Here is a 68,768-nt window from a genome sequence, read left to right as displayed (position 1 = left end):
ACCATATTCCCTGCTTTATGGCCCAAGAAAAGCGCAAACTTCGAAAAAAGTTTTAAGGAGTATATACTTACTTGTCTTTCTTTTTTTTTCTTATCGACTAAGTTTGAAGAATGCATTTTTTCAGTCCCTTCTACTTTCTTTGGTTCCCTCCACTTTGTTTGCTTTGCAAATTAGTCAGCCATGAATGCCCGAGGCAAGTTTGAAATTTTTCTATTAATTAGTTGGTAAAAATTATTAATTATCTTCGTTATGCTTGTACTCATCTAGCTAATTAAACGCATACGTCATAGTTGGCAGCCTATTAGTCTTAGGGGTCTTTAGGAAATTGACAAAGTTTAAGGTATTTTTAAGGTTTTTTCTATACCATTTCTCCCCTCCTAGCAATTTCGAACCTTAAATTCCACTCGCTTTGATGTAGCTTTTTCAAAACCCTCGCCACTTTCCATTCGCTTTCAACTTGTGCTCTAGATTTCCACAAAGTCCTCTTGGGCCTTATCGCAAGGCGATGATCTGATATGATAAATCCTACCTCAAATATGAAACGAATGCCGGGAGAAGGACTTTCACTCGAATACACATGACTTGTGTGCGTGAGCTGGTGTTTGCCCATGTGTCTGTGCAACTTGTTGCAAATGCTTATCAATTAATAAAAATCATTGCCTACTTTTCTGCGTTTCGCTTTGCTTGGCCTTCCTCGGGGGAACTTTTCGCCTTGGGTCTTCGTCATACTCTTCTCTGGTAGGGGTACGTATATTTATCTGAAAAAGTGCTTAAGCTTCTAATAATATGAAGTGAGAAGTTTCTTTTCGAATACAGCATAGTAAATACACTAAAAATTTTAAGAAATAACTGAACTTAAATCACTCCTCTTGTCTACCAAATCAAAATAAATGATATAAAAAATAGTCTTCGCTATCTAAAATTGAAATTAAAAGAGGGTACAATATACTGTCCTAACAAATGCTTGCTAGTGTATAACTAATACTAAAATCAATATGTATCTCCTAATAATTTTATGAAACCTTAATAACAAGCGTAACTTTTTAATAACAATAGGAACTACTTTTGAAATCTAAAAAGAGTACTATAAACTTCGGATGATTGCTTTCTCCCATTCCTAAATCTTCTCACATCCGGAATTTTTATTTATGGAGAGCATTTGGCTTAATCCACCATCATTTATTCCAATTTGCGGGAAACAGTTGCCATATGTGGACAGGCTGTTGGGAAGTTAGTCAGTTGAGAGGAAAGTTGGACCCCGGGGGCCAAAACCAGAGCTTAGGCAACAGTCGGCGGTCTTTGATGCGATGTCGCCTCTAAAGTACAGTTGTCAGTGATTTATGCGGATATATTTATGGTATTTCCTATTGAATTGGCAGGCAAACCCTTTCAGCAACTAAGTTTTACCATGCAAAATGTTAAATAAATATTTATACTTGCCTCATAATTTATTAATAAACCAAACAATCGCTCCATTTACTTTAACGTAATTGGTGGACAGAAAACATTTGTTTTGAAATTGGTAAATCAAAATATTAAAAGCCCTTTGAGTAAACAGTAAATATTAGCATTCACAAAGTTGTTAACCCACTTTTTGCAGGGCTTTAATCATTTATTTTGTTTTTTCATTATCCTTGCACGTTCGGCTATGTTTATTTATATTGAACTTTGAAATATTTTTCATTGGCCTCTTACGCGGGGGCAAAACCACTCAATAAAATCTTTGATTATTGGAAAATCAGTTTAGATGTTGGGAAATGGAGGTCGTGTAAAGCTCAAAGTTCACTTTAAACTCCACCAAAGCACCAACTTCTGAAAGGGAAATGAAGTGGCATCGAGAGTCCGAGTCTGAAAGCACTTTCAGCTGCTAATTCACTTGGAGAGGCCGTAAAAAGGGGAAATTGAATAAATTAATAAGGCGCACACGAAAAACCGTAGTCGGCCAGCTGTTGCCCAGGGAAGAAGCGGAAGAAAAGGGACTCGAGGCCCCTGCAAGTGTCCTGCCAAGTCCGAGGACGTAATTAATAAAGTTATTACCAACAAGGCGCAGTTCTGGCAATGGGAGTACGAGAACGGCAACGAGAACAGCTTACACGCGGACACCATTAACTTGTAATTATGGCCGTTTCTCGGTGCCGCACAGGAAGTCCGGCTTTATTGCCAAACTTATTGGCAACCGTTGTGGGGCTTTTTGGCCAATTCGCAACTGCATCGTATCCACAAACCCACGGACGTTATGATTGCAATTTGTCCCTACACTTCCACTTAACGGAAAACTATGGGCTGACTTGTTCTTGAAAGCGATTTCCCAGGGGAAACTTATTTACTAACGATAAAAAGTGGTTTACCTGGTGACTTTTCCGAAGGTTAGAGTCTGGGATATAAATAGAACATTCAATAACATGGTCCTTGCCACCTTTAATCCTTTAAGTTTTATTCAGTAACCGTTGCGATTATAATTTTTAAAATGAGTAGTGTAAAGTTATAAGTAATTTTTTAATCTTATGAAAAATAAGTGGTGATTTCAAATATTATTATAAAAATAGAAAATCAGATAAAGATAAAGATTCTAAATGTTATTTCTTCAATTCTCAAAACTGAGAGAGAGAAAAGAAATTGCCCCTAATAACAAAGTTTTATGCTAATACTAGTACTAATTGTTCATATATTTGACAAAAAAAAAATAAATTTTGATTGCATGTATGTATGTAGGTTGATAAACTTTTGATGGAAAAATTAACCTTTTTTCAAATACACTATTTGTTCATTAGCATTTGTAATTTCTTAAAGAATTAATAATGAATAAAAAGCTGCCTTCACATTAAGTAAAACTGAGAGAACCCTAAGTTTAACCATAAAAGTCAATAGAATTCTTCCGATTAGGATGGTAGTCCATACAAATTATCTATTTACTGGATCGTACAATTTTTTAAGTAGCACTATATCCTTTAATAACCATTGTTTTTATTGGTCATCACTAATCTACTTTGTAGCTTGCTTTTATTGAGGCATAACAACGCCATACATGCTGATTACCTGGTACCAGCAATACAGTTTTATTGTACATCGTAATCGAGAACACCCCCGAAAATAGACCCTGACAAACGATCGAATTACAACTGGCCGACACAGAAAGCCCGCTGGCGTTTTGCGAACGGAGACAATATTTGAATGTTTTCCCCATTTTGGAGCTCCGATATGGCTGATGCATGTATCCCTATCCATATCTCTATGTGTTTACAACCTAGAGCGCCTACGCAGCGCCATCTGTTGGCTGACAAGCTAATAGAGCTTATTGAAAAATGATTGCGTTCTTTGGGCCAAAATGGGAATGAACCAGGGACAGACAGAGCCACAGAGCTATCTGCCGTAATGATTTATGCTGTGGCATTCCATTTATTGCACATAATTCCTGGTAAGCCACTCACCCATTTTCACCCAGCCCAACACCCGAAGGCCATTCATTTATCTTAGCACTTGCTGAATAATCGAATACAATTTTTTAGTGTCGCTTAAATAATATTTATTTACAGTCAGCGCCAAAAGTATAACTTGGCACGTAGTTCACCTAGCGAAGGCCCAGGAAAGTGCTAATGTCGCAGGGGGGCGGTGCGGGGAAAGGGGCGTGGCAGGCGACTGGAGGCCAAGGCAGACTTGTCGTTAACATATTGTGGCATATTTATTTTCTTTCCTGCCGTCGACGTTCACGTCGCACGTCAAATTCGCCAAGCTAGTCGGCCAAAAATAAAAAAATAGAGAAATAGTAAAATGGATTCCATAAGCCGAAGTTTTAATACCTTTTCTTGCAAGATTTCTATGAGTCAACTAAATATAATGAAGGTAGGCCTAAAATTTAACATGCCGATAGCCTAGCGGGCAAAATTAGGGTTGAGACCTTATCTTATTCTTCATCCTTTAATAAAATTAAAATATGTGTGCTTCAATACAAGTATTATTTAGGTATATTTTCTTATTATAAAAATTTGGAATATATCAAAAATTTGTAAGTCTTTGGGAACAAACATGATAATTATAATACTACTTTTATCATCTTTCGCAGTAAGAAAGTGTTATAATTTTGATATATTCACAGAGTACCATTCACAAAAAGAAAAACAAATATTAGGATCAAATTATATTACCCTTTTATAGGGTAGACGTATACCCAAAATGGTCTAAAGGAGTGGAGGTATAAAGAGTGGAAGAAACAGACGGGAGAAAAGGAAAACAGTCGAAGTAAACGAATTTCTTTCGTACGTGCCTGACATTTCATTGTTTTCGTTGCGGAAGAAAGAACGCAGTTAGAAGGCAGGTGAAAGGGGCGGAGAAAGTGGGTCGCAAAAGGGGAGTGGGATGAGTCTTACGCACCATCATTGCCGGAGCAACCTTCAAATGTCGCCCCTAAACTGTTCGATGTCGAAAGCTTTAGTTTACATATACCCTAACTCAAGGTACTGCTAATAATAATTATAGGAGATTAAAAAGATAGCTCGCATTTATCTGTGTAAAATAAAAAATTCTGCAGTTTAGAAAAAAGTATTTTTTAAAAGATCCCTAAAAATAAATACGTACGTATACGTGTTTGATAAACATATACATTTTGATTGCATACATGATAAACTTCGATAAACTTTTATGGAAAAATCAACCAATTTTAAAACTTACTTTTTGTTCTTGAGCTCTTCCAATTTCTCAAAGAATTAATAATGAATAAAAACTGCCTTCACATTAAGTAAATAGCATTTTAATCTAAATGAATTACCAAAGCCATGAAATCACAGAAACATAATAGGGGTTATATTCTTGCGAACTACCTCTTACGATTAACCCATTGTTTATTTATTCTTACCTAAACAGTTTCGAAGCGCATAAACGTGAGAATATTTACCCCATAGTCCAAAATTCCCGGCTTTCCTTGGGAATGCGTGAGCGTGGGCGTTAATGTGGGGTGTGAGTTTATGTGGGAATTTTATTCCTCGCTATCGCAATGTGGCATGTCAATTTATTTGTCAAAGAGAAAAATAAGGCAGGTAAAAGTGTAAGCGGGGCAAAAGAGAAATAGCAATAGCTGGAGCATAAAAGCGTCAAAGATACGGGGCGGAGAAAGTAGCAAGGAAAGGAGGAGGAAAACAATGACAGCCTCAAGTTGCCACCCCCTAAAGTGCGCCCCATGTGTGGGTGGTCTTGCCTATCTGAGCCCACAGTATTATATCCCTAATGTGAACGAGCAGCTGACATAAGGAAATACCTACATTCTTACCAGTATTTCAACCCAGAAATACCTTTACCACTACTTATCAAGAAATTGATTATGCTGGTAAAAAAAGGCAAACTAAAAATAACCTTTTGGTAAATATGGTATTTATATATGCTTTATAAGAAAGGAGTTGTTATCAATGGAAACCTAGAATAAGATCTTGGTAAATATGCCTCAATATAATGGATAATATTAAGACTTTATCAATATCAGTGTGTGTGCTAACCATTTATATACCTTACTTTCTATATGTTATTTTTGGGGACTTAAACAAGTTTTTCTCCCCACTCTCTATTTATTACCTCTACAATTTATTATCATACTTTAAGAAACTCTTCTCAAATGATAAGTCTTTCTCATTTGCATTTTAAACATGCAAGTATCTATAGAATATATACTGTAGTTGCTCCTGTGTGGGCGAGTCTGATGGCAACTTTAAGCACTCGGGGCAACGTCTGACGCTAAAGGTAATCGATATTTATAGTTATGGAAATCGCAACAAGGCCAACCAGGAAGCAAAAAAGGAGAAAGGAAAAGAAACGAAGATAGGAAGAAAAAGGGAACTCGACCATTGGTTGAACATCACGTTTGTCCCGAGATAAGAAAAAATATCGTACGTTGCCATGAAAACAAGCACACACTCTCTCACCTCGCCCATAAACTCTTGCCTATAACCAAAGATTTTCCTTCTGATTTCCTTCTGTAGGTTATTTTTGCAGACCAACTTAAAGACTCTATTTGCAACTGTATAAATTAAGGGAACAAGGTTAAAACTCCGTGAACCAAACCAATTTTTGGTGACAAATAGCGTGGCATGTCATAAACACGTTAGGCAGTTCTATAAATACACTTTGACTAAATGTATTCATGCATATATGACTGCAAGTAATGTAAATGCCTTCAAAGGTAATGTAATTAACGCCTACCTTTAATGAAACAAGATAGGCGAGTTATAATCGCAGTTGGATATTTAATGCAGTGTAACCATGGATATGTAAAATTCTTGAGTTTTACTGGGAAATATTTATAGAGGAATTGATACGATTGTATAAGGGAATTTTTAATAAATCAAACGAGATATTCCTGGAAAGTATATGTATATATGCTCGTTTATTGGGATATTCAGTGTGGTATTTGTCAAATATTTTGTTGTGGAATTTATGTATTTAAAAAAATTTTCAATGGAAAAAATAAAAATTCAATAATAAACTGACAGTCCTTTTTAAAAAAAAGTATGGAATGTAATGTAACCTCATCCCGTCAGTTCTATTGTGTTCGCTTACTTAACTCACTTTACTCTACTTTCCTTTACTTTTGTCCCTCGCTGCTCTGCATTATTGACAGCTTATTAAATTGATTTAATTTAGGACTTGGCAAACATGTCATGCTGCATCGTCATCACCGCCAGTAGCATCACGCACAACTTTTCTCCTGACTAAGACGTCCTCAAGCAGATCTTAGATCCCAGTTTCCAGTTCCCCAGTTGGATGTGGGCTACCGATACCATCCCCCCCCAGATCCACACACCCACCCACTGTCAAGCAGTTGTTGACTTTTTATTGCGTGTCTCAGCCCCCGATAGCCCCCATACCATCCCATCCACACTTTCTATAGCCGTGAGCGTGAGTGTCCCAAGTTAAGTGCTCATAAAATATTTGTAAATGTTTGAGCTGCCGAGAGGAGAAGAAAAACTAACCGAGAACATTTTAAAGCATACTTATGAGCCCCGACTCGACTCGGGGGCCTGTCAATTTTCCAGAATCCTAATGCTGTCAATTAGGGCCTTCTAAGTTGTTAAGCATCCTTCCTCCCTGCACTCCCCAATAATCCCTTGAGCAGGCAGAAGCCTCACCATGGGAAACCAACTTGGCCACAAAAACCATAAAATTGTTTCCCTTTTTTCTGGGTTATGACTACATTGTGCCGTTGTTGTGTGTAAGAGTGTTCATATAACTAATATTTATATCATATAAAGTGAAGTGAATCAGTGCGGAACTTTGACTTTTTTCGGTGCATTGTTTTTGCTCGCTCAAAGTTTGCCACAAATTCATTAGCCTGAAAGGGGCGAATCATCTTGAACTTTTTTGTTTTGGCTTTAAACTGGCATGAGAAGAAAAAAGTTTTGTAAAGTGCTTACAATTAAAAAGGATAACGATGCAATATTTGAACTATGGATAGCAAACATAATCTACTTAAAAGGTGTCTGAAGGAATTGAATAATTTATACTAGTAATCAACGGAAATATAATGTAATGGGACGGTTTCTCAATGTTATGTTCACATTCCTCATTGATTAGAATGTCCTTTGGGAAAATGTTAATTTTTCAATATGATGTTAGATGCTAGAAAGAAAACATAGCTTAAAAAGTTCGCATACTTTTGGTTTTAAGGCTTGACAGACCGAACTATCCACTGAATCGCAAGATTAACATCACATTGAGAAAATGATAGTGTCTTTCCAAACAATTTAAATTGATGTTATTTTTCCTTTGTAGATAGCAAATTAGGTTCTTAATACGATGTTCGGAAACAGGTATTATTTTGATAGCACAAAAATCACGAGGGTTTTGAAATCACTTGTAAAGGTGCCTAAAAGTATGCAGCAAAAAGGGTATGCCGCATTAAATAGTAATTAAAATACCCTTGGGATTCCAGCCTCGCTTCCTTCCATTTTTAAGAATTAATCTGCCTATTTCCGGTCACATCTGCCCCAACCGAAGAGCTCAGCTCCAACGGAGCTGGCCAAGACAATGACCTGCCAACTGCACCTGATTGCCCCTAATAAGCTGCCCATTACGGTAACCCCGGTGACACAAAAACCCATCAGAGCGAGCCATGGACCACTGCATCGCAACCCCTGGCATCAGATGGCCACGTTGGGGCCTTCTTTCTGCCTTTTTTGGGCTGTAGTCCAGAGCCATTCAATCGCCCCGCCAGACAAGCAAATTTCGTTAAAATCCCATCATAAAAACACGAAACGCTGCACAAATCCAAATACTGTAAAAATACAACATTTGGGTCACTTTTCTTTTCTTCTCAATTTTTCCGCATCTCGTTGGTTTTTCTTTTCATTTTTTTTTTTTTTTTTTGTGCGAGTTTTGTTCGGTTCCAGTTTATTTTATGGCAGCTTTCAAAGTTTTTACTCATCGCCGGACAGCTGAAGTTGCTGCTGCTCTTGAGGTGGCAATAAAATAAATGGCAGCACTTTCGGTTTTACACACACACACACGCAGACACCCCGAGTTACCTGTGTAAAAAGGCAATTTGGAAAGGTGGAAACGTGGAATGCGAAGCCTGCAATGGCCATATATCAAAAGGCGAAAGAGTAAAGCACATAAAACCAGCCAAACTAAACGAACGTGAGATGTGGAGAGATCGGACCAACAGGACAGAGAGATTTGCTGGCGGCAAGTTGGTTAGCGGCAAATATTTGTGGTACTTCCAGTTGGCCACTGAGTGGTTTATGACTTCTTGGGACCCTCCCAAATCAGAGGCCCAGGCTGAACTGGGGGACCCCAGCACTAAAAGCTGGTCCCTGCACAGGGAAAAATATAATAGGGAAAATATAATTATATTTTGGATTGTGGATATAAATGAGAGATAATTTGCTATAGTATTTATGGTACTGGTTATAGTATTTCTATAACGCAACGTTTTTAGAAGGGAGCCGTGAATTCTTGGGATTCTCAAAGTTCGTCAGGATAAAACAGCGCACTCTTATTAGCTAAGTAAAAGAATGTGAACTGATGGTAAAAACTTATATTTTTAGAACACCTACACAGAGAGAAGTATCCAAGAACATAGTTCTTAAACTGCGAACATTGTTCTTGAATTGAGAACATTGTTCTTGAATTGAGAATATTCGTTCTAAAAAACCGTGTAAGTACATTTTGGTATCAATTTAAGAACGAAATGGTGAGAAGAGAAAAATTAAATTGAGTTTATTTAACAACTTTTTGATAAGTATACACTAAGGACGGAACTAATAGTTTATTTGTACATACAATGTACTTAAATACCGCCAATTCAACTTGATTCGAGCAAAATAAAAACATTTTCAACTTAAAAATGTCGTTCTATTTTTAAGAACATTTTCAACTCAGATGAGAACGTCAGAATTTTCTCTGTGTAGGTATTTAAAGAGTTTATTTTGTTGTTTTATTGTTTAAATAATTACATATCATGAAAATGTACGTACATAGATATTTTGTAGACCTAGTTAATGCCAGAAGTATATTTTATTAATGTTAATGTTTAATATACTTCTAAAATTTTTTTAAATATTTGTAAAACACTTTTAAAACACTTATAGACATTGCATATCAAGCAGATGGGTTACCTATACAATTTACATTATTTCTCTCTCTGTTGAATTTCGGTTGAGGGTCTCAGGTGAAACGCTTAAAATAAATGCCTCATCTCATTGTTCAAAGTATTGACAACATTGTAGTTGGCAAAAGAGGGCGAGAAAGGCATAAACCAACGCATGAGTGGGGCAAAAATGTAATTTCTAAAAGGATTACCGAAAGCTTTAAAGCAAATCCTGGCGACAAGGGCGCCGAAGGAGCTGGTGACATGAAAAATGAATTGCAAGCCACGACAAAAAAGGCGAGTTTTCATTTTCCCAAACTCACACACACAGAGACACACATGCACACACGTGGAGTCATCGTCTCGCCGGCGTAAAAATATGTGAAAAATGAACGGAAATGCCGCAGCGACAAAGCGGAAATGAAAAATGCACACAAACACACACTCACATGACGGTGAATACCCCGGAAAATGGCGGCTACCTCAGCGCTTGAAGAGCCAAAATCAGAAAGCAATGGAAAATGGAAAAACAGGGGTGCGGGAAAGTCCGGGAAAAGCCGCACAAAAACCGAAGGAAAGTCAGTCATTGAGAAAGCCCGAAACGACGAGTACATTGTAATTAATGATGAGGCATAAAGCGCATAATCGAGATGCTGAGACCCCTTGAACAGAAACAGATGGAAATTCCATGTGAATACTTAAGCAGCACATTGAGGGAAAGGCCCAGGAAGTGACTTTAAGCCTTGTAGGAAACCCAAACCACTTGAGGCGGGACAAACCTCAAACCTCTCTCAAAAACACCTACTACTTAAGTCAATGGCCGAGTGAGTTCTCGGCATTTTCCGTCTTCCATTTAATTGAAAATCTATGTTCGCACATAGTTTACGGCCAAACAAAGCCGATTACATTAATTCCACACACCATCACAAACCGAGTGGCAAGGTCAGGACTTAGGAACAGCCAGGCTTCAGTATGCTGAACTTTTTAAATTAAACTTCAGAAAATAAAATAATCAATAGTTTTGCAAAAAATAAATTGATTTAACTTAAAAAATGCTAAGCAGCTTTACTTCGTTTTTATAAAATTTACTATTAATGAGTAAATGCAAGTCAATTAAAAACTTTGCCTCAAATTTTAGATTGCCAGCTTGGCAAGTGCAAATTAGGGAAGTTTGACTGTAGAGAGAGGAAAAGGGTTCGGCTTCTACACAGACAAAGTGGCCAGGAAACTTGTTGAGAGTGAATCGGAAAACTCGCACACACTGCTAGATACTCGAAAAGCCACTCAGTCAGGTGTTAAAACTAATTTACGACAATTTGACCAACAAACAACAAAAGTTGCCTCCGGGCTGAGCTCTCTCTGCTCTGAGTGCTCCGCATATTTCACACGATGCATGAAAAGGGTTCGTCCTCAAAAGGAGGAAAGCGGAAAAGTGGAGATTTCCCCCGACCCCCCAGCCCATTTTCCACACTGACCACAAAAGCATCGAAATCGAAGGGAAGCCATGTCCGACAAGCACTCAAGAACAACTCGGGCCCAAGTCCAACCACAACTTGATCCCAATTTGGCTGTGAGTTTTGCTCACCGCTGACAATTTCCTACGTCCTCCTTACCCGCAATAGACAGCAATTCCTTTTTTAGCTTCGATTTTTTGCCAAGGGAAAATGGATTTTCCTAAGGAAATTAATCAGGCACCCACCCACCAAAGGAATAACAAACCGAAATGCAACTCATTTAGCTCAATGCTGCGGAGTCATTGTTTGATAATTAGCATGTAATTAAAGCGAAAACGCCCCTTGGGTGGGAAAAACAGGGGGAGTTTGCTAATGATGATGGAGTAACAGTCGCCTAATGCATATAAATACGGAAAATATTTATCAGTGCTTGTGAAATACATTAAAGAAGACCTTCAGCTTAAGTTGATTAAAATTTAAATCAATTTAAGAATACTTTACTTAGCAAAATATATATTTTGCAAATATTTTAGAAAATGTTGCATACTTTTAGACACACTTAGAAGAGATTTTAAGCCTCTAATTACTTTTTTGGCACATTTAATTGTTACGATATTGAAGTTCGTTATAACCAAATAATTTAAAAATATTTAAATTGGGTAATATTGTTATATAATTTACACTTACCACTATTGGTAACATTTTTGAAAATAATTTTAGGCACCATTATCAAGTGATACTTTATCTCTAGTGTCACATTAATAAGTTCTCCGAATTGTAAAATCCACTTGTTGTTTTATTTAACTCCAGCTTTAGTCGTAGAAAAACTGAATAAAACTAATAGCACAATGGAACTCTTTAATTACCATCTGAGGTGGAACTCTAATCTCCAGTCAATGATTAACTAAAGAAATCTATCCAGGCGCCCAACCCCTTGTCCATTCATTTACCTGCTCTAATGAATTACCAAACCCGATTCAAACAGGGCACAGAGAAAGAAAAAACGCAGGGAAATATGCCGGTAAAAGGAGTGCTGAGGAGTGTGGAGGAAGCCAAGGTAAATGGAAAGTCATTATGATACACATTTGGCCTAATGAGATTTTTTATGGTGATGCCAAGGGTGGCGGGGCAGGTGAGGGATGGCCACACGCAAACGTCTTCCTAATTATTCACAATGAACGAATATGCCACCCGAATGGTGAGGGGAGGAAGGGAGAACATTTTGACACCTTTATGGCTCAATAAATTGGACCAACGGCAAAGAACTCCTAACACGCCAGTTCATTAGAAACTCACACGGGATTTTGATATCGCCTCTGATTACGTTTAAGATGACGAGGCCACTCGTAACTCACTCCCTTGACATTGTGCACAAAGAAAAAGGATTCTATTCTAATATTTAAATTCGATCATAACTATTATAACGATATTAAAATGAGTTATGGTTTCTATAAGGAGAGTATACAAATTTACAAAAATATTTTTAGTAATATTTAAGTTTCCAATGGCATTTCAAGAACATAAATAGTTGTTATATTTTTTTAATATAAGTAAAAGTTATATTCATAAAGTTTAAGGTTTCAATATTTTTTCTTAGTGTATGCAAACTGGAAATGTGGGCACCTAAAGTTTACAGTTACCGAAGCACTGGACTCGTTAGTGTTGGGAAAGTGTGTGTTATGGTATAAGCAACGACCAGACGGAGGACCTCCCAAAATGGGTGGCTTGCTAGTTGGGGGTTCTTGGTATCCCGGCATCCTTAGACCCACCGATACCGACTCCTTATGAATAATGTTTTTATTTTCAGCCCGGCAAATTCGCCTTCCTTCTCAGCACGCAATTGCATGTGAAGTGCATATGATTCCCGCACTGCTTCCACTCGGCAAAAGTCCTCGGCCCCCAGTCAGCCACGACTAATATGCGAAAATTATGGGTTGTAATATAAGAGGCACTTTTGCTACATTTTTTTAATGACATCAAACAAACGCTACACGTTCTTGGGAGAGGGTCCCTGGCCAAGTGATTAGCGCAGCGGGTTCAAGACAAACATTGGAAACTGTCGTCATTTATATTAATTAATGGCGGCTGCACTTGAGTTGCAGGGAGTAAAACTTTCGAGATGACTTCTGAAACTTTACACTAATAAGGAAAATGCTAAGGCAGTTTTTCAAATTATGAAGGCATTATGAAGGAGAATAGAAACATTTAAATTGAACATTTAGTCAGAAAGAGTTAAAGGCTCGTTAAATTTTAATTATAAAATGTGTTTAGTTAAGCTCGGATATATATATCTTAGAATTAGTGTTATTAATATTTTGCACATTTATAAAACAAAGAAAATATATACAGTTTTCAAAGTTTATGCTCTTTACAGTATTATTTTTTCGATTTGTTTTTATACACAATTCTTTAAGTGTGCTTAGTTAGGCTCTGGTATATCGTATAGCCCATATAATCGCATTATATACAATGCCTAATCAACTCTGGTATCCGTTCGCATTAAACTGCCGCAGAATGGAAAATGAATTTTCCCGTGACATGCAAGCCCCAAAGTATGCAACAGTTTCTGGCCGAGTGCGGCATTGGATTTTCATACAATCAGAAACCATTTTGAACGCATCCGCTTCCGTTTTTGCATGGCGGTTTGCATTTTTGAGTTAAAAGCGTGAGCTTTTTTGCAATTTGATTTGTCGCCTAAATTCACAACATTTTTGACACCCGTCGGTCGCAAAATTCCACGGCAGCATACTCATTTTTTTTTAGTTTTCAAACATGGTATTTGACAGGATGACAAATGCAAAACTATAAAAATTCATTCCCTTCTCGACCATGACAAATTTAAATGGAAGAGCGAACTAGCTTGGTGTATGATGCATTTTAAAGTGCATTTTTTGTAAGCGGAACTTGCATTTTGGATGTGATACAGCTATGTGGTATCCCAGGAACCGCTAACAAAACTCTCGAGACATTCGACGGCATCAGCCACAGATGACAACCCGAGGGTCCTCCGCTGTTTAATATGCACTTGAGAACGTCGAAGTTTCAGTTTCAACTGCAGTTGCACTCAAAAAAGATATCGCATAATTGAAAAATCCATGAGTACTAAAGAATTTATTAAGCTTTGTTACCACATTTGTGAATTGTTCATCGAAAAAATCGAAGACAAAATAAAATTTAAGTAACTAATCCAGTATAACCTTGTATGATAAAAATTTAAATCGAAATAAAATAGAACGAAGACATGGTTTTTTTCAATGTACGCTCTTTGAATATGATTTGTCATGAATTTTAAAATATGAATTTTTGGTTTTTTCCTCAGATGAAATGCTTTTATTTAGTAAATTTACTTAATTTGAAAAAAAAAACATGCTAGTCGAATACTTTTTCGAGTGTATGTACGGCGTTTACGGGCTTATACCTAGACCTCCTTTCTTCGCGCACTGTTCCGAACCTTTCACTAAAAATAAGTGTTGAGCAAACATTCTTCGGGCATGGCAGTACGCCTCTGCCACATCAGCATCATCTCCACCATCACCATCTTTGTCCTCTCGAAACAGGGCCATGTTTGTCAAGCCATGAGCTGCGGAATTTCACTGCAAACAAGAATGCAGTGCAAGATGCTCAACACTTTGCCCAGATCCCTGCCCAGTGGGTAGGTCACGGGGTTGCGTGTTGACTGAGATAAGGAGTGACAAAAAAAGATTGCGAATATATTACTCAATTGGTGGGTCTGCAAAAAATAGGGGTAATTCTAAGTAATGTATAAGTACCAACACAATTACCTTGAGTTAACTATTTTTATTCATTTAGATGAGGTCAATATTTTTAGACTATAGACCTAATTGAGAATAAAATATGCTTTAACCCATATGATCTGAATACTTGTTAATTTAAATGTTCATAAGATCTTAGTGATTACATATGGTTTACTTTCTAGTAAAAAAGAGAAGTCTTTAAAACCAGCTAATAAAGAAATTACTCGAAACTAAATTTTAATCATTAGGTACTCCAATGTATTAGAGTCCCTTAAAATACTGTGTATGGACCTTGCAACACCATGTAGTATCATTATAATGTACCCTCTATATAGCGCTTTGACCCCACTTAGCTGCCCACTCAGTAAATTAATTGATTGCAGATTAAATGATTCCACTGTCAACGCTTTGGCTAATGCATCAAGGTAAATGAGGTAATTTAAAAAAGCAAATTTAGTGTTCCACGATGGTTGACTTGGTCAAATGGTGTCTGTACGTCTCGTACTTCTACGGACGTTATACCGGCGTGATCAACTTTGAGATCGACTTAAAAACGGGTAGAACCCGTATCACCAAATGGGCCACCATCTATGCAGCAAGTGTCCAAATATTTTTATTCACCTTATGGATTCATCACACATATACAACGAGGTCTTTGACTACTATGTGGGCGAAAACCAATTTGCTGCATAGAAGCGTGTTTATGATTATGGCTGTGTTTCGGATCCTCTGTGCATTACTGGCGTTGATTAGTCGGTGGTTTATGCGTCAGAGGTTTATACGATTGTACAACTCGTTTCGTCGTCTATTTCGCAATAATCCGGAGGTTATCCAATACTGTCGTAGAGGAATCATTACTAAGTGTCTTTGCGCCACAGCTACGGAAACCATGCAGCTGACAATGGGACTAATACTGTCGCGAAAATACCTTACCATCACTATGGCTTTGGGGGTTTGGTCAATCATAACCTTAACAGCCATTATAAATGTGATCATAACCCAGTATTATATTGCAATTGCAAATATACGTGGGCGCTATATACTCCTGAATAAGGAACTAGAGGCCATTTTAACCGAAGCTAAGTCTCTAATTCCCAACCGCCGTGGGGTCTTTATGACCAAATGTTGCTGTCTAGCCGACCGTTTGGATAAGATCGCTGAAACACAATCAGAGCTTCAGAACCTAATAGATCGCCTTTCGAACACCTATGAGTTACAGCTTCTTTGCATGGCGGTGACCTACTATCTGAACGCAGTGGGAAGCTTCTATCTGATGTTTAGTGTTGGAAAGTATAAAAACTTGATCGAAGACTGGCCTCCTATTGTACTTCTTTTGGGGGCTCTATATTTTTTGTTTTTCTTCTTCGATAACTGGATAACTATGTACAATTCTTTTCATCTGTTGGACGTCCATGGTGAATTGGTAACGCTGATGGATCACCGAACTTTACTTTCTCCTGCTTTGGATAATCGTTTGGAGACTACAGTAAGTGCTTTAACTTGATATGTGTAAATTACTTCTAAAACTCTCCTTATCGATTCCCAGTTTGAAAGTTTCGAACTCAACCTGGCGCGCAATCCATTTAAGCTTCGTTGTTTTGGATTTTTTGAGGTTGACCGATGCACATGCTTTTCTTGGTGTAACTCTATGATAACCAACTCTATATTCCTCATTCAATATGATATGCAGAATTTCTGAATAAAATGTATACATTATGTAAAGCGTCTTTATGTTTAAATATTATTATAAGCTTGGTTTTAAAACAGTCAACAATTACTTAAGGTCTATAGGAAAAAAAAAGTTTTAAAAATTATCAATTGAAGTATTTTCTTAATACTAAAGTCCAAACCATAAGCATTAAAAACATCTGTTGTATTCTGTGGGTTTGAAGTAATACAATACCCTGTGTTTAGTGTTCCACGATGTCATTATCCACAAGTCATTAGATTAACTGATATCATTCAATACTGATATATCGAAATTATCCTTGTTATATATCAGCACATTAAGGTCATCTATATTAGAAAGCCATATTATCTTTTAGGCTACCATCACTACTGTTCAGTATATCGCAATGGTTGACCTGGTAAAACACTGTCTGTTCATATCATATTATTTGGGACGTTTCTTTGGAGTGCTGAACTTTGAGATCGATTTGAAAACAGGACGAAGTCGGGTCACCAAACGAGCTACAATATCTGCAGCCGTTTTCCACCTACTTCTGATTTTCCTTATGTGGCTTCACACGAATAGAACTCGATTTGTAACTCAAGGATTGTTTAAAGCAAACTCTTTTCAGGAAATTGTGTTAAATATTATAGCGAACGTTCGGATGGTTTGTGTTTTGCTATCGTTGGCATGTCGATGGCTTGAACGCCCGACATATTTGGAACTATTCAACTCGATCTACCGTCTTTATACAAAAAATCCGGATATAATTCGGTACTGCCGTAGAAGCATCGTAAGCAAGTGCTTTTGTGCAATCATATCCGAATTACTACAGGTTATAGTAATCTTAAAACTAACTGCAAATCGACAAAGTTTTCGCCTGGCATTATCCATTTGGTGTGTTTTATGCTTGACGTCTACAATCAACGTTATTATTACCCAGTATTTTGCAGCCATAGCAATACTACGGGGAAGCTATACCCTGTTGAATAAGAAGCTGCGATCGATTTTAGCCGAAATTCAATCTCTAGTCCCTAACAGAAGTGGAGTCTTTATGACCAAATGTTGCTATCTGGCTGATATATTGGAAGAAATTGCTCAAACCCAATCACATTTACAAAAGCTCACTGAAGGTTTATCCAGGACCTATCGAGTTCAGATTATCTGCATGGCCATCACTTACTATCTAAATTTCGCGGCAATTTTTTACTTCATGTTCACTATAAAAAAATATAAATTAATGACAACGAACTGGCCCGGAATTATATTAGTTGGTGCCGCAATACACTTAATATTTTATTGCATGGACTGCTGGCTCAACTTCTTCAATATATTGTACCTCATAGACAGCCACTATGAGATGGTTAAAATATTGAATCAACGGACGCTCTTTCAACCAGGTTTGGATCAAAGATTGGAGGCAGTTGTGAGTAGTTCAAATTATTCTGCATAAAACATTAAAATAATAACTATTTATTGTTAGCTGGAAAGCTTTGTCCTGAACCTTGCCCGAAACCCATTTAAGCTTTCTGTCTTTGGTTTATTTAAAATCGATCGTATGGCAGCATTTGCTGTGGCAAACTCATTATTAACACACTCAATTCTATTGATAAAATGTGATGAAGGACATTATTTAAACTAGAGAATATCAAGGTTATAAGCTGTACCTACTTGCAAACTTAAGAATGAGAACTTTATTACTGAAATCTTATAGAACGAATATTTGATCTACACTAAAAGCCAGAAATAATCATCTTAAAGAAATGTGTGTGTTTGTAAAATCCTGCAAGGATAGGAAAACAGTCCAAAAAAATTATTTCACTGTTCATCAAATTGGTATTTATTATGCAAGTATTACCTTCTCATTTACATCAAACCTTTATTAATATGTATTACCTCAAATGAAGAGAAAGACGGGCGCTGTCACTGTTTAGAGGACCCATCGATTTAATACAGTTATTACATTAGCTGAGTCAAGATGAATCGATAACGCCCGGAACCCCAACTAATTATACCCACATATTAGAATATTACACAGAAATAAAAAAGTTATAAATTGAATCTTTATATTATTCACTTTATTATTTTAATTTTTAAAATCTACAGATTTTTAACTTCGTTTTTAATACAAACTTATTTTTCCTAGTCATATAAAATGTTTAATTTAAATATGACTAAATATCAAGCAAGGCAATATGTTTTGTATTTAATATTACGTTTTGTGTTTAAATGAAATATATTATACAAAACCTTAAAATCAATATTCATTGAGTATTACTTTAATTTTTTTTTAAATTCCAGTTTTCTCAGTGTAAAAACACCGAAACTTGGTAGTCATAGCGACTTATTTGGAACTAAGTTTCAGTATATGTACCAGTATACCGCAATGCTTGTCCTAGTGAAATGGTGTTTGAAAATCAGCTACTGGAATGGACGTTTTTCCGGTGTATTAAACTTCGAGGCCGATTTTAAGACGGGTCAAATGGTGGCCACCAAGAGATCTACAATATGTTCAGCCTTTTCTCATGTACTCATGTTTACATTACTGATTTACCACACATTAAAAACACACACTGTGACCAACATGTGGAAATATGCAAATTCCCTTCATGAATACGTGTTCATGGTCATAGCGGGCTTTCGATTGATTTGTGTTTTTCTGGCTTTAGTCAGTCGTTGGACTCAACGTCGGACATTTATGCGAATGTTAAAATCGTTTTGGATACTCTATAAGAAAAATCCAGAGATAATACATTGTTGCCAAAGGAGCATCCTTAGCAAATTCCTTTGCGTGACCATGGCGGAGATTTTTCAAGTTATAGTCACCCTGGTTCTGATACGAAATAAGATAAACTTTGCGACTGGTCTTCGCCTTTGGGCAGTATTAAGCTTGACGGCCGTAATAAATGTGATCATCATGCAGTATTTTATAGCCATGGCGAGTATTCGAGGACGCTATATCCTTCTGAATAGGGATTTACGTGCGATTGTTGCCGAAACCCGATCTCTCAATCCCAATCGAAGTGGAGTTTTTGTGACCAGATGTTGTTGCCTGGCCGATCGACTGGAAGAAATCGCCATCAGTCAATCGGGCTTACAAAAGCTTATCGAACAGTTATCGAAAGCATATCAGGGCCAGGTCGTCTGCTTGGTAATCGGTTACTACCTGAATATGGTGGCAAGTGGTTACATATTATTCAGTATCACCAAATACAAGGGTCTATCGGATAATTCGCCATTGATCGTTACAATTTGCAGCATTGCCTACTTTGTTTTTTATTATCTCGATTGTTGGCTCAATTCGCTTAACATATTTTATCTCTTGGACGAACACGATAAGATGGTCAGATTACTGGATCAGCGGACACTTTTTCAGCCAGGCCTGGATCACAGGTTGGAAACAGTTGTAAGTGCTTGGTAATCATATTATTGTTATTAAATCATATTACATTCTTACATGTTTTTGCAGTTCGAAAGTTTTGTTCTCAATCTGTCAAGAAATCCACTAAAACTAAGATTTTTTGGCCTTTTCGAAATCGATCGTGTTTCATCGTTTGCTCTGGGCAACTCCATATTAACACATTCCTTACTTCTGATCCAATATGATGTAGAACATTTCTAATAAATATACGTGTAAATTTAAGTGTCGAAAATAAAAATGTATAACATTATGCTGATAGCAGCTACATCCAAACTAAAGCTAATTTCGGGAAGCAAATGTTTAAATACCCTTAAAACCTTCTGAAGCTTTTACAATATATTAAACCTATTACATGATACAAAAAATACATTATATGGTCGGTCCCTTAAAGCCCTCTGAAGCTTTTACAATATATTAAACCTATTACATGATACAAAAAATACATTATATGGTCGGAATGGTCTCCCCCACTAAGTGCTATGAAAAACATTCCAATTTGAACCGTTTGCAACTATCCAATCCTGAATCCGCCATTGCTATATCATCACATGGTCAATAAATAAGCTGATATATAACTCTACAGGCAATCAGTCACATATGTCAAGACACTGGCTTACCAACTGGGAACTGTCCCAATGAAATGTCCAGTATATCACAATGGTTGACTTGGTTAAATGGTGTCTGTCCATAACGTTTTTTGCCGGTCGCCTTACAGGCGTTTTAAACTTCGAGGTCGATTTTAAAACGGGTCGAATAAAAGTTACTAAAAGAGCTACAGTATGTGCAGCTTGCTCGCACTTTGCCATAATCTTCATGCTGACTTACTTTCTTATCAACGCACAAGCAGTGGTCAAAATATGGAAGCTGCCAAACTGTCTTCAGGAATACGTGGTCATGATTTTAGCAGTTTTTCGCCTAATTTCCGTTTTCCTGGCTTTAGTCAGCCGATGGTCCCAACGTCGGTCATTTATGCAACTGTTCAGCTCGATCCGTCGGCAGTTCAGTCCAAAGATAATCCCATACATCCGGAGTATCGTTATAAGCAAATTTTGCTTTGCCGCAATGGCGGAGATCTTACAGGGCATCATGTCTCTGTATACGATGCACAATCAGGAAAATATTTCTGTAGCTCTTGGCATATTGGGCTATTTCTGCCTGACACCACTATTAAATGTGATCATAATGCAGTATTTCATTGCCATATCGATCATTCGAGGACGCTACAACCTTATGAACAAGGAGTTACAGGCGATTGTAGGCGAAGCTCAATCCCTGAATCCTAATAAAAGGAGAGTGTTTGTGACAACTTGTTGCCGTCTTGCCGATCGTTTGGAAAAAATAGCTCATTCCCAGTTTGAGTTACAAGCTCTCACCGAAAGTTTGTCAGGAACCTATCAAGTTCAGGTTGTCTGCTTGATCATCGCATATTATTCAAACTTGGTTGCGAGCTCATATTTTACGTTCAGCAATTTTAAAAGCGATGGTCTACCAGAGAGATTCCAGATTTTAATCATAGTTATTTACACTGTTCTTACGCTTTTTTACCTTGTGGATTTCTGGATAAACGCAATCAATATATTTGACCTGCTGAATGCCCATGAAGAGATGGTCAAACTGCTAAGTGAACACACTTCTTTTCAGAGAGGTTTGGATAAGAGATTACAGGCAGTTGTGAGTCTAAACCAAATTTAATTTAATTTTGATGCTTACAAACATTTTTTCAGATCGATAGCTTCAATTTAAGCCTGGCCCGAAATCCACTAAAGTTTCGATTCCTTGGCCTTTTTGAAATTGATCGATTTGCAGCGTTTGCTATGCTCAACTCCCTTTTAAGCCACATAATTGTGTTAATCCAATATGATTTGGAAAATGTTTAAAATTCGATATACATAATATTATATTATATTATATTATTGGACTGTTTTGCATTAACTAAATATTTGCTTATTTGAGCTATAATATATATATAAATGTATTTTGAAATTGATACGGAAATGAGCGGAGTGGTACAGCTCACTCCACTATATTCTAATAATCCCACAAACTACTTTTCAATTAAATTAGTGTAAAATCAAGATTTGAATCAGTATGAAGGATGTCATGTTTTGACGAATTTGGCTCATTACAATGCCAATATTTCAGGTGATTCCAGATGATATCATACCTAAAATAAAATAAAGGGTCAGACACTTCATAGCCTCAGAGTCAGCGAAATGGTTAACCTAGTCAAATGGAGCTTGTTCTCTATATATTTTACTGGTCGTCTTACTGCCTCCTTAAACTTCGGGATCGATTTCAAAACGGGCCGAATAAAAGTTACTAAAAGTGCCACAATATGTGCAGCCTGTTTGCAAATACTCACGATCATCTCATTTTCTTATCAAATGCTGTATACAGATTTTTTCACCACTGCAATAAGAAATGCTAAAGCTCTCACAGATTACGTGTTGCTGCTCACAGAATGCTATCGAATGATTTGTGTCCTCTTGGCCTTGGTCAACGGTTGGACTCAACGAAGGACCTTCATACGACTCTACAACTCGTTTCGCCGACTTTATCAACATAATCCGGAGATAGTCCAGTATTGCCGAAGAAACATCGTTGGCAAGTGCTTACGTGTCAAAATATCGGAGATACTTCAAGTTTTATCTTCCTTTTATACACTGCGAAATCGGCTAAGTATACCCCTATGTATACGCTATTGGAACTTATTAACCCTAACGTTTGTATCGAATGGGATTACTACGCAATATTATGTGGCTTTCGCGAGTCTAAGAGGGAGCTACTTCCTTCTGAACAGGGATCTAAAAGCGCTTCTAGCTGAAGCCCGATCCCTGAATCCCAATAAAAGTGCAGAATTTAAGACCATTTGTTGCAGCCTGGCCGACCGATTGGAAAAAATAGCCCGATCCCAATGTGAGGCACAAGGGCTCGTCGAACGTCTTGTAAAGACCTACCAAGTTCAAATTATGTGCACGATGACCATTTACTACTTAAACTTGGTGGGGAATCTGTACAGCGTACTCATCTTTAATAAAAACTGGGTTCTGACAAAAGTTTGGTTCAACGGAGAAATTGTTTGTTTTACCTTCTTCACAGTTTATTACTTTATTGATTGGTGGATAAGCATGTACAACACGTTTTACCTTTTAGACGCTCACGATGAGTTGGTCCAACTGCTAAGTGAACGGACTCTGTTCAAATCAGGATTGGATAAGCGATTGGAGGCAGTTGTAAGTCGAAAAAACAAACAATAATTTTTATGTGATGTTTTTTTCTTCCAGATAGATACTTTTACGCTGAACCTGGCCCAAAATCCATTAGAGATTCGATATCTTGGCTTACATAAAAATGATAGATTTTCATTATTTGCCGTACTTGACTCTTTTTTAAACCACATAATAATTCTAATCCAATATGGTATTGAAAATTTTTAAAAATATTAATCAAAAAATGATGTTAGTAGATGATTTTTGAATAAAATGTATTGATACCTATTAATTTGACTAGATATTGGAGCGAAAAAACAAAAACTGCAAATAGGTGTTATATGAACTTTTTTCTACAAAATTGTTAGAAACTATTTTGTTTTTAAATATTGTAGATAGCTCTTAACTTGTTTCCCCCCTTTCATTGTAGTAATTTAATAGTTTTGCGTGGTAACTTTTACCCATTCACCTTTTTAGTGTGTAATGCTATCAATCACTAAATAATTAGCCTTCCCATAGGTCTAATCATGTTGATTGGATGGCAAACGTGTTGTGCTCATCACCCAGTTAGAGTTGACCAATATTCGAGTTTAGTAGTGAAACATGGTTGACTTCGTGAGGGTGATTCTTCGCTTGGCTTATTGGTATGGTCTTGCGGTGGGAGTTCTCAACTTTGAGGTGAATTGGTCGACGGGAAAGGCCAGTGCCTCTCGACGAGTCACAATATATGCGGTGGCCCACAATTTGGTTCTAATGAGTCTGATATGTTTGCGCAGTTTCAGCAATAAGTCCCTTATATCGGATCTAACCAAAGCTCGCTATTTGCATGAGTACTTCTTTTTGCTAATGACGCTGGTACGGAATATGGCAGTCACGATTTCTCTGATCACCAGATGGTTCCAGCGCTGCAGGATCCTAAGACTGTGGAATAAAATATTTCGAATGGTCGCCGAAAGACCCCAAGTGGTTCATGAGTACCGTCGCAGCTTAATTTTAAAATTTGTGTTTGTTGTTCTATCGGACTCTTTCCACACCGTTTTGGATCTAAGTGCTCAACGAAAAAAATATAATTTTGACCTAGTTGTCAACATAATTATATGGACCACATTTACCACCATATTCAATATGATCGTAGTTCAGTATTATTTGGCCGTGCTGCAAGTTCTTGGGCTTTATAAAATTATTCAACAAGATCTGCGTCTCTTAATTCGTGAAGCTGAAACAATTTGCTCGATTCGCAATCGACGAGGAGGAGTTTTTTCCATAAAATGTTGCTCCTTGGCAGATCAGCTCGATCATTTAGCTGAAAGACATTCAACTCTGCAAGATACAATAAGCGAAATGTCGGAGGTTTTTCAAATACAGAGCTTTAGCATGAGCTTGGTTTACTATCTATCCACCATGGGCTCTATATACTTTACTTTCTGTTCGATTTTGTACAACACCACGGGATTTGGTTCTTCATTTTGGGGGCTTCTGCTGATTTTTTTGTCCACGGCATTTTTCTACGCGGATAATTGGATATCCATAAATATTGGATTTCATATTCGCGATCAACAAGATGAGTTAATCCGATTATTGGCGGATCGCACTTTATTCAGCCAGGAATTGGATAAACGACTGGAGACAGCTGTAGGTACAGGATACTTTCTTCACCATTATTTATTTTATTATATTTTTTTAATTTCAGTTTGAAAACTTTCAGCTGCAATTGGTCCGGGACCCCTATGAATTCTATGTGCTGGGACTTTTTAAAGTGGAACGAGGTCAATTGATGGCCATGCTCAACTCAGTTATTACTCATTCTATTATTCTAGTACAATGGGAACTACAACACAATCGATCTGAATTATGAAAAGCTTTTAGAAATACAAGTTTTGAAAACAATATAATGAGTGATAGTACAACTAGTAATAGTGGTATATATTCCTGTAAATTTAAGTGTCGAAAATAAAAATGTATAACACGATGCTGATAGCAACTACATCCAAACTAAAGCTAATTTCGGGAAGCAAATGTTTCAATACCCTTAAAACCTTCTGAAGCTTTTACAATATATTAAACCTACTACATACCAACATGACACAAAAAATACATTATATGGACGGAATTGTCTCCCCCACTAAGTGCTATGAAAAACATTCCAATTTGAACCGTTTGCAACTGTCCAATCCTGAATCCGCCATTCCTATATCATCACATGGTCAATAAATAAGCTGATATATAACTCTACAGGCAATCAGTCACATATGTCAAGACACTGGCTTACCAACTGGGAACTGTCCCAATGAACTGTCCAGTATATCACAATGGTTGACTTGGTTAAATGGTGTCTGTCCATAACGTATTTTGCCGGTCGCCTTACAGGCGTTTTAAACTTCGAGGTCGATTTTAAAACGGGTCGAATAAAAGTTACTAAAAGAGCTACAGTATGTGCAGCTTGCTCGCACTTTGCCATAATCTTCATGCTGACTTACTTTCTGATCAACGCACATGCAGTGGTCAAAATATGGAATATGCCAAACTGTCTTCAGGAATACGTGGTCATGATTTTAGCAGTTCTTCGCCTTATTTCCGTTTTCCTGGCTTTAGTCAGTCGATGGGCCAAACGTCGGTCATTTATGCAGCTGTTCAACTCGATCCGTCGGCAGTTCAGTCCGATGATAATCCCATACATCCGCAGTATCGTTATAAGCAAGTTTTGCTTTGCCGCAATGGCGGAGATCTTACACGTCATCATTGGTCTGTATACGATGCACAATCAGGAAAATATTTCTGTAGCTCTTGGCATATGGGGCTATTTCAGCCTGACACCCCTATTAAATGTGATCATAATGCAGTATTTCATTGCCATATCGATCATTCGAGGACGCTACAACCTTATGAACAAGGAGTTACGGGCGATTGTAGGCGAAGCTCAATCCCTGAATCCTAATAAAAGGAGAGTGTTTGTGACAACTTGTTGCCGTCTTGCCGATCGTTTGGAAAAAATAGCTCATTCCCAGTTTGAGTTACAAGCTCTCACCGAAAGTTTGTCAAGAACCTATCAAGTTCAAGTTGTCTGCTTGATCATCGCATATTATTCAAACTTGGTTGCGAGCTCATATTTTACGTTTAGCAATTTTAAAAGCGATGGTCTACCAGAGAGATTCCAGTTTTTAATCATAGTTATTTACACTGTTCTTACGCTTTTTTACCTTGTGGATTTCTGGATAAACGCAATCAATATATTTGACCTGCTGAATGCCCATGAAGAGATGGTCCAACTGCTAAGTCAACACACTTCTTTTCAGAGAGGTTTGGATAAGAGATTGCAGGCAGTTGTGAGTCTAAACAAAATTTAATTTCATTTTGATGCTTAAAAACATTTTTTCAGATCGATAGCTTCAATTTAAGCCTGGCCCGAAATCCACTAAAGTTTCGATTCCTTGGCCTTTTTGAAATTGATCGATTTGCAGCGTTTGCTATGCTCAACTCCCTTTTAAGCCACATAATTGTGTTAATCCAATATGATTTGGAAAATATTTAAAATTCGATATACATACGATTACATTGTTATTGGACTGCTTTGCCTTACCTAAATATTTGCTTATTTGAGCTATAATATATATATAAATGTATTTTGAAATTGATACGGAAATGAGCGGAGTGGTACAGCTCACTCCACAATATTCTAATAATCCCACAAACTACTTTTCAATTAAATTAGTGTAAAATCAAGATTTGAATCAGTATGAAGGATGTCATGTTTTGACGAATTGGCTCATTACAATGCCAATATTTCAGGTGATTCCAGATGAACAGATATCATACCTAAAATAAAATAAAGGGTCAGACACTTCATAGCCTCAGAGTCAGTGAATTTCCAATTCAGAATGGTTAGCCTAGTCAAATGGAGCTTGTTCTCTATATATTTTACCGGTCGTCTTACTGCCTCTTTAAACTTCGAGATCGATTTCAAAACCGGCCGAATAAAAGTTACTAAAAGTGCCACAATATGTGCAGCCTGTTTGCAACTACTCACGATCATCTCATTTACTTATCAGATGCTGTATACAGATTTTTTTACCACTGCAATAAGAAATGCTAAAGCCCTCACAGATTACGTGTTGCTGCTCACAGAATGCTCTCGAATGACTTGTGTCCTCTTGGCCTTGGTCAACGGTTGGACTCAACGAAGGACCTTCATACGACTCTACAACTCGTTTCGCCGACTTTATCAACATAATCCGGAGATAGTCCAGTATTGCCGAAGAAACATCGTTGGCAAGTGCTTACGTGTCAAAATATCGGAGATACTTCAAGTTTTATCTTCCTTTTATATAATGCGAAATCGGCTGAGTATACCCCTATGTATACGCTATTGGAACTTATTAACCCTAACGTTTGTATCGAATGGGATTACTGCGCAATATTATGTGGCTTTCGCGAGTCTAAGAGGGAGCTACTTCCTTCTGAATAGGGATCTAAAGGCGCTTCTAACTGAAGCCCGATCCCTGAATCCCAACCGAAGTGCAGAATTTAAGACCATTTGTTGCAGCCTGGCCGATCGATTGGAAAAAATAGCCCGATCCCAATGTGAGGCACAAGGGCTCGTTGAACGGCTTGTAAGGACCTACCAAGTTCAAATTATGTGCACGATGACCATTTACTACTTAAACTTGGTGGGGAATCTGTACAACGCACTCATCTTTAATAAAAACTGGGTTTTGACAAAAGTTTGGTTCAACGGAGAAATTGTTTGTTTACCTTCTTCAATGTTTATTACTTTATTGATTGGTTGATAAACTTGTACAACACATTTTACCTTTTAGACGCTCACGATGAGTTGGTCCAACTGCTAAGTGAACGGACTCTGTTCAAATCAGGATTGGATAAGCGATTGGAGGCAGTTGTAAGTCGAAAAAACAAACAATAATTTTTATGTGATGTTTTTTTCTTCCAGATAGATACTTTTACGCTGAACCTGGCCCAAAATCCATTAGAGATTCGATATCTTGGCTTACATAAAAATGATAGATTTTCATTATTTGCCGTACTTGACTCTTTTTTAAACCACATAATAATTCTAATCCAATATGGTATTGAAAATTTCTAAAAATTTTAATCAAAAAATGATGTTAGTAGATGATTTTTGAATAAAATGTATTGATACCTATTAATTTGACTAGATATTCGATCGAAAAAAAAGAAAACTGCAAATAGGTGTCATAAGAACTTTTTTCTGCAAAATTGTAGGAAACTTTTGTTTTTAAATATTTTAGATAGCTCTTAACTTGTTTCCCCCCTTTCATTGTAGTAATTTAATAGTTTTGCGTGGTAACTTTTACCCATACACCTTTTTAGTGTGTAATGCTATCAATCACTAAATAATTAGCCTTCCCATAGGTCTAATCATGTTGATTGAATTGCAAACGTGTTGTGCTCATCACCCAGTTAGAGTTGACCAATATTCGAGTTTAGTAGTGAAACATGGTTGACTTCGTGAGGGTGATTCTTCGCTTGGCTTATTGGTATGGTCTTGCGGTGGGAGTGCTCAACTTTGAGGTGAATTGGTCGACGGGAAAGGCCAGTGCCTCTCGACGAGTCACAATATATGCGGTGGCCCACAATTTGGCTCTAATGAGTCTGATATGTTTGCGCAGTTTCAGCAATAAGTCCCTTATATCGGATCTAACCAAAGCTCGATATCTGCATGAGTACTTCTTTTTGCTAATGACGCTGGTACGGAATATGGCAGTTACGATCTCTCTGGTCACCAGATGGTTCCAGCGCTGCAGGATCCTAAGACTGTGGAATAAAATATTTCGAATGGTCGCCGAAAGACCCCAGGTGGTACATGAGTACCGTCGCAGCTTAATTTTAAAATTTGTGTTTGTTGTTCTATCGGACTCTTTCCACACCGTTTTGGATCTAAGTGCTCAACGAAAAAAATATAATTTTGACCTAGTTATCAATATAATTATATGGACCACATTTACCACCATATTCAACATGATCGTAGTTCAGTATTATTTGGCCGTGCTGCAAGTTCTTGGGCTTTATAAAATTATTCAACAAGATCTGCGTCTCTTAATTCGTGAAGCTGAAACAATTTGCTCGATTCGCAATCGACGAGGAGGAGTTTTTTCCATAAAATGTTGCTCCTTGGCAGATCAGCTCGATCATTTAGCTGAAAGACATTCAACTCTGCAGAATACAATAAGCGAAATGTCGGAGGTTTTTCAAATACAGAGCTTTAGCATGAGCTTGGTTTACTATCTATCCACCATGGGCTCTATATACTTTACTTTCTGTTCGATTTTGTACAACACAACGGGATTCGGTTCTTCATTTTGGGGACTTCTGCTGATTTTTTTGTCCACGGCATTTTTCTACGCGGATAATTGGATATCCATAAATATTGGATTTCATATTCGCGATCAGCAAGATGAGTTAATCCGACTATTGGCGGATCGCACTTTATTCAGCCAGGAATTGGATAAGAGACTGGAGACAGCTGTAGGTACAGGATACTTTCTTCACCATTATTTATTTTATTATATTTTTTTAATTTCAGTTTGAAAACTTTCAGCTGCAATTGGTCCGGGACCCCTATGAATTCTATGTGATGGGACTTTTTAAAGTGGAACGAGGTCAATTGATGGCCATGCTCAACTCAGTTATTACTCATTCTATTATTCTAGTCCAGTGGGAACTACAACACAATCGATCTGAATTATGAAAAGCTTTTAGAAATAAAAGTTTTGAAAACAATATAATGATAATAATAATATAATATACATAATATAATATAATATATATAGTACAACTAGTTATAGTGGTATCTGGATTGAAGTTTCTGTTAAAATATTATTTTTTTATCACATTAAATGGTCATATATTGTGCAAGGGTCCGTAGTTAACCCTTTTTTACTCCTTTCACAAATGAGTTTTAGTTTTAATCTACACCCTAAAACTTAAATAACGCAACATTGAGTTCAAAAGTAGTCACATGTATCTTAAATTTACTCAATTCTATAAGTTTAATATATATATATAGATAATAATGACACTTTTCTGCTTTAACTCAGAATGTGTAGACCATCAATAAACTATTGAGTGCCAAGGCATATGTAATTGGGCCGTAGAGAAGCGATAATGGCCGTTTCATGCTCTGCCAGAGGAATGTGCCAGTTGGTAATGGAAATTGCCTGGCCGGGATTCCTTTGTAGTGCCAATTGCCAGGCATTTATAAACTTTGTCCTGTCTTCGGAAGCTGGGTAGCTGGATAGCTGGGAGGATGGAGGCCGGGAAAGTGGGAAACTCTCGGCGACAGTGACAAATCCAGCGACAGCATCAATACTTTGCCGCAATTCGAGCAATATAAACGAGCTTCCATTCAATTTGCCCCTCGCCATCAGTTCGCTTAGCATAAGTCGCAATTTAATCCCGCACCGACATCCAACAACAGGCCACGACATTGCACCACCACCATCCGGAGAATCGGCCTCGGCATCGGAATCGGTACAGGAATGGGAATTGGCATCGGAATCGGAATCGGAATCGGAGGAGCAGGGTAGCAGGATACTGCCGGACGGACAGGCAGACAATCGAACGGATGGAACCGGAGACATTTTAGCATAATGCATTGCCACCGAGCTGCGACTCCTCCCCGTCGTTATCCTGGGACACTCAATCCGGCACTTGGATCGACTTGGCTGGGCTAACAATGCAACATTTTTTAACATCAATAGGGTTTATCGATTGTCAAAGCATCACACCGAAGTCTATTTATATGTAGGTACCTCTCTGAGCTATGGAATACACGTCATTGAGATAATAATATTATAAATTACTTAATCCGTTAAAAATCAGCCTTTGATTTTATAAAGCCCATCTAGGGCTTCCTATTAGACAGAAAATTTAATAGCATATTTATATCTTCGGTAGCTTTATTAGCTACATCTACAAAAAAACGAAAGACCTAAGGACTGTAGTAAAAATAAAACATATTAGCCCAGTTAAGAGCTAAGAAAAGGTAGAAAGTAGAGAAGAACAACATTATCTAGTAGGGTACTTCAAAACCTGATAAAACAAATACCTAAACATATAACTCCAGTGAGCATTGAAAAAACTATCACTACAAATATAACCCAAACCCAAAACCATTATGTCGCACATGTAAGTTCTTAAACATTTATTATTATTATATGTATAATTGCTTTTTTGTAGACTCGCGTCAAAACTCGATTGCCAATGCGGCGGAAAAAGCAGTCCCATCGACTCGGTTATAGCACCGATTACTCAGGAACTAAAGTGCATGCAGATGGTTCTCAGAAAGGTGAGGCGTATGCAGATGATCGAACTTATCCGAAGGGAAACGGAGATGTATGAGACTGAGTTGAGGGCTCTGAACCTCTCCATTTGGTCTGAAGTTGGTCATCGCAGCTGCAAATGACCCATAAGGAAGTTCCGGATGTCCAATATTCAGTTAGGACTTTTCTCTTGCCGAAAAGTTGAGCTTCTTCGAAAGAAGTTCGATTTCCGAAGTTTAGTTAGCATCAGTTTAAAATTAAGATTCATATGCATTTTCTTACCAAGTGTTTTTCCAAAACTTAAAAATATTTGTGTTTTAGATATCTTGATTGGAGAAAAATATATAATGTCATAACAATGTCAAAAATGTAATAAAAATATATAATCATGCTGATACCGGTCACTTTTATTTGGTCTTTGATCCTTATATCTTATCCCAGAAAGATATAAAATATACTTTTTTAGAAATACCCTAATCTAGGTTGCAGCAACAAGAAAAACTCTTTATGTGAACCCAGAGAAATCTGTATCTTGCCACAGCTAACTCGATTCCCGCCGAACCATAACTTACTCGATATGCAAAGGAGCAAAGCGGCAGAGTGCCTCAAAAATTCATAGGATATCCCACAGCAGCGCCGCGATGGCCCAACAAAAATGAGAATTAAATTGAATTTTCAAACGCCACGCACATAAATCCAAATGCCAGGGCAAACGAAAAAATGCAGCCGAAAAGTAAAAATTTGTAGTTTACTTTTGCCGCAAGGCAGCAGCGGCAGCAAAATGTTGCTCAAACATATCATAAATATTTGATTTTCGTTCATTTTTCCAAGGTCCCTGCGAGTGCGACTCCGTCTCAGCGATATCGTCTGGCTGGGAAAATGGCATGGGGAAAATTGATAAGTTTTCAATGATTACGGTACGAGATTGATATAATTTTCGCGCAATTTCGCAGCAATTGGCAAATGTCACGCACGTGATAGTGCCATTTCGGATTGCTGAAGATTACGTTAGCAAAGCTAAATGCAATCTAAAAAACGAACTTGGAAAGGTTACGTTATCTGCATCTATATAAACTTACCATTTGGCTTTTAAGGTAAATATTCCCTAGCACAGATAGTTTGCAACATCAGAAAACGAATTCAAACTAGTGGAACCTATTTGTTCCTATCTATATTATTGGTATTAATATATTTTAAACATGAATTATGGTAAACTATTGGAACCCTATTTATCCCAAAGAACCTGCTTTATTTGTTAGATTACTATATAAGTAAATTTCAAATATAAACTTTGGTAAACTTGTATAAAATATTCAGACAAAATTTTTTTTTAAATTCCTTTAAAGGCAACATGAAAAGATAGAACTCCAAAAGTGAAAGTTTATAAGCAAAAAAACAAATACTTTTTTAAAAAAGGTAAAGTGTTGTATATCATACCCATAGTTCTAGGCATCGAAACTTTTTAACACTAATATCGATAAAAGCATCGATGATTTTTTAACCCACCTAACTCCGATTCAGCTTATACTATCATCTCCAGGATTTTTTTCTTTTCGCTTGTCATTCTTTTCCGAAACAGACGTCCCAACAACTAACTTATTTTATTTTTGGAGAAATCTACTAAAGAAAGATGACCAAGGGAACTACGAGCTTTGGCAAGCGCCACAACAAGACGCACACCATCTGTCGCCGTTGCGGGAGTTCTTCGTATCATCTCCAGAAGTCGAGGTGCTCCCAGTGCGGCTATCCCTCGGCCAAATCGCGGTCCTTCAACTGGTCCCGCAAGGCCAAGGGTCGCAAGGCCCAGGGAACTGGAAGGATGCGGTATCTGAAGAAGTTGCGGCGTCGTTTCCGCAACGGTTTACGTGAGGGAGGCTCCGCGATGAAGAAAACCAACTAAATCCAGAAAGGGTCCCGAATAAGTCTAATAAAAACCCCAAGTGAGGCTATGGATTCCCTTTAGTTTTCTCAAGTGTTTTAATTATGCTTTTGGGGGCTAGTTTATAATCCTACTGGTATTATAATGGATCCACACGTAAGTACCCCTAACGTGCTTTAAAATTTATGTTTTTCTGTGTACTTTGCATGTTGGGTGCTTTCGTATTTTGTGTTTGGTTTTTGGCTAGCGAGAAATGCATTTTATGAATTTTTTATGGCCTTTAATGTACACACACACCTGCCACCCGGATTGCATATGTGTATGTGCTTAGAGAGGGACATAAAAAGAAAGAGACAGGCGAAGCAACACCTTTTTATATGTACGCCATATAGCACATAAAGCTCGTGGCGAAAATCTGCTCACGCCCCAGGACAGTATTTCATCCCGACCTGGCCTAATCCGTCGCCATTTGGATTTTGGCCGCAGAATCTTGGCATGAAATATTCCCCGGGATTGCCGGGGAAAAACTTTTCCACTTGATTTATCTCTCTGGCACAGCGTCGAAACTTAAAGCAGTCGCGTTGGGAGAACGTGCAACAATTGCTCACGCCCACTCATTAATTTTCGGCCGCACTGGGTGGCATATGGCATGTTGATAATACGGATCCATTGTTATGCAACGACTGCATTTTTAAAATAATGATGTCTGCCTTTATTAATGCGACAGAAATGTAATGCAGATCTGAAGTGCAGTTCGAGTGGATTGACGGCCAGCAGAAATACGAGGAGTTGAGAACGAAATGGAAAATTTCTCGCTAGCTTCAAGGCAAATAGTTCAATATTTTAAAGAGTAGTTCCTATAAATATATATACTTAAAATCATAACCACTCAATATTAAAACATTTTTATAACATAACCCCTTTTTATAAAATATAAAATGGCGTCAAGTTTAAAACTGGAAGAAGATACTTTAAAATTCAGAATATATCCTTAGATAGCCTTGGTTCCAATAACATGTTGGGATCATATGTTCAATGTTCCTCTCCGTAGCTCTTAGAGTTCAAAACCTACTTTAATCCCCGGCAAAATGTTCGGTTCTTTAAAATAAGAGATAATTAAAATAAGAATTTCTTCCTCTCTATAGCTCTAACTCTATAAGACCTACGTTGATCCCCAAAAAAATGACTATTTTACCTTGTGATATTTATTTTGTTATTTAAAGAACTTCAATAGGTGTCCAGAAAAAAAAGCATATAATATAATTGAAAATTGATTAAAATATTTTCAATATAATTTTGCTCTATAATATTAAACAAAATCATATCGATATTAATTTTGTTTTCATGGAAATCTTCTTACACACTTTGATTTGAAACGTGTGCTTTTTTCAGAGTAGCCTTAAACAATTTGTTTGAGAGAAATGCCATTTTGTTGATTGAACATTTCCAATTGAAATTTTTCGCTGAATCGTTGTTTTCTTCATTATTTTTCCGTGTTGCTGTATAGTTGACATTCAGTGAGCTGCAAAGTCAGCAGCATTTAAATTTCGCTCACGATTGTCTCCGGATGAGCAGTGCACCGAGTGAGCAGAAGGAACAGACCGGCGGAGCAAACAGTCAAGGAAGGAATAACGCGGATTGAAAATCAACGGATACGGAACGGATGCACGGGTACTCAGTACTCAGTACTCAGGTCCCCTTCTCCTTTTCGAGCCCGATGTATCTGTCAGTCGGTAGGAAAAACTGTCACTGCAATCAGATGCAATTAGAGCTTCCGATGCCCGGAAAATCGCGAAAAATGGGTGGAGGCGACGGCCTTTGCAAGAGAAATGGAATGGAAATTGAAAACACAAAAAGGGAAAGTGATTGGGCCAATGCGCATCTTCATCGAAAATGAAAATCTCGTTAGCTAAGAGACTTTCGTTCTTGGCAATGTCTACTAGGAGACTTAAAAGTGGACATAGTAAAACAACTGATTGCACAAATTTAATTACATTTCATTTCATTAGGTGGGAAGTATCTATATCTTGTTAAATCGTATATGAATATATAAATATATATAACCCAAAATGGCAAATACAATAAAGTTAAACCTATTCGATCTTAATATTTTTGAAGAACATTTAGCACCGTATACGTATACTATAATATTTATTTGAATAAAAATACAGAAATATAAATACTTTATTTAAAGAACCTTTAACGATAAATTTTATTTAATTATCATTTTCTTAGATACATTTAAAGATACTTAGCAAAAAATTTCATTGATATATCTTTTCTTATTCTGTTATCTTAATACACTGCAATACTATACAACATCTGTGTTTGGCAGATCCTAAAATTTAACTTCAACAAGTTGCACTAATATAGAGCCTTTCCCATTTTTAAGCAATGCATTTTGATCATAAATTTTCATAAATACGCCGGACACGGAATCCCATACGAAGGAGCGGGATTGGGATGACCACATTGGGTTGGGCAAAACCGCATTTTGTGGTATTTGTCGTGTTCTGCGGTTGGATTTGTTGATGCTGTTGCTGTTTCTGATGGTCTTGCGTGCCGACATGGCATCAAAAATTCCAATTCCCGTGAATAAATACGATCTCTGGACCCGGGGGCCTTTGGCAGCCCGCCTGGCTGGCACATCGTGTTTGCAAAAACATTAATTAAAATTCATTAGAGTCCGGATTGTAGAAACAATCGGCAGTCCATATGCGGCCCTGTAATCCCCTTCAATCTCAGCTGGCCAAATATTAAATGGACCAGCTTGGACACGAGACTCGACTTCGTTGCGGCTCAGCAAAATTCAAATGTTTGACATAAAAAATGCATAAATTATGCAAACCATTTAAGAGGCAAACAAGAAGGAAAAATCGAAACTGCCTCAACATTTTTGCCTTGGTCAAAGCTTTGAAAAATTGATGTTGGCCAGCCCGAAAATTCCGACGACTGACCCAGCTCGCAGAGTGAGTGTGCTGGTGTGTGTCTAAATGGACATCTGAGCAGAAAGGAGGCCCAAAGTCTCTCAACATGGCTTTTAAAACTGCTGCCGCCCACTTGGTCCCCTTTACGGGGTAGTATAAAATATTCATGCGACTTATATGTGAAAACGAAAGGGGCGGCGAAAGGGGGATGGGTAAGTTGCCAGGCCTATGTCACAATAAAAGTCAAGAAGCTTTTGCGTGCCGTAATTAATGTAAATCCTCCTTTTACTTTCCCATGGCATACCCCTTTAACAAGACGAAAGCAATTGGGTTATAAATAACTTCGTATACGACTTGTTTGTGTTTAAAACTCCTAGTAATATCATCATGAAAAAGGAAAAATGAAAGACATTTAATGAAATATACTTATATATACATATATTTTCATTCTTGACCATCTTAAAAATGTTAATAAATAATATTTATTATATATACTGGGTACTTAACCTTCCTTTACCTTCAAATAGTTCCATGGATCTACTCCATTGACAGCTGCAAGCCGCCAGAGGGCGCCTGTCAACCCTCCTCCCAATATATGTATGCACCGTGTAATTGATTTTCTGTTTACGCATTGCCCCAAAATCGGGAGCAGATGGAAGTGGGCGTGGTCGGGCAGAAAAGTTGCCGAGCCTGATGCTTCCGGTTACTTCTTGTTATTATATTTCATTTGCCGTCAACTTTGTTGTGATGCCTGATTCCTGCACATCGTGAATAACCCAACAATAAGTTGGATCCTGAAAGACTAAAGCCAAGGCTAGGATATTTGACACCCAGTGAATAGTTTATGTAATTCAGGTATATTCTTGATTTAATGGTGTTGAAAATATAAATAAAAATTCTAAATAGAAACAGTAAGCCCAACATATTTATTCAAGAGTGGAAAATAATCCTAATTATTTTGTAAATCACTAGATAAGGTGCCTAAAAATATGCAACAATATATTCTGAGTTCGAAATGACTTTTTTCACTGCATACTTTTGGACTTAAAAAGTGATTACATACCCATAAAGATTAATAAATTATAAAAATATTATAATGTATTGTATATATCCCCATTCCCAAAAATAATATTTAAAAAAGTAAGTACAGGCAGAAAGCATGCTTTCAATATGTTAGGAATACCTTAAGAGTGACTTGACTTGATCGGAGCTATACCATTTGTTCCATTCTGGTACATCCTGCTTTCCAGCTTTCTAATGGGTATGCCCAAAGTTTCTATTGCAACTTTTGCCATATTCCTGCTGGACGGAGGGGAGGACAGGAGAACCCCTTCTGAGGGGCAGGAAGTCCGGCGGGGCGCAGGGCACATGCCAACACTTGTTTTCTGTTAAGTGATTTAGGCAAAACTTTTGCACCCTCCCCTCGCTGCGATTTTTCCGTGCCATTCGTGTTTGGCATTTTGGGCTTAGAAGTAGACGAGGGGCGCCTGATGGGTTCCTGCGATGTTGCAGGTCCTTCTGTTGCGGTTCCGCCTCGGTTCGGTAATATTCTGAAACATCGGAAATGTTTTACAAAACTTTCGCGAAAAGCTACGCGCCAGCGACAGCAAATTGAACGAAAACCGTTTAAATGCTTGCCACATAATCGCCGTCAAGTGAAATTCATTTTCTTGACAAACAACATGAACTTCAAAGGAACTTGGCCGATTCCCCGCCTTTGAGTTGCTCAGAGGAAATTGAAATTGTTAAATGTGTGCGGGAAACTAGAAGAACTGCCAAACTGGTTTAGCGACTGTCAGGGAAGATGTATTGCTCATCTCGTGTTCCGGAATATTTGAGTGATGATTTCCTGTGAATAAAATTAAATCGATTGTTTATGCATTTACACAAAACCAAGGTTAGGGTTAAGGTATATAGTAAAACCATTTTGTATCTGCGGTACACAAAAATATTTCGTATAATGTTATCAAGAACGAGAATGTCCGTTATTATACAATTATAATCATTAATTTTCTTAAAATCGCACAACAATATATAAGGAAACAGATAATGATGTTTCCATTAATATGCAGGGAACATATATAACTCAGAGTAATAAAAATGTATTCAGCTATAAACGTATAACTTACACCCAGAAAAAAAGTATATTTATAGAGGAATTAAAAATTATAGTACAAATTTTAAAACTTTTCAATTGAGAATCAATGTATTATCATGCATTGATCGATATAACATTAAGCATTTATTACATTTTAAGGTAGTTTTGACCTATTGTACAAGCCACTTGACTTTGCAAACACCTCCATTTTCAGCCACTGAAAAACCATCCCAAGCCATTATGTGTTCAACGCATTCTTTTGACATCGTAATCGACATTACCTTCGCATATTTATCCCGTTAGGACCCCGCATAATATTCGATATTCTACCGAAATTCACCCAGTCCCTCCGAGGAACCTGACAAGTTTACTTACTTTGCTGCTATCTGACAGCATTAAAACTGTCTCCTCGAATTCTGACTTGCCAGGAGAAGAATTTGCCGGCTAAAGTTTGTCTGGGTAACCATATTACATGGATAACACCCACAAAACACTAGCAGCACCACCAGCAGCAGCAGCACCACGCGAGAAATGTTTCGTGACAAAGAATTCCAAGAGTTAAAAAATAAAATAAAACAAAAAAGGGAACAGAAGGAAAATTGAGCTAAGGAAGAAAAACGTTTGCGAGACATAGCAAAGCGTGGCAAGTGGGAAACTTTGAAGTTTTATTAAAAATACACACCGCAACATTCCTCAAGAACTTTTCGCACACGAAAACGTGAGATAATTTACTAGAAGCGAGCCGGACGAGCTGCTCCCTTTTGCAGGTGGAAAAGCGTAGCCAAAACCGGCAGCGAAGTGTCAAGTAGTTTGGATAAACTTTTCTGACAGCTCAATTTGGAAGGGAAAATGTATGTCTCTATGTTTGTAAGCCAGGATTCCCGAAAAGCTGCTCCTTTGGCCGACAGCAGAATATTAGAATATTAATAGCGAGCTTTGCAGGGGACAACTAATGAGCGGAAGTCCTCTCTTGGGGGAATAGTTAAGTCTGAAGAAAGCCTTGATGTGGGTACTCGTATTCCCGCAAGTCGGGAAAACGGGGGATTTGAGTCAGAAAGTTTGGTGAACAAGTCGGAAATGGAAAGACGGTCAGTGGAGGAGTCCTTAGTGATTAATCCAAAATGCAAGCCAGTTAGTAAGTAGAGTTTTTAGGGTTAAATTTTAAATTACTGCACATATCAGCATCTCAAAATTATATGGTGGTGTCCTTATTTTTAATCGAAAACATATTATTAAAGGTTTGTCCTAAAGACTTATTGAAAAATACTTCTAGGACATCAGCCATACCTGAAAATATAAAACTCATATAATTCAAGTCTTTCCCTAGGTGATTAATCCTAATAATTAAGGAATATAATTCAACACATATATTAAAAACAGGAATGGATAAGTTATTTGCACATTTATTGGAAGAAAAATAAGAGTAGGTATATGAGTTTTGTATTTTTAAAGGGTTTTGGTTAGATACCATACTTAAGTGACAATATTTAAGCGGATGACCCAGATCCCAATCGACTGTCCTTCCATGTCTCAGCATGTAAACCTATTGACTGAGGACATTGTAAAACAATATGGGAACACCTTCGGAGGTAAAGTCAAACACAGCTGCAGAACGGCAAGATCCACAAACATGCACTTAACTAACCAGTTCCGCCCAGCCTTCCGATTGCCATCGCTCCAGTTTGCCGGGGAAAATGAACAACATGTTGTGGTTATGGAAATTAGCTGAGGAGGATGACAAACACTGTGCGTGCCAAGATTTATGCCCCGATGTTGCCCGAAACTACGGCTTCAGATGCAACATATCCAGCGAAATGGGAACGGAGCACCGAATCAGGACCAAGACACATGGCCTGTGTTGACAGGACGATGCGAACCGGAGAGCAAACCCTCTGGCTAATTGGTATTTATTGCTACTTAAATGCTCAAAACTTGTTGATACTTTTCACCTCGTATTTCAAGCAGTTTTCCAGCCACTCGAGAGGGAAACGCCCCCAAGATGTCGGCCACGCATTTAATAAGAAAAGAAAATCCCAGAGAGAAAGACCATCAGCCAATGGAAGATCAGATGGCTATAATTAGGCGCAGAATCGCTAGAATCTTGGGGAGACGTACATATGTTTCGGTTTCGATTCTTCGGGGGATGGGGATGAGGAATCACCAGAGTGATTCTCGAGATCTCTCAGGGCGCACTCTTTCGATTTTTTGAGGCTAATTTCAGTGGGCACACGACTTTGGCACGGTTTAGTATCGTCGCGACAATTATCGTAATTAACTCGTTTATGTGTTGTGTGCTAATCCAATTACCAAGTTCGCACAGGATGCCCCCAATCGTGGCAGGCGAGCAGAACACAAATTAATTCAATCAATCGGGTTAAAAATCAGTTGTGTTGTGGCGATCTTGAATTAGCCGAAAGTGTTTTTGTAAATTAAATACCGAAGATTGAAAGTTAATAGTTCAAACTATATTATAAATTTATCACGGGTTTTTTAAACATGTTAAACTACCAGCAGCAATTGCATTCACTGCCCGTCGGCAATCCGGGAAACTTTTACTACGGACCGACGGGATCGCATTCTCTCACAGTTTCTGGGGAGGTGTATCCAACCCATCAGTCGCACAATCCCGAGTCTGAGGATAAACTGAATGATCACGAGGATAGTACACGAAATATGGACAAAATGCACAGATTCTCGGTTGATAATATCATGGAAATGAAGCACGATGCTTATGCCAAGGGCAAAATTGCAATGGAACTTAATAACAACTACGGTGAGTTCAAATGCCTAGAAAAAGAAATGGTGAATGTAAACAAAATACATAAATAATAAAGAAAAAATAATAAACAATAAAAGATAAGCGAAGCCCCATCAGATACCATAATCATATTTTACATTACATATTTTCGAACGAAATAAATGAAATATTTGTCTTGGAGACTTTTTAAATAACCATAAAAATATCGAAAACCAATCAGATCATAATAGAAAATACATTTTATTCTGAAAAATATATTTATGTTCATAAAGAATTTAGCAGTTAGAAAAATTATATAGTTTCATAAATTTAACACCGAAGAAAACTTTTTAAATGCTTTAAACTTGACACAACAGTCACAATAAATTTATATTTGAAATGCTTATATTTTTACTATTTTCCAAAAGCAATTGTTTTACAGGCTAATTAGAAAACAAATGGCAGTCCGCTTCAAAACAAAATTATATTATATACTTAATTCGCGTTAGGAGCTTTACAAATCTCTTCATCTAAAATATCTCTAGGCAGGCCGACACTTAAGTTTATTAACTTTAAAGCCTCTTAATTGCCGTAATTACCAGATGTGCATTAGAATGCGAAATGCCAAATGAGTTCAGGTAGTTCAGATATATGCATATTCCGAACCAAGACTTTGAGGGGCTTAGCGAGGGCGTCTGTGGCCTAATTCATAAATGATAAATTCATCCGAGATGCGAGCCAAGAGAACTTATGACATTATTCGCACAACTGCATAATCATGGCTATATCTTTACACATGCATAAATAAGTGGGTATATATGTATGAGATGGGATCATCATATATAATCATGTATGAATGTGTGCGGGCTGTGGGGCAACTCATGGATGACAATTAGGTGCCAGATGTGGGCGACATTCGCTCATTTCGCATCTCCCAATGCCGGTGCAATGTCATCTCCGTGCATTTTTCCTGTTGCGGTTGCGGCTTTAACCCCTCCTCGGCACTCCCCCCACCATTTTCCTGTATTAACCCACCGAATGGAATCTGTCAACATATTGCTACTGGTTGTCAGCCTCAGCATAATTTGCAACGAAATCCTAGCCGAAAAAGCGAAAATCCCACGAAAGAACGGAGTCTCTAACAATTCGTTAACAGTTCAGCATCAAGTTTTTCCTTTTCTCGCTCCCGGTCGCTAGTTTCCTTTATTTATTTTGGCTTTTTCCGCGGCAGAGGAAACATTTCCGAGCCGACAACACTTCAACATTGTCAACATGACAAAACGTAATCAAAGCTGACATGATATTCCCTCAGTGGCCGCATGCCTTTGAAGCATCCGAGGTAGCGAGTAGCTACCACGACTATAATTTCCAAGTGGAGCATATAAAACGCCAGTCCCACTGTAACCAGTCCCAGACGCAGCACGCACTATGTTTCCCATCCCCTCCCTCGTTTATTTTGGTCGCTCCATTGGATTGTAACATGTGTCGGTTGCATCCAAGCACTGGAAAAATTCTACCTAACTAAAATAACAAAAATAAATTCCGATACGATCCGATTCCTAATAATAATCATTCCTAAAGAGGCACTTGTTATTACTTTTTTTTAGAGTTGTATGAAAACTAAGCTTTTAAAATGAAAAAGATATTTTTTAGTATTTTTTGTATATTTTTCTATGGGGATTTAGATCAGTGGTCGCCAGCAGCAGAAGCGCAAGCAGCCCATGGGCCAGAAATATTCACATACACAGAAATATACATACATATTGACTTGTACCATTCATAGTTACATTATTTTTAGAAAAAAAATATTTTAATCCCAATGTTACTTATAGGTGAAACAAATTTAAGCAAAGTATAATACATTTTTAAAACTTTAGATGGCCTGTTTTTTATGAATATCAACTTATCAGGAATATTTGTGAAAAAGGGACTTATATATTTAGCATATTAACATTTAAAATGGTTAATTTTTTATTTAAATCAATTTAAATATTCCATTTTGCTCAGTGTAACACCTCAGCCATTCTTCACCCCTTGTGGTTGCCGCTGAACAAATCTGATTGAGGTTTCCCTTTCGATTTGTTGGTTTTTTATTAAGCCGCAACTGTTTTTTATCGCTCGTTGGCAATTCAAATTAAAGATCTTCCCTTCACTCACTCCCTAAACGCCCTTTCCAATCCCCGGGGACATCATTTGCCGATGCAGTTGCTCCGGACTCCCATTTCTTTTCGATGTATATGAAGTGCTCCGAGCTGATCTACGATGCAGCGCCCAACTCCGTGGACAGCTTGGCTGACAAATTGAGACAAATGGCGTGGGTAGGAGACTATCTGATGTTGATAGGGATAGTCACGGCAAGGCCACCCTGAAGCCGAACCAGGAAATTCCAACAAGCGGCAAGACGGAGAAATCAGAAGCAATTTATCGATACATCTCAGAAAGAGAAAAATAAAATAGTAGACCCACTTTTATTAAAAGCGAACACAGATGTAACATATCAAGAAGAACAAACAGCAGTGCGTTCGATTCAACTCGTTTTGGTTCATAATATTCTACAATAAATCCACATTAAATTTACAAATCAAATGTTTGATATCTGGAATATTTAATTAAATGTTACTCAGCGAAAAGTGCTTGAGTTTCTCTTCGGCTGTTAACTAAAATCCCGAATTTTTCCCTGGCGACCTATCCAATTAGCTCTGAAATAGAAAATTCAGGGAAAAGTATCTCAAGTCTTTTGTAAAACGATTTCCAAAGCAAATTCTATGGAAAATCAATTAATGGCCGCCAGAAACAGAGAGCTCGCTTATGACCGCTTAATGTCACAATTTCACTTTAATTAATAGATCGTAAATGTGCTAGCTCGTGTTTGTTGGGCCAAGAAATTAGTAGACAGCTGTCCGCCGATGTCGTCAAAAGATATTTTATGGTCGATGCCATTTGTTTATGACCCTGCTCCCCACCTATCACCCCCGAGAGCCCCAAGCCGAAGGATCAAACGGAATGCAAAATTTTATGTGTTCACGACAAGCCATAAAAGTAACGAAAATTCCTAGCTGGCTGCCAAATTAATTGATATCCGTTGGCTCTTATCGATTATTTACGAGCTGTTGCCCCCCAGTTTTCCCCGCCCTCCAATTTTTCCAGCCACTGTCCGTCAAAGAGATTTTGCATTCGCCCCTCAGGCTAAATGCCCCCAAAGTAAAAGTGAAAATTCCCAATTTAATGGCTCCCTGATTGCAGGAGGAAGTGGCAGTGGAAGTGGTGGAGCCGCCTGCTCCGGAAATCTCCCAGTGGGCCACTCGAGGAAGCCGCGCAGGAACCGCACCACCTTCAGCTCCGCCCAACTGACGGCCCTGGAGAAGATCTTCGAGAGGACTCACTACCCGGATGCCTTTGTCCGCGAGGAGCTGGCCACCAAGGTGCACCTGAGCGAGGCCAGAGTTCAGGTGGGTTTATAACCTCATCACCCCTTTTAAACTATTTTCCAATCCGTGGACTTAATACAGTTAAGCGACTAATAGTAGACGGTTTCACATTTTTTCTTGAATTTTTATATTGATCCAAACCTTAGCCAATATTTTTTGAAGTACTGATTTGTCTTCGTGCGACATTAAATTGGTTATTCTGCAATTTTCATTTAATAACGAATATTATATAACACCTTTTAATATTGTTAAAATTATATTATACAAATTGCGGGGTGTATCATACATACAGAATTTGATCAAAAAGAAAAAACTTTCCTATCAATTTGTTTATCAGGCGCCTGCAAATTTACCAAAATCCATGTTTGTAGACAACTTCATAAGTACATGGTTAAGCTTTCAGGCCACTGTTTGTTGTTGCTTAAATATATTTTCTCGACTATCTGTGAAATGTTCACAACGGAAATAATTAAGAACAACACACAGGTGAATTAAAATGCATGTAAATTTCACAATGAATAATCTACAGTCTGATTTATCAGCCGAAAACACATAATTTGAATATTTAAGGCACATTCTAACAAAAGCGAGCACGATAAGTATTTAAGAAGATTCAGGGAATTCCAGCTAATCCCAGGCCTAGTGCACAAGCTCATTCCCAAAATTAACCGCTGTTTGCATAGTTAAACCGAATCTTGGCCCCAGCAATGTGTGTTAGCCAACCAATTTAACCCCCAGTCATACCAATAAACCTAATTCCTTTATCAATTACTCGGACGCATGTTTCAGGTTTGGTTTCAGAATCGGCGGGCGAAATTCCGGCGGAACGAGAGGAGCGTGGGCTCGAGGCCCCTGTTGGAGCCAGCTCCTCAGCTGGTGCCGGCGCCCATTAGCAATAATATGCACAAATATGCCAATCTGCCACACCCACCGCCGCCGCCGCCGCCCCCCGGGGCGTATGCCCTGAATTTTGGACCACTGGAACTGCGCTCGTGCCAAAATTATACGAACTGCTATGGGGGATTCGGGGCGAGTCCTGCCACCAACAGCGGGGTCTGCTCCTTCTTTGGGGCCACCAACTACTGTGTGGCGGCCAACTACGCGAAGAACGCCTATCCGCCGCTCTGAGGACGATGGACAGCTCCCTCGACGGGCCCCAGAGGTTACTTCATGCAAACGTATTTCAATTAGCCAAATTGCATTAATGCTTAAAAATGTATTAAGTCTAACAAATTCGCCTACCTGACTAATATTTATATTTAGGGAATGAGGGAAGTTCTTAATAAATAACATTTTCTAGGACTACCTAGAGGGTTTTAATTGGTTGGGGAATAGGGGAAAACTCATTTTAGACCTCTTAAGTGGTTTAAATGTAAATTGGTGTTGGGGGTACTTTAAAACCTGGTTCTACTTTGACTTCAATCTGTGATTTTTATAATATAACTTATAATGGCTACGGTCATGCTTTATATTTTTGAGTTATAAATACATTGCCTTAAAACCTGGATAGATATAAATCATATATAATAAGTCAATAAATATTCCTTAAAATAAGATTCTTTACAAAAGTCAATAAATAATCCCTAACATCAGATTTTACAAATAACATTTACGGTCCGTGACTTATACTATTAAAAAACAAAGTCCCTTTTCCTATAAAGTTACACATCTTCTATGCAAAATTGAACACCTATTACTTCTTTCCTTTTCTCAAAATAAAACTTATAACAGATACGGTCTAAAAAACCATTAGCTTAAGGCCAGGAGAGATGTAAATCTTGCATAACAAGTTTGAAACATTTTGCCCCTTAACTTCTTCCATATCCTTCCCTCCTTTAATAAACAACACTTTCGATCGAACTCACCGTCTTGTGAGCAAGAAGCAACTAGCTCTTCCTCAATATGCCAAAGTTTCCATTTATTAAACTGTCACTCAGGCGCATGAATATGACATGGTTTATTTAATTATTGACTTAGTAATATGATTTAATTAAAAATTCATATTCCCCACACACACACACACAAAACCAGGAAAACCAGCTCGAGGGTTCTATCTATGAGTCCCCGTATGTGTTATTTCACCCGCATGTGTTAATTTGTATAATAAAACTTAATTAAAGTCAAAACAAATAAACAAACGGGCGGGGGAGGCGAGCAAACAGTGAGGGAAAACTTTTGCCTAGCCGCAACCGTTGGCAAAGCGAAGCCGCAATCAAAGTAGATTAAGATTGTGGAAAACTCGGTTTTCCAGGGCAATTAAAAGTACAGATTGCCATTCGAATAGCACAATAGAATGTGCACTCAAACGCATTCCCAAAACTCAAGGGACTAGGAGCCGCAAAAGAGCATTCCCCAGATCCCCATAACATCCCGGAACATCCCGGAAAATCCTATCCCATAGCCCAACTACATCCCGATCCACTCTGCTGCCAGGGAGGTTAACAAGTATGTAATATATTTAAATGCAAATAAAAATTCCCTTTTATCCGCAGGCCAAACATGACAGGGAGAACTGAGCAGCAGGACGAAATGCGAAATGCAAATTAACATTCGGAATGTGGAACGGTTTGTGCAGCTAATTTGCATAAAGCGTTGGCGCTCCGAGCGTAAAACATTTTTACAATATTTACGAAATTGCAATAATGTTTGAAAAGCAGAACGGCAGCGATGGAAAAATGCGTTTTGTCCCTTTATATTTATTTATTTTGTTTTTTTTTTTTTTTTTGCGATGCGGCAAATTGTTCGCCGGTAGAAGGACGACATTTTGCTGACAGGCGAACATGTTGCAGAAGTCCTCCTCGAATGGGAAATACAAATTTATGGGCCAAGCAACGGGAGGCACACACGAAGTCCTGTCAAATCAAATGGCAAACGGAAATGCCAGAGCAAACGAGGTCCTTGTGCGGGGAAAATGTTGAGTTATGGGGCGGTGTCGAGTCTTATCCCTTTGAAAGGATGTTGGAGCACTTACCGGGGGAGAAAGTACTTTAATTGGACAGTTTACATTAACAGGTGATCTACTTTCATCTCTCAAGGCTTTCGGAAAGGACAGTCTAATGCGCTTTGATTAAGATATTCTCTTACGCAGAAGTTCAAGAACTAAACCGCGAGGGGCAGTTTTGGGTTCCCATTCTGCCATTGGAAATACGAGAAAATAGAATATAAAAACGGGTTAAAATTTTAACCCACGTTAATAAGAAAGATTTTAGTGCAGAACATTAGAGAATCCAACCACAAATTCATAAAGGTATCCCTCATAAAAATCGGGCTCATATAACTCAAGTTATAAAATCCATATGTGCAGTTTTGGATTCCCATTATGAAACTACGAAAAAATCGATCATGAAAATGGGTTAAAATTGTGACCCCTGTTAAAAAGAAAGATTTTAATGTAGAACATTAGAGAATTCAACCACGAATTCATAAAGGTATCCCACTTCTAAATCGGTGTCCTATAACTCAGGTTATGACAATAAAAGTACAGTTTTTTGTCGACTATCGTTAAAAAGAAACATTTGAATGTAAAATATTAGAGAACTTAACCACAAACTCATGGAGGTATTCCCCTGCAAAATTGGTACCAAATAACTCAAGAATATATTTACATCTCAGGGGACATGCTTCTTTCCACAGTCCCAGTCTTTATATTATTATTGAAATATACTCATAACTAAAAAAACACCGCGAATTCTTAAGAATGCGTATTTTTTCCAATTAATCCACAGCAAATGATAAACTAACTGACATCAGCATTGTTTATAAATATAGAAACCTGGTTAATAATTAACTGCCTTAAATTAATATAGAGCTATTTAAATAGTACAATTGCCATTTTTAATTAATAGACATAACAAAACTCGCTCCCACTGAATGTGTAAAAGGAGAGACAGTTGAAATCCCCCGTGTCAGGCTCTATAATTAGGTGATAATTTTTGCCTCTGTTAAAAAGCAATTATTTATAAAAGACCTAATGAACGAGGGCTCCGCACAGATGCGCTCTATACACATCCCCCACACTTTACTATACGAGGCATAAAGTAGATGACATGGGCAACATTGTCAGATGAAAGGAATATGCGATGCGACCGTGGAAAAAGATGGGGAGATCCCGATCGCGGTGACAGCTTCTTAAGTTCCATGCCGACACAGCCCAAAGATTTGTGTACTGTCAGCGTTTTTAGGTTTGAGCACTGTCATAATATGTCAGATCATGATGGATACATCACATGGGTCATAAAAAAGGGGGCGCCTATGAAATCGAGAAGGATGAAAGTTTTTTGGATTATAAAGACTAAGAAATATGCAATCTTTATTATAAAAATGTTTATGTAAATAAATAAACCAAATGAAAAAAAAATAGTTACAAGACTGACAATTTATATTTGTGAAGTCGCTGGAAATGTTCCAGAGATGTAGAAACAATGCTTTTGAAAAATATTGAAAAATATTGTTTTTAAATCTCGGAACATTTCGGTGGCTCACCAGGAAAATTATACACAAAACAATATCTTATTTCAGCACTGGCGAAGCCTGTCAGAACGACCAGATCGATTCGGGGGATACAAGTGAATATGTAGAATTATGACTATCGCCAGCGTAGAAGGAGAAGAATCGCCAGAAGTGCCGAAAGAACTAGTATAACCATATCGAAACCGATTGTGATGCCTTCGTTCTTCGTCCCTTTGTACTCGACATTTGCGAAATACAGGACCGTAAACGCCTTTTCCTCTACTTCTTCGCGACTGCAGGCCCTTTCGAGTTCAAAGGCCATGCGGAAGAAGAAATCCAAACAGACCACATGGCTATGATTTGTATAGACTATCCTGACCAATTCGTCCTCACCGATGCACTGGAACTCGTTCATGCCGATCACATGAAGGAGTTTGCAGAATGCGAACTCCGCGCTGCCCATGATGACCATCAGATCCTGGGAACCGTCGTCATTCTGGAACCCAAATACCGAATATGGATCACCAGTCGATGATAACTTGCCACTAAAACGGATTTTCACATCCTCGGGATAATGGCCGGCACAGATCAAGAACCAAGTTATTTCGGTTATTCGTTGGCAGTGAGCGGTGATTAGAGAATGCTGGCTCCTCATTTTTCCAAATGGAGGTAAGTAATTTTGACTTGAAAGTCGGAAAAAATCAGATGTACCTGCCCTACAAACGGGATGTCTTCCAGTGCAGAATTGCGAGCAATAAGATGGATATAATCAGACATATTAAAAGAGTTGGGAGTCCCATCAAAGCACCGGCGTTTACTTCGCTTCTGATATCCGGGTTTGGATCGTGGTTGGTGTAATAATAACCCGACTGCATATTCTCCTCATAGCCCCTGGCGCCACAATGCTCCTTAAGAGCCGAGGTCAGGTCCATCGTATAGTTATAGCACATGCGGTGGCTGTAGCCGAAGTACAGATTCTTCGATTCACCAGTGTTCGTCTGGCAGTTGAGGTTGTGCACATCGGTCAGTTGGATGGTCTGGCAATCGGGCATGTCCTCGAAATGAAAGACCAGCAGGTAGCTGGTGTTTCGACTATCCAACTGGTAGATACTATACGGATCCTTGGGGCTTATCATCCGGTTGCGATACTTCTTGGTCAGGGATTCCGGCACCTTGGCCGAGCAGACGTGGGTCATGGAGTCTGAGAACAGGTCACTGCAGAGCGTTTGAAATTCGCTGGCCACCAACATTTCTCGCGGTTCGTTCACAACAGAAATTTTGAATATCTTTTCAGTCTTGTCTATGCTGTCTAAGTCTATTTTATGAATTTCTGATTCACGGCAATGTGACCTGCTAGCCAGAGCTGATCTTCAGAACCGGATTGAAGTCGAAGGCCAACTGGGAATGGAAGTGGTAACCAAATATTGTTTTCAAAACCTTATTAAAAACATTGTTTATGAACCAAGGTCAGGTTATTGACTTGGGCAAATATAACGAAGCTTAATAGAACACCAATGGTTTTCGTTGAATCATCGTAACAGTCAGGAAATGTCAAACAATATAAATAATTTGTTTAATGTGTTAAAATACCCATAAATTGCACTTGATTTTTTTAAGGCCAATCAAAAAATATTTTCAAATAAGTCCCTAGGGCTTAAACATAAAAAAATTAAACATAATATAACAAAAGAAATTGGGTAAAAAACATTATGGAAAAAAGGGTACTAACATTAATGACAATTGATTTGTTTAAGTAGGACAATCAAAAAATGGTTTCTAGAACGCATTTATCTAAAAAACAAGCTCATCATTTGAAATATACCCTAGAGCATAAACATAAAACAAATTAAAAAATAGTTTGAACAAAAGAAATGAGGTGGAAAACTTTTTATTTTCGGCTATATCCATGTCCAATAGAAAACCCATTAATGACAGGCTTGATTAGCATAATGTATATTAAATGAAATACAAAATTTGTGTGACTAAGCGAATGTGATAACAAAGCCCGGCGAAATTTCATAGCAATAATTATAAACGATTTTTGTTTGTATTTTATATTATGCTAATAGCAGAGCGACAGAGCTTGGACCGAGTGATTCCCAAAATCCCACAAAAGAAGCGTGAGTTTGGAGGAAAGGTTAACCCCAAACGCCAAAACTGGTCTCCCCGAGGGGATGGTCATCTGACATATTTTGTTTTCGGCGTGAATTGTGTCATGTTCGAGGGGATCAATTAATTGAAGAGGAGAACCAGACGAGCAGGTTGTTGAACCAAGTGTCTGGAATCTGTTTATATAATAGACCGCCGAGTCGAGATCGATCAACAGTCTGAATCGTTAAGATCTAGAGTGAACAAGTCAACCTTAAGATGAAAGCTATTTTCGTGTTCGTCGCTGTGATTTTCGCACTCCTCAGTGTCCTGGAGGCTGTGCCCGCTCCCCAGTTTGGTTTCGGTAGATTCGGAGGCGGATATCCTTATGGCGGATTCGGTGGCGGATATCCCAACTACGGCGGCTTCGGAGGCGGATATCCTGGCTATGGTGGCTATAACAACGGCTTCGGCGGAGCCAGTGCCTCCTCATCTTCCTCGGCCGTTGCCAACAGTTTCGGCGGCGGTGGCTTCTATAGATAAAAAGTCCTGTGAAAAGTATTCCTAAGCCCATCTACTATTAATAAATCAAATAATATATTTTTGTGAAATCAAAATATGTGGTTTTATGTTGGGCTTACATATAGTAAGCTACCTTTGGGCATACCTACATTTATAATTTTGACATTTCTTTATGGCTCCCAAGAAGTATAAAAACAAGTCAAATATTAACCCGTTTCCTTAATATTCAGAATAATAACATAAGATATAAGTCACCATAAATATTTCAAAAATGATGATCCAATAATATGATATAACAGATTCGAAGGTCTTAATCCTATTGGTCTCAATACTTTAAGTTCTAACTAATGGTCTAGAAAAACTATTTAAATAATATCATATCAAACATATTGTTATGTTTATAGGTACGTTAGGCTAGATGTACCTTGGTAAAATGAAAAATGTGACTCCATTTATATTTCATTTCTTGCTTCATGTTCTTGTTCCCTGAACTCTTATCTAATATTTTTATTTTTTATATATTAGGGGTCACTTTGTACGATGCAACGAAAATTCAGACATTTTGGACTCGAATGCAGAAACTTTGCAGCCCGAAAATAACTTTCACTTGCCCAAAATTCCGATTTGGCACAGCTGTGGCTTACTTTTGAGCCTGAGCCCCAAGTAAATCAATGCGAAGCTCTTGTCCTCTCCACCAAGGATGCCAAAGTCAGGTCAAATCCACTGTGTGTGCATCGAACTTGGTTCAACGACTTTGCGGCATCATTAAAAACTTTTCCCTGGCATCTTGAGCAGTTCTTGGTCCTCAGATGGGGCCTGGAATCCTCCGCCTTCCCAGTGGTGACTTTTTGGTCGCACACATCTGGAGGACATCTCCTCATATTGTTATTTTTTAAATTTATACCCTACGGCTGAAAGGAAAAAGGCCAGAGAATGCAAGTTAAGCTGAATAGCTTCTTTGGCTGTTGACGTTGACTCAAAGTTGCATTGATGGACGCGGGTTTTGGTCCTGCTCCTCCTCGTTTTGGTCCTTCGGCTCCTTCTCCTGCTCCTGCCACTGGCCATTCAACGTCGCGGCTCCTGGCATTGATGTTCATCCATTGTGTGTGAGCTGTGTGAGCTGTGTGTCCCGGGTGTCCTGTGTGTCCTGGGCGTCGTGTGGCCACTGCATCCTGCCGCCATCTCATCCTGCGGCCTCCATTCATTGGGTCTTTGGGTCCCCGGCCCTGCAAGTCATGGGCATTCAAAGGCATAATATAATAACGCGTTTATGTCCCCTCAGCAATTTTATGATGCCCGTCCAGCGCAATGGCAAAGCCAGAGTAATGATGACCACAGGACCTCACCGGGACATGTGCCCGTCGCCCGTCAGTCCTGTGAGTAATGACACAGTCGGATGGTTCGTATAAATAAGATTTTTATTGCACTATCTGCGATAACAGTTTGGGGTTTCTCGTTAACAGTCCTGTAAATTACCAAAGCGGAAATTTCATTACGTCTAAATAGTATGGACCTAAAAATATCTTGAAAGAATAAATACATTAATCCATCTGAATGCTGTAACTTAATTAAATTATATTCTTATGCAACTAAGTTAGTCATTGTATGCTTAGCTTAATTTGTTAAAAAAATAATAAATATTATTACATTTTAAAGTCCGTTTGGCGCTTGTTTGATTTTTAACTAACGGACTGGACTTACTGTAAAAAGTAATGCTAATCCATTAAATATGCAGTTCATTTTAAAAGTTGTTTAGTTTAATACAAGATTATTTTACAACGTTGCTATGAACTTTAAAATTAAACCAAGTAGGTTTGTCAAAAATCAAGAATTTTTATGAGGCTATAATAAGGCTAAGGCTCTGATATATCATTATAGTATTCAATGATAAAAAGGTAAGTCAATTTGTTTCACATTCATTTTAAATGTATTACTTTAGTAAGGGGTTGTGAACTACATATTATTTTCTATATAATACTTTCTACCTTTACTCAAATAATTGTTTGATGTAATTTGGTTCTACTGTTCTTTTCGTTTATGTATGCTTCAGATTAAAAATGTTCTGTATTTTAAACTATTTTAAATTCTATATATGTTAAAAAAAAATTATAAAAAGATAATATTGTAATAATGGTTCTTGATAATTATACCCGTTACTCGTAGAGTAAAAGGGTATACTAGATTCGTCGGAAAGTATGTAACAGGCAGAAGGAAGCGTTTCCGACCCCATAAAGTATATATATTCTTGATCAGGATCACTAGCCGAGTCGATCTAGCCATGTCCGTCTGTCCGTCTGTCCGTATGAACGCTGAGATCTCGGAAACTATAAGAGCTACAATACTGGGATTAGGCATGCAGATTCCTGAGATTCCTGCGCAGCGCAAGTTTGTTTCAAAAGAGTGCCACGCCCACTCTAACGCCCACAAACCGCCCAAAACTGTGGCTCCTACAGTTTTGATGCTAGAACAAAAATTTTAACTGAAATGTATTGTTCTCATCAATACCTACCGACTGACCTAAAAAAAGTTTGCCACGCCCACTTTAACGCCCACAAACCGCCCACAAACTTCAAAAAATCGTAAATATGAACGCGGATATCTCGGAAAATATCAAAGATAGAGAAACGAGATTTCAGATTTAGATTCCGTAGGCTTGAGCGCAGCGCAAGTTTATTACGCGAATATGCCACGCCCACTCCAACGCCCACAAACCGCCCAAGTCTGTGGCGCCCACAATTTTCATGGTAGATAAAAAATTTAAACTGAAATGTATTGGTCTCGTCAATACGTATCGATTGATTTAAAAAAAAACTTTGCCACGCCCACTCTAACGCCCACTCTAACGCCCACAACGCTTAAATCTGTCTACCGCCGGTAGGTGGCGCATTTGCTGCTTGCATATCTCCATTTTCCTTTGGTCCCTTTAGCTGAGTAACGGGTATCTGATAGTCGAGGTACTCGACTATAGCGTTCTTCCTTGTTATATCTTGATACTCAACCATAAAAGATATGTTTTTATCTGAATCTCATATTGTAAATATCTGTATTCGTGTGACTAAAAATATAAAACTGTGATAAATTCGAATACATTTCTATTCTTAACGAATAAACTTATGATGTCAATATTTCTGTATTATCCATCTATCTAACAGATACTTATAGCCAATGGCAATGATTTTTCGGTGCAAAAGGGCTCTCTAATCCCAGCCAATTTACGTCGGCCTGGCGATGGCAATGGCAAATCAAGGATTCTTTTCAGCAACACGTAAAGGGCGGATCCAAGGCTTTTTGGGGCGGGTTGGAGGGGCGGGAATGGAGTGCAAACTGTTCGCCTAAAATATGTCAATCGGAATGTAAATCATTGCGTAATTAGCATTTTGAGCAAATCAGCTTCAATTGAAATTGTCGATGCCCGGTGCCGCAGCTCCTCATCCTTCGTCCTCATCCGCCCAGAATTCCCCGCGATCCACATGCATTTGTTTCTGTTGCTGGCAACACGTGAGTTATGGCGACGATTTTGACAATTGTCAAGCGACGGGCCACGCCCACCTACCCAGCGGCAATGGGCGTACAGCCGACGCATCCGTTACGTGCGTTTATATGTTTGCTCCTCGAATCGGGCATCATAAATCTTGGCTCTTGTTATCCAACATAATTGTGTTGACGTGCCCCGATGCGAATTCAAATCATGTTAATATATATACTTACCGAAGCGATTGCCGATTTATCGTGAAATGTCGTCACTCTAGTTTTAAATATATGATAAGGCTCTTTAAAACCTGTTTTAAAAACAAACTTTCTTCTTTATAGATACTATACCAAAATTTTTTTATTTAAAGCTATGATATAGCACTAAACCAACATTATTTAAAATAAAGAAGTATAATAAGTAATGGGTTTTATTTCTTGAAAACGCTCAACTTAATAAGAACTTTTACATTTATATCATTATTTTATAGGATAATAAACATTTCATTTGAATAGCATTTAAGCATGAGTTGAATAATTAAACATTTTATATATTCCAGAAAAAAAAGGATACATAAGTCTTTATTAAAACATTCAAAGAGAATATTTTTCGGATAAAATAAATGGATAGTGTTTAACTTCCGTAGTTCATAGTATATACAAATATATATATATGCCAACCCTTTTACTAAATTAATTTAAATTCCAATTCAATGTATTTATTTTCAAAAAGGATTGGCCTATAAGCCGATTGTAAAAGGAAAGGGCCTATAAATTTCAGAAACCGCAAATAGAACAGTGCAAAACTTCGATACACGTTTCGCCAGGCAAAAGGAATTAGATTTGCATTCAGCGCTTGGCGAAAACGAATTTATTGCGAAAATTATGCTTTGATTTATTTTATTTCATTTTATTTATGCCTCCCTTAACTCCGGATTCCCCCCCTTCTCACCTGCTGCCATTTCCAGCATTTTCCAGCTAAGTTGTGTGCCTGTGTTTATGACACAACTTTCATCACGTACAACGTAGAGCAGATGTGCATACGCCAAAAAGTATGCAACAGCAAAACGTGATTTCGTTTTAAATTTCAACTGCGAGTGCTGTCAAAGCTGAATTTATTTGCTGAACGCATTCATTTGGAAATTATCGAATAGGAAATTATTGGCTCCTGCAGAACAGGACGTTTTGCTGCTGTATTGCTCACATTGTTGCCCGTAAGCGTTGCAAACGTGAGCCATTCAAACAGTTACAATTATTTCTTGGCAGAAACTGATTAGGAAATCACAATAGTTTGGAGGCATTTGGTTGTCAGATTATGCAAAATCAATTTGCCAGGGATGTTTGATAGGTTCGACAATAGAAAATATTATTTTTACAATTTTGAGTACAAGCAATTTAATAATATGTCGTAACTTAAAGTAAATTGTGCTATTATCACCTTCAAAAGGTATCTAAAAGTATGCAGCAATATGTTTATGATTCCGAAATCTAAGGGATTTATTATTCAAATTAAAGCACCCTTTTAAGTGATTTTAGATAAATTATTATTGAATTGTTTTATAACTTAAAGTTAATGATGCCTCAAAAATCACCAGGTCTAGACCTAAAAAAGTGTCTAAAGGTATGCAACAAAATATTTGTAACAGAGTATTTCTTTATCACTGCATACTTTTAGGCACCACCAAAAGTTATTTTTGTGGCACCTGCTATATGATATATATAGAAGATCCTATTATTTCTCCATAATAAAATGAAACTGCAGTAGCACCAAAATATAATACCAAATGCCGCTGACCATATCGAACCACATACTTCGATTCGCTGGAAAAAGTCCACAAGTCCGCAGCTGTAACTTCAAACTATTGGCGTAGATCACATAGGAACTTGTCTGAATTGAAGAAAATGGATAAGCTTTTTAAAAGAATTAGTATCTAATTTAAGTACCTCTTTCGTCCAGTGAATTTCACTCCAGGAATGCTTGGCTGAACTCTGGTACTCCACGACCAAATCGGTCAAGTAATCGTTGAGATAATAGTCTAGTGCACGGATTTGATATTGAACACTTCCGTACACTATCCAAAAAATAGGAGTGGATACACGAAAGGTAAAAAAGGCTCCCCAATAGGCTTGTATTACGCCAATTATAAAGTTATCAAAGCGGGAGGCCAACATCTGGGGGCCATAGATCTTATTTATTCTTAAGGCTGTTTTGGTGAGATCGGTGTGAAGTAACCATAGTTCCTGCAGCTCTTTCAAGTGCTTAGAGGATTTTGATGTTATAATCTTATCCAATCGTTGGTTCATATTATCAAAGCCTCGAGCAATATGCCACATGGCAAGGAAGTAACCCATAGGCACCATATTCAGAATGTTCGAGGCATTAGTCAGGAAAATAAATCTAGCTATATTGACTATATTCATAGGCTCACTCGAATAAAAGAGAAATATGGTTTCCGTAAGGCACAACCACATTATGGTAAAGAACTTGACATATATAAGAACTATTAGGGATTTCCTTCCACATCGTATAGCGCTACATCGGCTTTCCTTCTGAAGTAATCTCTGCAGCAATGGTTGCATTTCGTTAAAAGCTATATCTCGAAATCCACGCGATAGGACTGTATATGATATTACCGCATATGACACCAGATATCTCACATTATAGGTAATCAAAATGAGCTGCGGAAAGTGCATTTTTGTCTCGAAAACCAAGCGAACTTGCCACATTACAAAGGGCAGCACTGTAAGCGTTATGATATTTGCAACTAGAGCATAAGTCCGAGAAAATAATGTACTGTAGAACCTTTGGTTGGCTAGTTTTCGCGAAGTAATTCCAATTGCCAGCGAATAGCCGAAATATATTTTTACTAGCGGATAAACCATGATTACGTCCTTTCTGAACCAGTTTATTGGATTGACTGAAGTCATTTGCTGTACTAATAAGCGGAAGTGCCTATATTAATAAGATATCAGATAATGGTGCGGAAATGATACTAATTCACTGATAATACAAAAGGGAAAAGTAAAAACAAAGACATGTTGATTTCAAAATGTTGTATTAAATATTTGATCTAAATACAAAACAATTTTTTAATTCAATAAAAAAGAATATTAAATTAAAATAAAAGCTTAAAATCCTTCAAATAACTATTATTTTTCAATGTAATATTTTTATATATATAATGTATAAAAATTGCATTTGATTAAGATCTTATCGAAAATATTTTGCAAATAATGTATTTATTTCGTTTTTTTATAAGTGTTATTAGGGTTAACCACATGAATTTTAGTATACAAGTTAATATTAAAAAAACAGAAGGAACTGCAGCAAGAGTATAAAAAAACTAAGAATGCCTTCAAGCATTCGAAGAAAGTTGTTTCGATTGGCCGTGTAGAGTCCCACAACCTTCAAATGCCGTTTTATACTCCTTTCGTAAATGATATAAGCACTTAGCTGTAAAAGGTTCTCAATTATACTTTTATTATTTTACCATATAAGGGAAAAAGTACCTCCTTCGTCAAAATGCCCTCGATGATTAGATCCTTGGGACTGCTCTGATATTCAGTTGTTAACTCCATAATATAGTCATTAAGAAAACATCCCACACTGCGCATACACCAAAGGATGCTTAGAACATATTTTATAGTTTTAGGAGTAGACTCTGTATTATATAATAACAAAATGAAACAGTGGAAACCATGGATGATGGCCCTTAAAAAGAAGTCGAATCGCAAAGCCAGCATTTGAAAACCACGTGTCATTTGCAACCGATGGAGAGTCCTGCCAAGATGGGTGTGCAATGCCCATAGCTGATATATTTCCACTTTTTCCAATGATGTATATGGTTTTATGACCGGAATAAGCTCATCCATCCGCTGATTAACAAACTCATAGCCTCTGGCAATGTTCCAAAATGACATAAAATGTAGGTACGCACTGCTGACCAGTATATTGAACCCAGTGCATATAAGCATGTCTCCAAACAGCATTAGAATATCAGTACGGACCCAAAACCAGAAAATCGCTACTGTCAAGAAGTTAGTCAGCCATAAAGTAACTGATAAAAGTGTCTTAAAAATAAATAATTTACGCAGCTTTGGGCTGGTAGTTTTTCCATATCGAGTCATATTACGATTTAATTCGGTATTTAGACGCTCAAAGTCCAACAACGCATTTTCCCCGCAACACCTCGAGGTCAAAGTGAGAAATATTACGGCATAGGTAACAGAATGCAGAACGTAAGGCGTCAACATTATAAATGGAGGCAGGGTTTCAGTTGACGATACTAAATTGGCATCTCTCCAGGAGAAATAAGGCATTACTGCTAGAAAGAGTATATTTACAACCAGTGCATAAATCCGTGTTCCCTTAGTTTGATGGAGCTTTCCTTTCACTAATCTGTAGGATGTAATGCCCATGAGCAGGGCGTATGAGTTATATAAGGAGGCCAACCTTTGCATGGCTTATGTTTTTGAAATAACCACTTTTGAGGAATGTGCGAATGAGACTAACTTACTAGAACTTAAACTTACTAATCCTTTTAGACTGGGTTCAAGTGTAACTGAAAATATAATAGGAGTCATATTGGACATAATCGTGACAGTCTTAAGGTTTGAGATTGTATTGAGCATTGTCACCTCTATCATGTAATAATCTTAAGTGCTCAAAAGTACAAGTGTAAAGGATAGCCCCAAGAACATATATAATTTCAGCTTTTAAAATGTTTATTAATCCTTATTTTAATTCCATCTTATGACCTACTATTTCGTGCTCATCACCAGTTGAAACTGGATCAACATTATGGAGTGGACTATAATAGAGCCCACCATTTGCAGCCATTTGTTTCTATTTGCCGGATAGAGTCCACAAACCATCAGATCCAGTCGCATGCTGTTGTTATAGATCAGGAAAGAACTCAGCTGGAAATTAAGAAAGACTTTAGCAGATTTGTTTTAAGTACCAGATTATAAACCACCTCTTTGGACATTTCGCCTTCGGTGATATAGCACTTTGTCTGTCTTTGATATTCGGTAAGCACATCGCACATATAGTCGTTTAGAAAAAAGTCTACACTTCGTATCCAATAGATAAGAGCTCCGTAAATCTTTTCCACCGAAGCAGAATGGTCATATTTCGAATAGATCGTCCCCATGTATCCGTTGATGATGGAGAACATGAAGTAGTCGAAACGGGTGGCCAGCATTTGGGGCCCGTAATGCCGGTTTATCCTTCGGGCAGTCCGACTTAGGCTTGCATGCAGAGCCCACAGGCTACGGAGTTCCTCTACCTGATCTTTGGAGTCCATGGATGTATCTGAGATAATATCCTCCATATGCTGGTTGACAAAGTCGTAACCTCTGGCAATTTGCCAAAAGGAAACAAAGTAAAAGTATGTGCTGACAATTTGGATGGTTAGGAAAGTGTTGACTAGTTGGCCGTATAAAATGTAAGACCATGGCATTCTCCATTGGTAAACGCTTACTACGAGTATGTAGGAAATGCATAGGTAGCTCAAAGTAAAGGTTTTCAGAGCAAACATTCGACGCAGTTTTGAATTCATTTCTTTTCCCGTTCGGGACATTTCCCGATTTACTTGGACTATTATGATCTGTAGATCCAGCAACATGGCATCCCTGAAGCATCTTGAAAGCAGGGTGTATGCTATTACAGCATAGTTAATCGAATATAGGACGTATGGAATTATCCACATGTAGGAGGGCAGCCATTCGGCCATCGTCATCAAATGGGCCGATCTCCAGAAACCCATCGGCAGGAAGGTCAAGGCAATGGCATTCATGACCACCGCATAAATCTGACTAATCCTCGTTTCCCTGAACTTCCCACCGATTGTCACGTATGACGTCATCCCGATGACCATGGCGTATGCGTTATACACCTGAACTATCCGCCTCATTGTCGCTATCCAAATGAACCGACGTCCTAAACGTTTGTACTGCAACTAAAGTCAATCGCCCATCGTTTCTGTTGAGTTAGGAGCCAATTAGCCAAAGTGTTATTTCGCCTAGCGATGCAAATCTGGTTTAATTTCTTGACGCTATCGCTTCCCTTTTGATGGTGATGATTTTTCGGTTTTATATCTTTTTCACAACAAACTTAATTTATTATACCCTTTATTAACACATGAAATAATCTCTAAGTTTTTCATCACACTTTTGCGGTCTTTTTAAAATTGTGTGTTCATATCATTTGGTTTACATTTTATTTAAAGAAATTTGAAAGATATTAAGATATAGTTTATTTTTGGCTCAATAAGATAAGAATTTATGCAGGCTAAATAAGGAATTTAACATCTTATGTACTAATCCCTCAGCATCACATAGAACTGAAGCAGCAATGTGCAGTGGCAAACTATAAATCCCATCATGCTAAGCCAATGACTTTTGTTGGCCGAAAAGAGTCCGGATACCTTCAAATCAAGTCTCATGCTGCTCTCATAGATCAGATAGGCACTAAGCTGTAAATATTATTGTATCTTAACTAGATGTCTTTAAATGTTTCAGTTACTCAATCACCTGCTGGGTAATTTTTCCTTCGGTAATTTCGTGCTTTGGAAAGCACTGATACCGTGAAATCAAGTCACATATGAAATCGTTGAGGAAGAAGTCGGCCGTACGAACCAAATAAATCAAACCAGCATGAAGTAAAATGAGATTCATTCCTTGGAAAACGTAAATTATTCCAACATAACCATATATGATAGTGAATATAACATAATCCGCACGGGAGATCATCATCTGAAGACCATATACTTTATTTATCCTCTTGGCCATAATACTGAGATCCAAGTGAAGGGACCACAGAACCCGTAGAACCTCCGAGTGTTTTAAAATATTTTTTCCAGATCTTAGGGCTTTGAGGAGCTCCTTCATTTCTTGGTTAACAAAATCATAGCCTCTAACGATTTGCCAGAAAGATGTGAAGTACAGGTATGTGTTGACATTCAGGAAACTGTAGGCAATGTTTATAAGGAGACCTAAACAAATGCCCGACTTCAGCTTAAGAAGCGTTACCAAGGACGCTAGACACAAATATGAAAGTGTAAATGATTTTATATACAACAGTCCACGCAGTTTTGAGTTCGTTTTCCTTTCCGCACGCACCATTTCTCGATTTAATTGATTGGTTAGCTTTGCCAAATCTAAAAACAATCTATCCCGGTAGCAACGCGAGATTAGGATATACACCACAACAGTATAGTTAACTGAATAAAGAACAAATGGAAGTAAAAACATTATGTCAGGTAGCCAGGGTGCCATCATCATTCCTTGGGCTGCATTCCAAAATGCCATTGGTAATATAGAAATGGCTACTAGCATAAGCTCGAGTTATTTTGGTTTGCTGGAGTCTGTCATTAACCACTCTATAGGAAGTCATGCCGATGAGCAGAGCGTATCCATGGTATATCTCCACTATCTTCTCCATTTTCCTGCCGCAAGGGAACTGCTCTCTAGCAGGTTCAAACTTAAACTAATCGCTACATTTTGCATTGTACAGGGTTGGTCCGGAAATTATTTATCTACCTGCACATATCAAATTTGGACATTCACTGACCAATAACAGAAGATTATCGGATATATGATATTATTTAATGCCACCTTAGCCAAGAACTATTATATTAAGAAGATATTAAAATGAACAGCACAGATTAATATCTTTTTTCGAATTTTACAGCAAGGAATTACTGTGCAGGAATTATTTTAAAGGTGGGCTTTTAACCTACAAAAGAATTATAAACTCAATTTAATGGAATTACAGTCGTGTGCAGGTAGACCGTACGCTTTTTCTGCGCAATAATTCACTCCAAAGCATGTTGGTACAAATCCTTTTAAAATCGAAACTTCTTGAAAACAAAAGGATTAGGATTAAAGGCTTTATGACTTTGTTTACTAAACAAATCAGTAACCCTTTTTGACCTTTCATCCCAATTTCAGGTGCCTAAATATATTCAATTTTAAGTTAAGGTTCAGGTATAACCTTTCCCGTATATAAATGGGTTGAATAAAGGTAACTTCACATCAGTTGCGCTCTGCATTTCAAGGAGGTAACATATAGAATAAAATGGAAGGTCCTCTGTCGTTTATTCAACTTAATCCTGCCTGTCTAATTCTTATTGTACTAGGATTTTTATTGGTGGATTTCTTAGTCAACAAATGGTTCGGCCCAAAGGAAGATTTTGACGATTACAGATGTTATATCAGCTTCAGCAGAAAATGCGAGAATGAGACTCCTTTGGTCAGAAATTCTGGACTTAGTTATCGGGCAAAACTTTTGGCTAGCGTCAAAAGAAGACTCGATCAGCAGTTCTAAGGAACAATATATTTAAAATTTATATTTAAGCAAATATCATTAAGAAATGAAAATAAATATAATAAAATAGAAAAAGAAAACAAACAACATGTTTTTAATCTTTGAATTTTTTAGCGAAAACCGCCACATGCTATCGACTTAACGGATGGCTTCGATATATTTTCCCAGTGCTGCCATATGGCAAGGTTATCCGCCAGAGTGGCAGCCTTAACTTAGATATGCGCCTTTATCTACGGTTTTTTAAAGTTAATAGTGAATATGATGATAATTTTGGGAGGTGGATGCGCCTTCAAATGGCTTTTTATGTAAACAGTAATGTATGTTTTGGTGCAGAGGACGTTTTGCCAAAAAGGACATGGTAATTTCTTTAAAAAAGGGAAAACTATCCAAAAACTATGTTCTTGAATTGAGAACAATGTTCTTGAATTAAGAACATTCGTTCTTAAAAACCGTGTAAATACATTTTGGTTTCAGTATAAAAACAAAATGGTGAGAAGAGAAAAGTTAAATTGAGTTTATTTAACAACTTTTTGATAGTGTACACTACTTACTGGACTAATAGTTTATTTGTTGAGGTATACTATGAAAATACCGCCAATTCATCTTGATCCCAGTAATATAAAAACATTTTCAACTTTAAAATGTCGTTATATTTTTAAGAACATTTTCAACTCAGATGAGAACGTCAGAATTTTGGACAATTCTGGGAGGTGGATGTACATATTACTTATGGAAGGAAAAGTCGCTAAAGCGGAGACCCCCGTTTTGTGTATAGGGTATACAACAAATGGACCAGAACCCAAAGTGTATAATAAAACTATATATCATAAGTTGCAGCTTAAAAATATTTTTCTTCATTCGCATTAAATAAATTTATTACAGGGAAGACAACTTTGACTCTCGTTGTGAGTTAGTTTATAGCAACGTGTTACGAACTGCTTTTTTCGGTGGCAGTGCCGCTAGCTCAGTCTTTTCTCAGGGCAGAGTACCCCTAATGCCACAGCTCGCAACATAAGTATCGATAACTTCACGGTCTCACATTACTAAACTATCGGTCATCACTATTGACAAAAAAACGTAAACAAAGCAAAAATCTACAAATATTGACGGAAAAATGGATTCAATTTGGTGGCTATCGATGTCCTAGCCAAGCGCTCCCACCCAACCATGGGTGCCCTCGAGATGCTGCAGGGCACCACCCATTCTCAGTCGGCAGGACTTTCACTGGGAAAGTTTACTCACACATTGTGGGTTTTACAAAGGTTTAATAAATATCGTAAGTAGAATCGTTTATATACATGCTCCTCTTAACAGATCTATCCTTCCTCAGCCTTTAAGACCGAAACCTGGCCGCCGTCTCAAATATTTACGCGGTCAAAGCAGAGGATTTGTTTTGCTGGAAAAGGGTACAGGCGCCGCGGAAACTATGCTCTACCAGTCATGTAGTGGTAGAGCTCGCATGGAAACGCGGCCATCAAAGGAACATACGCGATGCGGGTGTGTATGGTCACCTAATCCTGAGGAGCTCCAAGGGAAAAGAAGGAACAGGCCAAAAAGGTAGGGATGTTATGTATGGCGAAGTTCCGCAGACATCAATGAACTCCCAAGTAAATATTCCGGGGCCCTTTCTATTGGGACCTCGGCTGCCTTTATAAATGATTAATATTAAATACCGAACTACTATATATCTTTAACATCACTCACTATTTAATTTTAAGCACAAAAAAAATGTATAGTATCACTTCTAGCTGCATCTGCCTGGTTGGACAGTATGGCCGCGACTATCTCGATATCTGCTGATCATCGTTCATACCCCCCGCCATATTACATGGCCTCTCTCAAAACTGGGTCATTGGATACATGGTCCATTCAAATGGCCAAATCGCCCGCCAGACTCATCCCGCTGCTGCAACTATCGCCCTATCGACCTAACGTATCGATAAAGTCCCTCCCATCCGACTCCAACTGCAACAACTTACTTCAAAAATGATTATTAATTTTAAAGGTAAACTGAATGTAAAGTATAGCCATAACCGATGACAAATATGAACCGTATACACTATTGCATTTCTTAAGCATCGAGGTCCTGATCAAGTTTCTGCCCGTTTAAAATTTAAGAACCTCGGGATAGGAGCTATTTAAAAATAAATAGTAAGATAAATAGATTCAAACGTTTAGTTCTTTTGGCTGCTGTGTAGCTCAGTAATTAAGACACTTATAAGTATATTCGCTTCTCTCGCCCAAAAGCTTTCGTTTAAGCTCAGCTTAAGTTTTCGGTAGACGCAACTAATTAGAGTCAACGATATCGAGCTTCGGCCGGCCACCGGATTTACATTTATTTATTGGGCAATATTTAAAATGATAAATTAGGCACATATGCAAATACAAAGAGCCTGCCAACCATATATTATTTTATATTTTAATCATTTCATTCTTGGCATTCAACAAACATAATTGGCGTACGTTTGCTCTGCATAAATTGGATATTTTACTTTTATTTTCCGTGGTATATGGTTAGCTAATTGGTTAATTAAGTGACCCCTGAGCAGAAAGTATCGACGAAAATACATTTTTATGCAAGCCAAGTCATTTTGGTCGAATTGGATGTTTGTTGCTGTGTGAATTTTTTTAAATGGCATTATTAAATCGGATTACGCCTCTTCTGCAGGTCATCTGCTTCTTCTTTTTCGTAAAAATAGCAACTGATATTGGTAGTTTAAAGTAGGCTAAGCAAATTCGCGATACCTTTTGAATAGATTTCGCTTTGGGAGAAATAGCTTTCAGGTGCTGCATTTATGCATTAGAAATTGGACAATGGCAGGGGCTTCGATTAGTAAAAAGAAAAATAAACAAAAAGCTAATACGGGATGTCTGAAGGTTGTACACGATAAAAAATAAGCCTTGACACCTGTGACATATTAAATTACAACGAATTTATCAAACATTTAAAAATTAAGTTTTAGCGCTGGTAACAAATTGATTTACTTGTTTATTTATAGATTATTTTTTTTAACAAATTTTGTATTCTCTTCGGGATAAAATATATTAATATTTTTGATTTAAATATAAAATGATATACAAAATGTTGGTAAAAATCGACAGATTTAGTTTGGCTGTCGAAACTTTCATTGTATTTTTATTGGGAGTGGAAAAAGTGTCATCTCACTATTGAGCAAAATATGTGAAAAATCCCAAATACAAATTCGGGCATTAAAAAAACTATTCAACTGCAGCTTGGTTGCCTTACATGTGACCTATAACTAAAGTTTACCCAAATAATATCAATAAATAACATGCCATGTTTCGGTACATCTTTCGATCTCACTATTTTCAAGTTTACTAAGGCTAAGGCCGAGCTGGGCATCCTTGAGCGCTTGGTCAGGCGTGTAGTTAAACCATTAGCACCGGCTAATAGTTAAATACAAACAAATTTCCGCTAACTGCAGTCGCGTAGATCAGTTGACCTTTGACATTAGCCGGCGGAGGCCCTTTAATCGCTGCGTGGCCATCTGCCTCGCATGCAAATGAGTGTTGGCGTGTCCCGTGGACGTGGACGCTCAATCCAGTCGCCTGTCCCATTGACATTGCCAAACCCATTCAAATCTCCCGATAACGAAGAGCGGTTGCCGGCGAACAGCCACGCTTTTAACCCCTAGTTGGGCATATTATCTCTTCTTACTACGGTTATCATCTTAATTTCAATGTTTAATAAATAAGTGCGGAAATTTGATTAATTTCTTTAAATTCACTGAATTATAATCACAAGGAAAAGCTTGTTATTTAATTATTATTATTTATTTAACATTTCCCATCCTAATTTCAAGAAGTAACTATAAACCGGTTTCTATAAACCTCATAAAGAGAAGCACTTGGTCTGAGCTTGAGTCTGGACAAATTAAAAGGGTCAAGGTCATTTATCTTAAGGCTGAGATAAGCAATTAACTTCTGAGAAAGGAAAAAATATGAACGTTTTTTCTGTAGGTTGTTGTATATTCTATATTCAAATATTAAAAAAATTTCAATTGCAGATTTGAGTACCATAACTATTTAAATACGGAAAGTATACAAAATAAAATAAAACATATGTAAAACCTAACGACAGTTTTATAACATTGCAAGATATTTTAAATGTTCTGATACAAACTGAAGCTTTAATTGATTCAGTTCGCCCCACACCCATCGCAGGGTTAACGATCACCACTTCACTCTCTTCATAACTAGCTGCCTTTTCTTTGACAAAAAGAAGCGCAGACCCTCACCGAAGACACGAAGACAGGTGAACAGCTGGCCCAATCTTTTTGGGCTCTGTCTTTCGGTATAAAAGTGCCGGCCCATCTGCAGTTGGTCATCATTCAGCTTGAGCGTCTTGCGACCAGAGCTTACCAAAAGCAAATCCAACGAACTTCAAAAGCCCCATCAACAAATCAACAACAATGGTGAGTACACAGTCGACTGTCCAGCTGATAGTGGCTGACCTTGGTCAACCCCTCACCTTGGCCGGCGGTTAACATGTCATGGCTATGGATCCCGATCTTCGTGCCCAATGCTCATCCGCTTCCGCCTCTTGCAGAAACTCTTCGTCTTCGCTGTGTGCGCCATCGCCGTGGCCTCCGCCGATGTGTCCCACCTGAACCTGGGCAGTGGCTACAGCTACAACAGGCCGACGCCGACCTTCAACATCCCCTCGGCTCCCGCTCCGGCTTACCTGCCTCCTGTCCAGGACATCCCAGCACCTGCTCCTGTTTACTCCGCTCCTGCTGCTCCTGTTTACTCTGCTCCACCACCTGCTCCAGTCTACTCTGCTCCACCACCTGCTCCAGTCTACTCTGCTCCAGCACCTGCTCCTCTTCCCGAGTACCTGCCCCCTGTCCAGGACATCCCAGCACCTGCTCCTGTTTACTCCGCTCCTGCTGCTCCTGTTTACTCTGCTCCACCACCTGCTCCAGTCTACTCTGCTCCAGCACCAGCTCCAGTCTACTCTGCTCCAGCACCAGCTCCTGAGTACCTGCCCCCTGTCCAGGACATCCCAGCACCTGCTCCTGTTTACTCTGCTCCTGCTGCTCCTGTTTACTCTGCTCCACCACCTGCTCCAGTCTACTCTGCTCCAGCACCTGCTCCTCTTCCCGAGTACCTGCCCCCTGTCCAGGACATCCCAGCACCTGCTCCTGTTTACTCCGCTCCTGCTGCTCCTGTTTACTCTGCTCCACCACCTGCTCCAGTCTACTCTGCTCCAGCACCAGCTCCAGTGTACTCTGCTCCAGCACCAGCTCCTGAGTACCTGCCCCCTGTCCAGGACATCCCAGCACCTGCTCCTGTTTACTCCGCTCCTGCTGCTCCTGTTTACTCTGCTCCACCACCTGCTCCCGTGGATTCGGGCTACCAGTACAATGTGCCTGCCAAGCGTTTCCGCTTCTAAAGTGGGCCACAGGTGGACCCAAGGAACGCCACAGCCATTCGCGTGGCGACGACT

General features: G+C 38.1%; 13 protein-coding genes across 16 annotated transcripts in view; 10 read left to right on the top strand and 3 right to left on the bottom strand.

Moving 5' to 3' along the window:
• The first annotated feature begins 15,243 nt into the window (after nucleotides 1-15,243).
• Nucleotides 15,244-16,860, top strand: LOC119551429 (putative gustatory receptor 59d). Its single transcript, XM_037860772.1, has 3 exons — nucleotides 15,244-15,376; nucleotides 15,656-16,263; nucleotides 16,780-16,860. The coding sequence occupies exons 1-3, from the start codon at nucleotides 15,244-15,246 to the stop codon at nucleotides 16,858-16,860; spliced, it is 822 nt and encodes a 273-aa protein (XP_037716700.1).
• A 1,972-nt stretch (nucleotides 16,861-18,832) lies between these two features.
• LOC119551957 (putative gustatory receptor 59d) lies at nucleotides 18,833-20,068 on the top strand. The gene is made up of 2 exons (XM_037861651.1): nucleotides 18,833-19,852; nucleotides 19,916-20,068. The coding sequence occupies exons 1-2, from the start codon at nucleotides 18,833-18,835 to the stop codon at nucleotides 20,066-20,068; spliced, it is 1,173 nt and encodes a 390-aa protein (XP_037717579.1).
• Nucleotides 20,069-23,679: 3,611 nt separating this feature from the next.
• Nucleotides 23,680-24,931, top strand: LOC119551428 (putative gustatory receptor 59c). The gene is made up of 2 exons (XM_037860771.1): nucleotides 23,680-24,708; nucleotides 24,767-24,931. The coding sequence occupies exons 1-2, from the start codon at nucleotides 23,680-23,682 to the stop codon at nucleotides 24,929-24,931; spliced, it is 1,194 nt and encodes a 397-aa protein (XP_037716699.1).
• A 3,617-nt stretch (nucleotides 24,932-28,548) lies between these two features.
• Nucleotides 28,549-29,800, top strand: LOC119551427 (putative gustatory receptor 59c). Its single transcript, XM_037860770.1, has 2 exons — nucleotides 28,549-29,577; nucleotides 29,636-29,800. The coding sequence occupies exons 1-2, from the start codon at nucleotides 28,549-28,551 to the stop codon at nucleotides 29,798-29,800; spliced, it is 1,194 nt and encodes a 397-aa protein (XP_037716698.1).
• Nucleotides 29,801-31,166: 1,366 nt separating this feature from the next.
• LOC119551470 lies at nucleotides 31,167-31,768 on the top strand. The gene is made up of 2 exons (XM_037860825.1): nucleotides 31,167-31,239; nucleotides 31,291-31,768. Exons 1-2 carry the CDS (start codon nucleotides 31,229-31,231, stop codon nucleotides 31,514-31,516), a joined length of 237 nt encoding a protein of 78 aa, XP_037716753.1. The 5' UTR covers nucleotides 31,167-31,228; the 3' UTR covers nucleotides 31,517-31,768.
• Nucleotides 31,769-32,881: 1,113 nt separating this feature from the next.
• LOC119550759 (probable 60S ribosomal protein L37-B) lies at nucleotides 32,882-33,335 on the top strand. Its single transcript, XM_037859683.1, has one exon. It carries the CDS (start codon nucleotides 33,004-33,006, stop codon nucleotides 33,271-33,273), a length of 270 nt encoding a protein of 89 aa, XP_037715611.1. The 5' UTR covers nucleotides 32,882-33,003; the 3' UTR covers nucleotides 33,274-33,335.
• A 7,223-nt stretch (nucleotides 33,336-40,558) lies between these two features.
• On the top strand, nucleotides 40,559-45,666 carry LOC119550927 (retina and anterior neural fold homeobox protein 2). The gene is made up of 3 exons (XM_037859944.1): nucleotides 40,559-41,050; nucleotides 44,258-44,463; nucleotides 45,232-45,666. The coding sequence occupies exons 1-3, from the start codon at nucleotides 40,774-40,776 to the stop codon at nucleotides 45,568-45,570; spliced, it is 822 nt and encodes a 273-aa protein (XP_037715872.1). The 5' UTR covers nucleotides 40,559-40,773; the 3' UTR covers nucleotides 45,571-45,666.
• A 3,921-nt stretch (nucleotides 45,667-49,587) lies between these two features.
• Nucleotides 49,588-50,218, bottom strand: LOC119550711. The gene has a single exon (XM_037859589.1). It carries the CDS (start codon nucleotides 50,139-50,141, stop codon nucleotides 49,608-49,610), a length of 534 nt encoding a protein of 177 aa, XP_037715517.1. The 5' UTR covers nucleotides 50,142-50,218; the 3' UTR covers nucleotides 49,588-49,607.
• Nucleotides 50,219-51,258: 1,040 nt separating this feature from the next.
• On the top strand, nucleotides 51,259-51,522 carry LOC119549903 (glycine-rich cell wall structural protein). The gene has a single exon (XM_037858214.1). It carries the CDS (start codon nucleotides 51,259-51,261, stop codon nucleotides 51,520-51,522), a length of 264 nt encoding a protein of 87 aa, XP_037714142.1.
• Nucleotides 51,523-56,701: 5,179 nt separating this feature from the next.
• Nucleotides 56,702-57,852, bottom strand: LOC119551982 (putative gustatory receptor 59b). Its single transcript, XM_037861700.1, has 2 exons — nucleotides 56,914-57,852; nucleotides 56,702-56,857 (listed from the first exon to the last, which is right to left on the bottom strand). Exons 1-2 carry the CDS (start codon nucleotides 57,850-57,852, stop codon nucleotides 56,702-56,704), a joined length of 1,095 nt encoding a protein of 364 aa, XP_037717628.1.
• A 1,878-nt stretch (nucleotides 57,853-59,730) lies between these two features.
• LOC119549899 (putative gustatory receptor 59b) lies at nucleotides 59,731-60,884 on the bottom strand. Its single transcript, XM_037858208.1, has 2 exons — nucleotides 59,946-60,884; nucleotides 59,731-59,889 (listed from the first exon to the last, which is right to left on the bottom strand). The coding sequence occupies exons 1-2, from the start codon at nucleotides 60,882-60,884 to the stop codon at nucleotides 59,731-59,733; spliced, it is 1,098 nt and encodes a 365-aa protein (XP_037714136.1).
• Nucleotides 60,885-63,049: 2,165 nt separating this feature from the next.
• LOC119551950 lies at nucleotides 63,050-63,298 on the top strand. The gene has a single exon (XM_037861640.1). The coding sequence runs from the start codon at nucleotides 63,050-63,052 to the stop codon at nucleotides 63,296-63,298; it is 249 nt and encodes an 82-aa protein (XP_037717568.1).
• A 1,058-nt stretch (nucleotides 63,299-64,356) lies between these two features.
• The window catches only part of LOC119551093 (leucine-rich repeat extensin-like protein 3), a 4,496-nt gene continuing 84 nt past the window's right edge, over nucleotides 64,357-68,768 (top strand). Inside the window, exons 1-4 of one of the 4 annotated variants that reach the window (XM_037860271.1) lie at nucleotides 64,357-64,574; nucleotides 64,629-67,734; nucleotides 67,869-68,021; nucleotides 68,175-68,768. The exon at nucleotides 68,175-68,768 is cut by the window's right edge and continues 84 nt beyond it. In XM_037860271.1, coding sequence (XP_037716199.1) covers nucleotides 67,732-67,734; nucleotides 67,869-68,021; nucleotides 68,175-68,714 — 696 coding nt within the window. In that variant the 5' untranslated portion in view covers nucleotides 64,357-64,574; nucleotides 64,629-67,731 and the 3' untranslated portion in view covers nucleotides 68,715-68,768. Of the gene's footprint in view, nucleotides 64,575-64,628; nucleotides 67,735-67,868 lie in introns of all 4 variants that reach the window. The other 3 variants (XM_037860269.1, XM_037860270.1, XM_037860268.1) reach the window with 3 other exon arrangements.

Source organism: Drosophila subpulchrella, chromosome 2R (genome assembly GCF_014743375.2).
Source record: "Drosophila subpulchrella strain 33 F10 #4 breed RU33 chromosome 2R, RU_Dsub_v1.1 Primary Assembly, whole genome shotgun sequence".
NCBI classification, from domain to species: domain Eukaryota; kingdom Metazoa; phylum Arthropoda; class Insecta; order Diptera; family Drosophilidae; genus Drosophila; species Drosophila subpulchrella.
This window is presented reverse-complemented; position numbering and strand designations above follow the sequence as displayed.

Coding starts and splice junctions, on each gene's coding strand:
- LOC119551428 (XM_037860771.1), top strand. CDS start 23,680: ATGGTTGACTTCGTGAGGGTGATTCTTCGCTTGGCTTATTGGTATGGT. Junction 24,709..24,766: donor ATAAACGACTGGAGACAGCT/GTAGGTACAGGA, acceptor TTTTAATTTCAG/TTTGAAAACTTTCAGCTGCA.
- LOC119550759 (XM_037859683.1), top strand. CDS start 33,004: ATGACCAAGGGAACTACGAGCTTTGGCAAGCGCCACAACAAGACGCAC.
- LOC119551950 (XM_037861640.1), top strand. CDS start 63,050: ATGGAAGGTCCTCTGTCGTTTATTCAACTTAATCCTGCCTGTCTAATT.
- LOC119549899 (XM_037858208.1), bottom strand. CDS start 60,884: ATGAGGCGGATAGTTCAGGTGTATAACGCATACGCCATGGTCATCGGG. Junction 59,890..59,945: donor AAGGCGAAATGTCCAAAGAG/GTGGTTTATAAT, acceptor CTTAATTTCCAG/CTGAGTTCTTTCCTGATCTA.
- LOC119551429 (XM_037860772.1), top strand. CDS start 15,244: ATGGTTGACTTGGTCAAATGGTGTCTGTACGTCTCGTACTTCTACGGA. Junction 15,377..15,655: donor GGCCACCATCTATGCAGCAA/GTGTCCAAATAT, acceptor TTTGCGCCACAG/CTACGGAAACCATGCAGCTG. Junction 16,264..16,779: donor ATAATCGTTTGGAGACTACA/GTAAGTGCTTTA, acceptor GTTATATATCAG/CACATTAAGGTCATCTATAT.
- LOC119550711 (XM_037859589.1), bottom strand. CDS start 50,141: ATGTTGGTGGCCAGCGAATTTCAAACGCTCTGCAGTGACCTGTTCTCA.
- LOC119551957 (XM_037861651.1), top strand. CDS start 18,833: ATGCTTGTCCTAGTGAAATGGTGTTTGAAAATCAGCTACTGGAATGGA. Junction 19,853..19,915: donor ATCACAGGTTGGAAACAGTT/GTAAGTGCTTGG, acceptor ATGTTTTTGCAG/TTCGAAAGTTTTGTTCTCAA.
- LOC119551982 (XM_037861700.1), bottom strand. CDS start 57,852: ATGGTTTATCCGCTAGTAAAAATATATTTCGGCTATTCGCTGGCAATT. Junction 56,858..56,913: donor AAATTCACTGGACGAAAGAG/GTACTTAAATTA, acceptor TCTTCAATTCAG/ACAAGTTCCTATGTGATCTA.
- LOC119550927 (XM_037859944.1), top strand. CDS start 40,774: ATGTTAAACTACCAGCAGCAATTGCATTCACTGCCCGTCGGCAATCCG. Junction 41,051..44,257: donor GGAACTTAATAACAACTACG/GTGAGTTCAAAT, acceptor CCCTGATTGCAG/GAGGAAGTGGCAGTGGAAGT. Junction 44,464..45,231: donor TGAGCGAGGCCAGAGTTCAG/GTGGGTTTATAA, acceptor CGCATGTTTCAG/GTTTGGTTTCAGAATCGGCG.
- LOC119551427 (XM_037860770.1), top strand. CDS start 28,549: ATGGTTGACTTCGTGAGGGTGATTCTTCGCTTGGCTTATTGGTATGGT. Junction 29,578..29,635: donor ATAAGAGACTGGAGACAGCT/GTAGGTACAGGA, acceptor TTTTAATTTCAG/TTTGAAAACTTTCAGCTGCA.
- LOC119549903 (XM_037858214.1), top strand. CDS start 51,259: ATGAAAGCTATTTTCGTGTTCGTCGCTGTGATTTTCGCACTCCTCAGT.